At 31.9% G+C, this 72,089-nt stretch overlaps 5 protein-coding genes and 1 long non-coding RNA gene across 11 annotated transcripts in view; 3 read left to right on the top strand and 3 right to left on the bottom strand.

The window, feature by feature from the left end:
* Positions 1–3,287: 3,287 nt before the first annotated feature.
* On the top strand, positions 3,288–8,369 carry LOC112292852 (uncharacterized). 3 transcript variants are annotated; one of them, XM_024541745.3, is made up of 8 exons: positions 3,288–3,791; positions 4,213–5,120; positions 5,413–5,580; positions 5,943–6,204; positions 6,455–6,621; positions 6,862–7,011; positions 7,411–7,552; positions 7,696–8,369. In XM_024541745.3, the coding sequence occupies exons 2-8, from the start codon at positions 5,076–5,078 to the stop codon at positions 7,980–7,982; spliced, it is 1,221 nt and encodes a 406-aa protein (XP_024397513.1). In that variant the 5' UTR covers positions 3,288–3,791; positions 4,213–5,075; the 3' UTR covers positions 7,983–8,369. The 3 variants fall into 3 exon arrangements, 2 of the variants coding, with proteins under 2 accessions (XP_024397513.1, XP_090112364.1); XM_090256238.1 differs by lacking the exon at positions 3,288–3,791 and adding an exon at positions 3,797–3,901; XR_016506565.1 differs by lacking the exon at positions 3,288–3,791 and having other exon boundaries at positions 3,828–5,120; positions 7,422–7,552.
* A 20,289-nt stretch (positions 8,370–28,658) lies between these two features.
* LOC112292707 (rhodanese-like domain-containing protein 14, chloroplastic) lies at positions 28,659–30,437 on the bottom strand. The gene is made up of 2 exons (XM_090256239.1): positions 30,063–30,437; positions 28,659–29,893 (listed from the first exon to the last, which is right to left on the bottom strand). Exon 2 carries the CDS (start codon positions 29,881–29,883, stop codon positions 29,158–29,160), a length of 726 nt encoding a protein of 241 aa, XP_090112365.1. The 5' UTR covers positions 29,884–29,893; positions 30,063–30,437; the 3' UTR covers positions 28,659–29,157.
* A 1,186-nt stretch (positions 30,438–31,623) lies between these two features.
* On the bottom strand, positions 31,624–33,368 carry LOC149987706 (uncharacterized). Its single transcript, XR_016506566.1, has 3 exons — positions 33,206–33,368; positions 32,917–32,933; positions 31,624–31,856 (listed from the first exon to the last, which is right to left on the bottom strand). It is a non-coding gene; the product is annotated as an uncharacterized LOC149987706 (long non-coding RNA).
* A 3,234-nt stretch (positions 33,369–36,602) lies between these two features.
* LOC112292079 (zinc finger AN1 and C2H2 domain-containing stress-associated protein 13) lies at positions 36,603–39,137 on the top strand. Its single transcript, XM_024540221.3, has 3 exons — positions 36,603–36,942; positions 37,879–38,078; positions 38,316–39,137. The coding sequence occupies exons 1-3, from the start codon at positions 36,844–36,846 to the stop codon at positions 38,926–38,928; spliced, it is 912 nt and encodes a 303-aa protein (XP_024395989.1). The 5' UTR covers positions 36,603–36,843; the 3' UTR covers positions 38,929–39,137.
* Positions 39,138–58,937: 19,800 nt separating this feature from the next.
* Positions 58,938–62,728, top strand: LOC112292714 (uncharacterized). Its single transcript, XM_024541474.3, has 5 exons — positions 58,938–59,504; positions 60,330–60,630; positions 60,790–60,948; positions 61,137–61,444; positions 61,597–62,728. Exons 1-5 carry the CDS (start codon positions 59,304–59,306, stop codon positions 61,822–61,824), a joined length of 1,197 nt encoding a protein of 398 aa, XP_024397242.1. The 5' UTR covers positions 58,938–59,303; the 3' UTR covers positions 61,825–62,728.
* Positions 62,729–68,814: 6,086 nt separating this feature from the next.
* Positions 68,815–72,089, bottom strand: part of LOC112292080 (phosphoenolpyruvate carboxylase 2) — a 7,001-nt gene continuing 3,726 nt past the window's right edge. For all 4 annotated transcript variants that reach the window (XM_024540223.2, XM_073539118.2, XM_024540222.3 and 1 more), the window contains 5 exons: positions 71,616–71,843; positions 71,054–71,380; positions 70,501–70,944; positions 69,942–70,328; positions 68,815–69,767 (listed from right to left, as the gene is read on the bottom strand). In XM_024540223.2, coding sequence (XP_024395991.1) covers positions 69,462–69,767; positions 69,942–70,328; positions 70,501–70,944; positions 71,054–71,380; positions 71,616–71,843 — 1,692 coding nt within the window. In that variant the 3' untranslated portion in view covers positions 68,815–69,461. The remainder of the gene's footprint in view (positions 69,768–69,941; positions 70,329–70,500; positions 70,945–71,053; positions 71,381–71,615; positions 71,844–72,089) is intronic.

Below are 72,089 nucleotides of genomic sequence, written 5' to 3'. Positions count from 1 at the left end.
TAGATCATCAAAACTATAAAAAAAAAGTTATGATGACATTATATGACTAAAAAAGTCTTTGTGTATGTAGATATTAGATAGGTAGTTGTTTGTCTTAATGTATCTAAAGTCTAAGTCTTTTGTGTGCCATAAATGCAATTCTTACTATGCTTATCCAATTAAATATTACCATAAAATAATAATATTTTGTTGATATATGCAATACCATCATGTGTCGAGCTTGGTGTATTGCATTACAAAAAATTAGGCTATATTGAATGTTATATTTGCAAAAAATAAAAAAATCAAATCAAATAAAGTATTGTGGAGCCAAAGATGGATTAAAAATTGAATTAGCTAAACTTATTATAAATACAGTAAACTTCTAGTTTGTATTGAAATTATGTATTGTAGAATGATTTGATGTATAATGACAACCATGTGCTAAAAACTAATAATGTACAGATAAGAGATGTTGTGTCGGAAGTGAGCTAAAAACAATTTTGTGAATGTGCAAAAATCTTTATAGTGATTGTTTAACCACCATATATTATCAATTATGCTTTTTTATTTATTTTTATTAAATTATAATAGTACATAATGCAGAATGTGGGATTTTGTTGTAAAACATTTTAATACAAATGTAACATAAGGTAAAAAAAGTACTAAAAATATTCTTTAAGTAAAAGAACTAAAAACTAAAAAACTTAATAACATTCAGAATAATATAATAACTACATACAGTGACTGAAAGTAAATACAATGATTATCAAATACTATTATATTTTAATTGAAAATAATTAAAGTCTGATTATTGCTGAAAACATCACAATGTTTGAAGCGAAACATAAAATTTGTATTCTTTTGTTATTATTCTTTTGTTATTATTATTATTATTATTATTAAATATGTACACTAGATTCTTATAAAAGGAAAAAGAAAAAAGGGGCTTTTAAGATATGTTACTACATAGTATTGACCAAGGGTAATAAGTTGTGAATGGGGGTTGTGGTGGCAATAGAAATGTTTTTGGTGGCATTAACAATATCCTCCATATATATATATATATATATATACATATAAATGAAAAACATATATATAAAAAGGTTTTAAAGTTGAACAATGGCCTTATATTGTAATGGATATATGAAAATAATAAAAAAATAAAAAACTTACTAAAAATTATTATAAATTCTTGAAATATAGTCAAAAGTTCATTGCATTAGATGCAATTACTTTTGAATAGAAATCACTGTTTCTATTATTTCAAAACCAAACCCATTCTAATATAAACGTGATCATTTTTTTATTTACAATTCTTTATTTAATTTGTGTACCCAAAATTATCTTTACAAAAGAAAATAACATCATGTTACAATGTTTTTAACAGATTCTATTTTTTGCCTTAACAAATCACACGACAATTATTTGTCATATTAATCATTTTGGCAACATTAGAAAAATCTAGTTGTTTACAAGAATCGTGAATCGTGATAATTTCCAATCATTTTCTCTCAAAAATCAGCCTTTGTAAATTTAAATAACATATATGGAAACATTTTGTTGTAATTTGATCTTAGTATGTTGTAAACTATAGTTGTTATCAAAGAACACTTGCATAAAAAAAAAGTATATAAATATATATATATATATATATATATATATAAATGTGTGTGTGTTTAAATTTCAAAGGATTTTTAAAATACAGCTGATAAAAAATATCAAACAATGTAAAACTTGACTTAGCAAAGTGTTCTGATTCCTTTAAAGCTTAAATTATTCATGACAGGATTTTATACACTGTCCATGTGTATTTATAAAGATAGAAAAGCATAGATTGCAAACACACACCTTTTAAAGTAAAACCCATATGTATATATATTTAGACATGTTACAGATAATAATAATAATAATAACAATGAAATAAAATGCAGTATAATGGTTCATTACAAAATGAGCAATTAATGTGCATTCGATGAAATAAATAAAAATAAGTGTCAAAATATTATGGATCTCAGTATTATTGAAACATCAAAATACACAAAATCATCCTGTTTAAAACGTATGTCACTGGATGAATGAATTGTAACTGAAAGGAATGCAAGAGCGTCGAATGAGATATTAGTGAAATGGATGGTAAAACTCTCCAAAGAGATGGTTTAATCATTGAAGAAAAATTATAGCGTATGTTGATTTGATGTGAATTAAGTGCTATAGTTTATAATATAGTGATAAAGGCTACAAACAAACAGGGGTATAATTATTCCAAAGCGCACCGATAAATACTACACATATCATTAACTAAGCGGATCACTGCATTACAACACATCCCATCTTTTGTGATTTGAGGGTGCTAGTGATAAATATTATTTTAGTAATACTTAATCCTCACTCTCAATAAAGAGAGATATATTTAAAGTTCGCTCTGACCCTACCACTAGTATTGTTACTGTTTCTTGTTATATTTTTATTATATTTTGTTATTCTGTATTTTTGAAAACATAACAAGTTGTGCAACGGTATTTTAATCAACCTTTCTAAGTTTATAAATTGTAATAAAATAAATGATTATTAAAGGGGATAAAAGACCTCCCCTCAAAAAGTACAGGTTGTTATGAAATAGAACAAATCTAACATCTCTTCATTAAAAATAAGATGTCTATTGTTGATTCTTGCAAAGATTTGGATCGATTACATAAACAGAGGTATAGTGGAGAAAGTCCATCCACTTATCCATAGCAATTGCCTTGTATCAGATGTTCACACAACACAACAACTACGAAAACAACTTGCAACTAAATCATAGTTTGTGAAAATTTGCACATATTGTTAAAGTTGATGAAAACCTTACTAATAACAATACAAAAAATTTAACTTGCACCTTCAGACATGTAAGCACCTCTACTCTTTATGTATTTATTCATTCATTTATTGAATTTTATTTTATAGAATATCAACAATACTTTATTCACAACTAAAAACATGGTACAAAATGATATAATACAACGTGGTAAAAAATGACGCTCAACCACAAGACTGACAGTTTGAATCCCACTTGTATAAATTTAACAAGAAAAAAACAAAAGCAGAAGCAACACCATAAACTATTCATTAAAACCTCACCATTCTCTTTGTAACATGTCCAAGCAAGACGAGATGAATATGAACAAATCATACTAACAAATAGCAACTTGCTTAGAAAAGGAAGAGTTAGTATCTTGCATATGTGGCGCAGAAGCAATACCCTAATTCCTGCTTACTACGGAGCTTAGCGTCGCACTTCTCACACCCATTCGAATTGGCTCGACAAAGTGCAGCTGTTGTTCGACTCCAGCTACATTGCCACCATTTGCGAAATTACCCACTTCTTAAAATCCTCGGAAGCCTCGTCGTGGGGTGGTATGCACGCACCGCGAGGAGGAAGTGCTGCAACGGAAACATGGAGAATCATTTCCATGCAGACACATCGATCGCGAGAAATTGTCTCTGAATCATCGGAAAGGCCCTCCCTGCGTGCCGATGACTCCTTCAGTACCCGTTGCAACCGCCCCTTCAATCACCACCCACAATTCTGTGAAACAAACGAAAGGCACTTCGATGTGCTCCCGTGTCGCAATCCGCTACCTCCCCGCCGATTCCATCATTTGCAGCCAATGGATCCGCTTAAAATAGAATGAGGGCATAAAGATCGCCCCCGGATCTCCCCCGCTTTCAAAATGATTCAAACCCAAGTCAAAGCTCAATGATCTCTGCCGCGTTTGGTTTTTTTTATGGGTCACAAGCGCTACGTCACCCTGTTTTCACCTCAAGAGGTTCTCGAGCTCACCCTGTAGCGTGTGTTGTGATGCGAGGAGATGATGCGTAGTTTCGATGTTTTCGTTTCCTTGGGCTTGTCTCGTTGCCTGGGACTGCTCAGTGCGGGGTTCGTTGTTGGAGGATTCTGAGCTTTTCGAGACGTTTGAGACGTCGTTCTGTTCTGCATGTTTTTGATGTCATTGATGCCTGATTTGGGGGTTGAGAGTAGTGGGGGGTTTTAGCTAGATTCCGCGAGTGGTTTGTGTATGGTGTAGTGCTTGTAAGTTGATGTAGCTGCAATGTTGAGGGTTTCGATAGTCTGGTATCATGCGACGTTCGTTGTGAGACAAACCTTTTTGTGTGGAGAGGTTTGTGGGATGTTTACGAACTACTGTTTGTAGGAGGCTTGAAACAATGTTTGGCGCATTGGATGTGCAGGTGCACTCTGTTTGAGTTGGAGTTGTGGCGATCGTAGGGTGACGAATGTGGAAGACATTATGGAGTGATTGTTCTGGTGCTAGAAGGTTTTCTCAGCTCGAACCTCCTAGGTGAATTCTATCTGTTCAGACGTTCTTCGGGACTTCCTACTCTTACATGATCGGGAAGCCGTAACTAGGCCATAAACATTGTGGGGATCGTTTGCTTTGCGGACATTGGAGATTAATACATTGATGAGAGGCAAATCGTTTGATGCCATTGAGAAGGATTGCTGGAATGGGAGGTGCAAGGCACAGTAGTCATGACCCATTTCACACTTTGGTCCACATGCGGACTTAGTTACCTATCACCAGAGACCGAATATTTGTCGGTTTTCAGAGTGCATTACGTTGCATGCAGCTACTGGGATAGTATCACGTAGTTCCTTTGCAGGTTTGTGTTAAATCAGTGTAATCGTCAACGATCAATTGGAGTAGAGAATCATCCAGGCGCACTCTAGCGGGATGAAGGAAGTCGAGCTCGCATAGATTGGGCCTGGATTTTGGGGAACGAGGTCAAGCACGTCAGGGTGCAGAGAACCCTGTAGTGTTTAGATTGCATCCCGGAGCTCTGAGTACTTTAGGTGCACCTCCTCCCGGGTTTTGAGTTAATAAAAGGGTGGCTGCCAGCATTCTCAAATATTCGGGAGCCACAAGTGGAGATGATAGCATAAGGTTCACCTAGAAATTTGGGCATACATGTTATTCCATCAATTGAAATAGCGATGCGATGTGCCTGAAGCATCTGCTGCCGGCTTAGAATTTGAGCGTGTGGGTGTGCAAAATTTCCTAGCTCGAGAGTTTGGGAATATTTACGACCTAAGTATGTTGCTCCACTTCCGGGACCCAGCCAAGCTGAGAACACAAAAGGTAAGCTTGTTTGATTAGCATTCAGCTTCTTCCTCTACGTGCGATTCTGTTCAAAGACCTTATCGATCAGTTGGATCTTTAAAATCGGACAGTATCTCTCTTGCCTAAAGTGATGCATGCAAATTTTCTGTGAAGCCAAGTAGACAATAAAATGGCAACGTTACTATGATGATGCTGATTAATGTCCACCCGGGATCATGCTCATCGTCCCGCCGACAGTATTGCCCGGAAAATCTTCTTACAGGATGTATCGATTTAGCATCACTGAATACTTGATTGGGAATCGGGCCAGGTTGTGTACGAAGAAACCTTCTATGCACGAGATTCTGGCACTTTGGAGCAGCTGAGGGAGCTCAGCACCAGGCGGGAAGCCATTCAAAATTCCATCGATGGAAGTTGCAGAATTACTCCTGCCATTGCAAGGGAGATGGCAGGGGGTATCACTTCTCCAGTTTTGCAGGTATGTCTAGTATCTCATCGTTGTTGTGTGTACAAATACGTGTTTAGCCCAAGTTATCAGCAACAGAAACTATTAGTTTCACAAATCAGACGCTTAAAATAAGCAACGCAAGCAAATTGTCTATCTGATGATGTGACGTCTTACCTCTTAGAATTAACATCTTATCATACTCTTCTCTTTAGTAACTAACTGTAAGAGGTGATTTATGACGGCCATATCCTTTGTATTCACTCTCACGCTATTTTATCCTCTTTGCTACCCTGTAATTTGTTGAATAATGTCAGAGAAAGTCATAGTCAGTTCAATTGCCTCAGTCTGATTTGTGAATACCTACTAATATGCATTAAATTGATGACTGTCAGGACTTACAGAAGATTGAGCGGTACCTTCCATTGCTTGAAAATCTGGTTAATTTTCTGGAAACGAAAAAGACAGATTACAACGTAGTGCAGTGGATGTCTGGGTTAGCAATTCGTTGGACGAGCCCCTTGAGTAGATTAAGTCGTAGAGGTGCGAAGGGGCAGCGGGATTTTCAAGTGGATGATATGCGCTATGAACTGGGAATGACCCTTAATTTGTACGGGGCGCTGCTAAGAGAGCGTGCTTTAGAGGTGCTGCGTACAGGTAAGCGTGCTTTGACAGTCTTCGAAATCTTCTCTTTTTCTAATCAAGCTGTTCTTACTAAGTTTAAATCACTTCAAAAGTCTCCTCTCATATCCAAGACTGATGTCCACTGAGGCACCTTATCATCATTGGGATGTATAGCCTGGATCTTGTGCAGATATACTATTGCTTACGACCAGGTTTAGGAGAATATTGTGCTGTTTTCATATGTTCACGAGAAGTCCACTTACTTAGCTGTAATTTTCTGTAGACAAGGCGGAGGCAGCTACCCTGTTCAGGAGAGCGTCAGGAGTCTACTTGCACTTGACGAAGAATGTATTGCCTCCATTGGAAGCCTCGCTGACTCCAGAGAGCTGCCCCGAGGTCAGAGCATCGCTGGCGTCCATCATGAGCATTATCTGCCTGGCTGAAGCACAGGTACTTTTCTATCGTCAAGACTAGTACTCCAACAATCTATAGCCCAGACATTAACATTTGATTAGTACGATTTCTCATGAGCAGATGGGGTGCTTGATGTTCTTTAAAGTCTTTGCATAAAATTTGGAATCTCATGCAAGTCAGCTCTTGAAAAGTCTGGTTATCCAAGTTCCATGTTATCTGCGTTCATTGGGTAATTGTTGTGTATTTTTCCTCACTATTTGCATACAATCGTTTTAGGCAGTGACAGCCATGAAAGCAGAGGAGAAGGCCTCCAGCGAGAGTCTGCTAGCAAAGCTTCACTACGGGGTGGTGCAATTCCTGGAGGAAGCTAAGACACTGCTTGAAGAAAGCAAATGCGACTTAAATGACCTCACCGGCAAGCTAATGGTAAGCTAAGTCAGTGCTGTCTCCTCATTCTGTCTGATTATATCCTCTGGATTTATCCCTCATCATTGAAAGGGCAGAATGCGATCCAGTATGCCAGCAGGATTTTTTTTTTTTTTTTTATGAAACTTTTAGCATTCGATTTCTGCAAATGGTGGTCTCAAATTTCATACGTTTGTGAAAGAATATACTTCAGTCAGATCGTGCACTCAACTTCAGGAAACAGCATCTAGTTTTTAGAGGATATTGTTACAAGTGCCTGCGTGGGGGGAGATTCTTGGAATGTGTCTTTCTACGCACTATGTGAACGTATGAGGGAAAGTTTCCTCCTGTATCACTAGGTATTTTGCAGATAGTTTTCGTGTTCAGCGTCCTGTAATAAACTGACAGACTATTTCGCAGAAATTTATCAGGATGTGTAGCGTACTCCACGAATCACGAAGTCAGAGGTATATTGCAGCTGAATATTCTAAGATCGAACGATTCGGCGTAGCGGTTGGAGTGCTGCGTTATTCCCTGAAGAGAGTGCTACCTCTCCGACCAGGTAACTTGTCCCATTTTTCGAAATTGGTTGAGTATAGCGATATAGGCATGACAACTCTATTGTTTTAAGTCGATTTCTATGCAACACTACTCTCTGAATGCAGATGACATGGAATTGATATTGTAACATGTTTGTGACTTCAGGTCATGAATGGAGTTCTTACAGAAAGTTTCTGCCCACATTGCTATTTAAGCTGACCAGTTGTGTAGCTCCTGGACCGACTTCCGACGATACGTGGAATCACATATTTCAACGGGAGTTGGATGAACTTCAAAATATGCTTCGAAAATGCGAACATGAGAACGAGTTTATCTGGCATGAGAAAATTCCATATGTGGATGAGCTGCCCACGCTGGAAGGAACAAGGATTGTTCAACCTGTTCCCTACAAGTCCTTGGGGTTGGACCGCGAGTTTGTATTTGTGAGGTGAGTTCATCCTCTCATCCCTCGTCACATTGTGTAACCCAGCTGCCGAACCTGGGAAACGGATAGAATTCCTGACGTCCTCAATTCACTTCTGCCCCGAGACCTTTGACTGTGCATCCTAAGAGCCGTCCATTGTGTTCTCTTTAACTTTTATCTTACAAGCCTCCATCAATTCGGTGGCTTGGTAAGTAAAACAAGGCGGCAGGTCAATTGTTACTTAATCTGGCAATCCAGATCAAATTTGGTTTTTGACAAGACATGTGTAATTTAGAAACGTAAATATATTTTTTAATTTTTTTGTTCACGAATCGAAACAGATAGTCTACTGCCGTTTCATAGCTTTGTACTCCCATTGACAACTTAATCTCAAGAGCCTGTTTTTGGTATCCCACTCAAACGCCCAGTAATTGATTTAAATCCTATCACCTGTTCATCTATTATATGAAAGCATCCACTTACATTCTTTTTTTGTACTCCAAGTGCATAAGTCATTATGTATCTTGATTTACTTCTATGTGATAGGTCAGAAATAAAGATGTTATTGGGACTGGTGTCATTGTGGAAAACGTAATATTTTATCATTTCCAATGCGAATCAACACTCATGTCAATTCTGTACAATTTTGCCTTCACGCTGTAAAGCATTTAATTGTTAAAATGTTGTAAAATCATTGTGCAGTACTTCTGAGTTGGTTGCACATTAGTTTTGATTTTTATAAAACTGAAATAGTTGCTTTAAAGCCTGCCTACAAATCAATACAATGACAAAAACTACATCTTGCTATATCATAGATCTTGCTATATCATAGATACATGATTCGAATGTATGTGGGTGAATTGAGCTCTTAGACTTTGACAAAGGTTGTACAAAAATTGCTTTGATTTGCACATTCGAAAGATGGTCTTTTATATTTCACATTTTAATGGTTGTGACATGTATATCTTCTATAATATTTTCATGCATGTATGTTATTAAAATCACTTTATGAACAATATAATCTTATGAGTAGTTAATACAAGTGCATCTTGAACAACCTCTTAGTAAGTTGTTGGAACAAAAGTCTTCTATATGGTGATATTCTAAACTTCTAGTTACAACCTAAATTTTGTATGACTTTGATATTACTGTAACTGTTATATACTCTATGAATTTCTACTAAGTTATGATAGATAAAATGTAAACTTATAATAATCCAAATTGAAAGTAATACACATAAAAATAGATTCAAATTTTTCATGGTTTTGTGTAATTGAATTTGTTTCTAATGGCACATCAAAAAAACACAAGTCTAAGTAAAGAATATATGTTAATAGCTTTAATTTGAAAAATATAGACATTTCAATTATTATTATAATATTTAAGTTTTTTTTATTCTATTGTAATGTAAATAGGTTTGTTTTGTAAAAAACTAGAGAAGAAGTATTTAGTCTAAGATGATAAATGGTAGCGTTTTAAAAAAAAATCAAAGATATTGTTTAAAGATTTTGGATGTAATATGAATTGGTTGTATAAAGAATATTAATTGTTAGTATAGCAATGTATATAGAAAGTTGAACAAACAATTTAAAAAGAAATAATTTAATCATTAACTTAATAAAATTAGTTTAGAATTTGTAATATGAAGGAATTTTTAAAAAAGCATCAATTTCAAGAGCTCTAAGGTACCATTGTATGGGATATTAATAGTATTATAAAAAATTAGAAGTTAATCAATTGAAGCAATAGTAATAATAATAATAATAATAATAATAATCATAAGAATAAAATCTCAATTTTTTTTTATTTGTGTGTAAAATATAAGAATGTATGTTATATTTTTTTTGGTAGAAAGCATTTCTTTTTTCTTTTTTTCTTTTGAGGTAATGATGTGTGTATCAAGATTTGTGTATGTTTGATACAATTAAAAAGCAAGGGAATTGAAATTTGGGATTAGAATATTGTTAAATCAAATTTTATATTAAATAAATATAAAAAACTTAAATAAAAAAATACTTGTAAAACAAAATCTAAACCATACATATAAAGCAATTGTTATGAATTAAAGATAGAAATGATAATAATAATTAATAAGATATTAACAACAAATATAATTATGACAGATACATATATTTACCTCAATATTTACTTATATGATTAAATAGAAGTAAGTAAATATAGATTAATTTCATAAAGTCTTCTAGAGAAGCTTCCTAGAAGCTTCATAGACATGGTTTTGACTTTAGATGTGTTTGTAGGTTGGAAACTTGGCCAACAAGTTAACCACATGTTGATAGCTTATGGAACAAGTTAACTTTGTGTAGCAGCTTGTGGAATAATCTAACTATGTGGCGCATACATAGATAACTTGTCTTGCAAGTTAAGACATGTTGTTAGTAAAGTCAACACATGTTGGAGGTCTTCTAGAATATCGCCATGTAGTTCCTAGTTAAGAATATATATGGAGGTAAGAATGATACCTTCTTTATTCTTGTCAATGCCTTTCTAGTCTTTAGTCTTGTTTCAAGACTTTTTAGTCTTCTTATTTTTGGCAATAGCCATTCTAGTTTAATATTATATCATCTTTGAGTGACTTTCTAATTCTCTTCAATGATACCAGAGTGAATTTAGATTTTTTTTTTTTTTTTTTTTTTTTTTTTTTCAAGATTCATATCCTTGACAATAATTGATCTAGGATTTAGAACAATGTATAATTGGTAGTATATGAAAAGAATTTTATGAAAATCTATTATATTACTTAATAAAAAAATATTCAATAAGTAAAGTACAAGAAGTTTTCTTAATGATGATATCTAACTATAGTTATGTACAAAATATATTTGAAGAAGTTTGTACGAATTGATAACTAATTACAATATAGGAGCAACAATGTATTAGTGAAAGAGAAGAATTACAAATTTAATAAAATTAAATGTGATTAAATTAGATCAAAATAAATGTAAAGAAATTAAGAAAGAATAATTAAAAAAGAATATATAAAAAAAGAGTTCAATGTGGTATCAAAGATCCAAAAAAATAAAAAAAATAAAAAAAGATAAAAATTATTTAAATTAGAAATTGTACAAAAGAATAAGTTGTTGATAAAGAAGAAGAACTGAGTTAATTAAAAAGAATACTGAAAGTGGAAGAAAAAAAAGTAGACTTTAAAAGGAGGAATAAAGTAACTAATTAGATTTGTCAACTAATCCTTAAACAAGTTGAAAAATATTTTTGATAATAAATTTTTAATTAGTACATAAATAAAATTTCTATTATCTTATTCTTTTTTATATAAAAACTTCATCTATTACATAATATAGAATTTTTTACTATGAAACTCAAGACTTTTAGTTTAATCAAGAAGTTTAAAAATACTTTAAGTCTTGTTATTTTTTGTTTTTATTTTAATATTATATATATATATATGTATACATAAATATAATTCTAATTATTTAAAAAATATATATATATATATATATATATATATATATATATATATAAGTTACATGCAATAAATCAATATTACAAAAATAAATTCATCTCATAATAAGATTGGATTATAAATGTTTAATATAAATTGGTTAATTTTTCTTTTATATAAACATTATTATTTAGTTTTTTAATATATTATTTTTTAATTTCTAGCACTAAAGCTAAGTATTTTTTTTGTATATTTTTAGGTAGTATTAATACACAAATTTTAAAATTTTAATATGTTTAAATATGAGAATATATTTTAAATATAATAATATAATTTTTTTGAAAAAATTAGAATCCTTTTTTATTAGATTTAATTAATATAGACTTGTGCATATAGATGTGAGTCTCTTAAATATCAAAAAGTATATTTAATTTTTATTTTTTGATTTAAATAATTAGATTTTTAAATACATATTCATGTAATTGCATGAAATTTCTTTAAATTTCCTAAACTAAGCTTTCATCTTATTGTACTTGATGTGAAGATAATTTGTTAAGGTACAACTTTAAATATTTAGCATATTTTAAATAATTTTTTTAAAAGATTTTTTAGAAAACTTCTTATAATTGAAGATTTTTTTTTTTAATAATATTTAGAACCTGATTTCTTTATTAATTTTTTAATTTTATTTTAGTTAATTGTAGATGATTAAGTTGTTATTTGATATTTTATATATAGAAATTATTATTTTTATTTGTATTTTATATTATTGGTTGAGGTATCTTTGATCAATGTCTATTAGTTGCTATATTAATTCTACATCTTCTATTTTAAACTTAGATTCGAAGGCATGTGTATTATATTCTTAATTTATGGTGAATTTTTTTCTATTTTTTTTTATTGTGTTTACATATATTTTTCTATATTCTTAATTTAATTTTTTAAACATGTTTAATAATAATCTGAGATTAAGTTTTGATGGATTTTTATCTAAATTTTCTTGGTCTATAAGAATATGATTAATATGATCTATTTACTATTTTATTTAGTTGATATGATTATTTTTAATGATGTAATTTTAAAAAATAATATTAGTAGAATATCAGCATTGTTGATTTTGGCAAAAAAACATAAATTTTGAGAATTGTTTTTTAAATTTATTCTCTTCTATTTTAATTGTTTTATATTCTTTTGTAATAAGGATTTATTTTATTTTACTTTATTTTTTTAGTATTTTTAGTTTATATTCTCCATATAAAATGATATTCTAAAATGAAATGAAATAAAAATTATTTAATTTATTATTTTTAATAATAAATATTTTAATAGAAATCTTTTGAAAATAGATTATGATTCAAATTTTAGAAATAGATATATAAATTTTATGTTAAAAAATTTCTGTTCATGTTTTTATCTTTAGAAAAAATACAATATTTATGAATCAAAATCATCTATCGAAAATCATCATCAAATAATATCTAATTTAAAAATATTAATAATCATATTAGTCTTAATATATTTTAAGTGACTTCATCTTCATGCTTCCTTACAATGCTATTAATTGCATATATTACTTTTATGTCTTATTTATTTTAATAGTCAAAGATGGAAATAATTAAAAAAATATTTAAAACCCTCACACATACCATCACTTTGCAAAATTATTTAATTTCAAAATCCAGTATTTTTAAATTTTCTATTCTCATTAATTAACAAACTTTTAGAATCAAGGTCTAATCAATTTTCACTCATATTCATTGTTTTAAAACATTCAAGGTATATTCATTGTTTTAAATCTTCTCAATTTTCTATCAAAAATAATATCAAAATTTAATTTAAAATTTTTAAAAAAACATCATAAAACAAAATTTAATTCTTTTTAAGCCAAGGACTACAAGCATGTGCATATTAATATTATTCTAAATCTACTTCTAATACCACATAACATCAAGTAAGAATATATATATATATATATATATATATACTAACATCTTAGATCTATTTCTAATTCCACAAAGTATAACATAAGAACATACACATACAAATATGCACACACATCCTATTTCAAACACACATGATAAAACAAAAACTTGTGTTTACAAATATGCACGTATTAACATTATTGTGAATCTTCCAATACCTTCTAGAATCAAGTAAGAACATATAAACACAAAAGTGCACATAGTAACATCATACAAGTTCTATTTTCTGATACCTTATATAAACAAGTAAGAACAAATGGACACAAAAGTGCACATAGTAACATCATACAAGATCTATTTTCTGATACCATGTAGAAATCAAGTAAGAAAAGCAAGAGTATGTAAGACACGATAACAATGTACAATGAGATGGGAGAGCAGACTATCCAGCCAGGAGGAAGGATTTGGCACCAACAACCCCATCGGCTCTGCAAATGGCTGGCTGTGTGCAGATAGCAAAACTGAAACTGAAAAAAACACCACTCAACCAGGGAATCGTGTTTCCAGGATATGGTTGTTTTGCGATGTTGTTTTGTGGGGTGTTTGCGTATGCGTAGAGCTAGACTAGCTTTAGCTTTAGCTTAGCCTGCGCTTACCCACGTCGAAAGGAGAGCCAGCCAGCCAGTCAGCCGGCTCATTTGGATGATGCAGCCGATGATTGGTCTGTGTGCTCACAGCCAATGACTTCATGACCTCAATGTTGCTGCACCGCCTGGCAGAATGAAGCAAGCCATAGGGGGGCTATAAAAGCACTCAGCTTTTCACCTTCTCATTACTGCTCCGTTGCACTCCGCAACTTTCCTTTGCTTGTTGTTTGTTGCTCATGTTGGAGTGCCCACCTTTCATCAGCTTCCAAGCAGTTTTTTGAATGTTGTAGTGGAATGAAGTGCTGTGGGTGGTTTCGTATCAGCTTCATTAGATTGGAGTTGTTTCCTATATTTATTATTTATTAATTTCATTTTTTTTGCATAGCATTTTGCAGGAGGTGATATGATTTGTCAGTCATGACGATGGATGAAATTCGACGAGAAAGAATGTGGTTTTTTGTTTTTGTTTTTTCTTTTGTTTGTTGTTGTGAGTGTTGAATCGTGGTAGTGTGAATCTGGCGGCGAGCGTGAAAAAACTTGCTACAATCATTTTCGTACCAGTGCGTTCCTCCAAACCACCACGCTCACGTTGATGCGAAGTTGGTCTGAAGGAGTTCATTGGTACACAAATCATAAGAGCATGGAGGACCGGAGAATCGAGGTTCTTACAGGGTTTTTTTTGTCCATGTGTAATCCCCGAGTTGTGGCTCTACCTCTTTTCGTAGTGCCAATCTCATTTTTTTCTGTTTTATGGTGCAAACTGAGGAGATGGGATTTTGTTCGTGTATTCTAATTCTCTCCTGGCGTGTGATAAATTGGTTGTGCTGAAGGTGTCCCCCAGCACGGAGTAGAAGGCTTGCGCAATGTGGCTTCGGAGTGATGTGTCTCTATCGTAGTCATCGTGCGGTTATGTTTGGGCTTATGGGGACGTTACCTCTATTAAGATCGATTCGTGCATGGAGCCTGTCCATGTAGTCGATTCAAGAATACTGAACAGAATCATGCAGCGAAACTGGCTTCCCACTTCCGGATTCATCATATCTATGATCTAAATTTCAGTTCGGAATTGCAGAAAACATCAAGCTTCTCATGGTTCCTGTTTGCTTCATACTTCACGCCTGCTACTTTTCATTAGTTGTATAACTGGCATAATCTGTGATTTTATGTGAACACTCTCACCGCAGTCGTTGGTGAGATCGCCAGTCTCCTTTGATTTTACGTAAATTTTAATAAATAAATAAATGCATTCTGGCGCTGTCAAATTCATGAATCTTTATTGTAGTGCAAGTTGAAATCGTGTGTGTTTTCTCAAAATTTCCAATAATTTCTCTTGAAAAATGTGACTGGCTATTTCATACGATAATGCATGACAAGTGAGAACTAAAATTTCCTCGCGAATTTAACCGGCTCCAAAGCAGATGAAACTGGAGAACAGACTTTCAAAATGCTGCTACCGACTACAATTGTAAAAGTATCTGTACCTGCATTCTCCACTTTCCTGTTGAACAAATTACGAATTCATGCTTAAGAAATTGCACTCCCGCCAATCAAAATACACAGACCTATAATACACGGTATCAACATGAATTACGATCTCATTGATTGTTCTACTCAGCTGTTCTATGAATGAAAGCCATAAATTGCAATTCCGTGATAATCAGATGATACTTGAAAATCACTGGAATAATATTGACGAGAGAGATTCAGTCCCTAGCATGACGATGTCCTCACTAACGACTGTAGAATGCAGCTTCAGCGATCAAGTCCAACAACAACCAAACCGATCGTATACACGACACGGAGATTCCTCACTCAGCGCATGAAGTGATTGAATACTCCGTGGAAATACCCCCTGAAACCTGACTTTATTGTTTAAGCTAAAAGAAACTGGATCCAAAACAATAATTCGATATTTGAGGAGTCTTTCGATGCTGAGTCGGAGCAACAAATTCAGCCAATTGAGCCAGCCTAGTCATAATCCAACAGCAAAGACATAATCTAACGAACCCCCCAATTGGCGATTACTGTCCAACTCTCCTGCGCCGTTTTGCAGGCATGACGTTTCCATTCATCAGTTTCACTCACGCAGCTTCACGACAAACGACTCAACAACGAGACTGGCACATATTCCATTGTAAGCCTGCAGCATGGAACACCGATCTGCTCGTCACTGTAATCTGACGCATCAGAAGGCATGGCGCGGCTGCCATCGCCGTGCCCAGACACACTATGATGGGGTGACCTGTGGGCAGAATCGCAGGGTTCTGTGGAAGGAGGTTTCCACATACAGAGGATTCATCAACACGTGCTGAGAGCGTCGTTAGTGCGAATTTCAGGCCAGCTCTCGAAATCCGCACCGAACCCAAAACCAAAGAATCCGATCACATGACTATCCGGTGATCTAGGTCACCACCACCCAAGTACCATCCCTGTCGTTGCATTCCCCTTTCTGAAACACGGCAGCGTACGCCCAAACCCAAAACCAACAACAAACCCACAAACATCCTCTCATCTGTGTTCAAGCTGCGCGCCTCTGCGATCAGAGACGCTGCAGCTTCTCTCAATCACGACCCCGAATCAGCAGCACCTGAAAAGCAACAACCCATGCCTCGCATACAGTTGTGGCGCTCGGCTTCGCCAATTTCCTCGGCCTGCTTCTCATGTCAAAGCTCGCAGCCTGAAGCCCATTTTGCACGAATCCTTGCAGGTCCACGAGCATCGCGCCATCGCCATCCTCTCCGCCACGGAACCGCGATAATCGCCTCCACCACAACCAAGAAGAAAGTTGCGATGCCGTGCCTGACTCTAAAATCGTCCTTTCTAATGTCTAATCTAGATATTAAATTCTTCACAGCTCATTTCTCTTTGGTTTTAGAATTTTATCTTTTTTCCAATGAAAATTGTTACTATTTATTATTTATAAATATTTTGTTAACAATCATTAATACTATAATTGTTCATAATATATATATATATATATATATATATATATTTATAATTTTTTTTAAAAAAAAAATTGACTCCATTTTTTTTGGCAAATCTTTGATGAACAACAACATTGTTGAAAATTGTACATATTATATAGCATACAACTAAATAAAATCTTTATTGCTAATTAATGATCTATTTAAGAAAAACAATAGACCAAAGAAAAATATTGTCTAATAGGTAAAAAAATGTTTTAATTTAGATCAATCAATTCTATTTAAAATATGAATAAAGCTTTCATAATTTTGGTCAATAAAGTTGTATAAAAGCTAAAACAATAATGTAATGGTAGAAGTGACTACAAATGTTCATGACTTTAGTTATTTGCAAAATGATGTACTATAGTTATTTGTTAATAAAAAAATAAATATTTTATATTTTTTAAACTTAAAAAAGTATATTTAAAGTACAAAATAAATGCAACAAGGTGGTAGCAATTGCCATCAATATCAAATTTCTATTCAATTTATAATAAGTGTTGACAAAATAAAAATAAAAAATATAATATAAAGTATAACAATAAATTAATTATCCACCAAGGATACAAATCTAGATAAAAGTAAAAAAAGACAATATATGATTTTATTATTATAAAGAAGAATGTAAGTAAAGATGACATAATTATAAAATAGGAAAAAAACTAAAACATCTATTACTAATTATAAAGAAATTAGAGAGTTTTAAACCAAGATTAGAATATAAAAGAGGCATTGATAAGATAGAGTATGGCATATCTTTTGCCTCTATATATACTAACTACCAAAAAGATCTTAAAGTGTTTTATAAGCCAAGAAGCTTGGGGCCTAAGCATCAAGTTGGAGGTTGTTTTTAATATGGTTTTTTAAAAGTAAAAAAACTAATAGAATAAGTGTTAATCTTAGATGTTATATTCATTAGATAGTCAATTGATTGACAATACTATTCTGGTTAGTAATACACATAATTGTAAGAAGAAAATCAAGACTTATCATTGATTGAGTCTAAGATTCAAATTATTGGCACTTTGAACGCAATTAGGTCTAAAATCCAATAGGTCAAAAAGATCTCTCTAAACTTGGTTTTGGTTTAGAGAGATTTTATTTATTTTTATTTATTTTTATTTCATTAAATCCTCAATGAATTGATATATCTCTTGTCAAACATCCATTTGCAATTATTAATTCTAAAAACAATTATTTTGTATCAAAGTTGACAAGTTCTTGTCAAAATCTATGAAGAAGAATTTTTTATTAACTGCTAGCTTCAATTTGAGTGCATTTACTCAATTTTAGTGGAAAGATGACAAAGACTTAATTTGAATTGAATAATAGAGGACACAAAATAATAATTTAGAAAGTAGTTTGTATTCACAATCAACTTGTATAGAAATGTAAAATAAACAATAACAACAATAACAATCATTTTAGTTCTTTATACTTTGTACTACATGTTTCCAACCATCAATCTTGGTAGTTACTCGTATTACTTTAATAACTAGTAGCTATTTATTCTCTTGATCTAATTTTCTTTAATCTAAACTTTAAGATATTTGGTTTTTATGTGGAAAATGTATCTCCAATCTACCTTCTAATTTCTAGTTTCTATTGATATAAGTTTCATTTTTGAATCAATTCTTTCAAACTGCATTTAGTTAGTTTAACTAGTTAATAACAAGTTTTAATTTCCATATTGCATATCTATAAAAATCTAAAGATCTTATTAGTGTCAATTTTCTTTTTAAAGATTTTATCTACTTAATATGTTTTTATCTACTTTTATTTATTGAAGTAATATAGGAATCTATTGTAGTATCAAACAAAAATTGTGAAGACAATATAAAAACAATAATTGCATGTATAAGATGTAATTAGCACCTTCATTCATAATACTATGTGACTTAAATATATATAATAATTCTTTCTTATGTTTGTAAGGTAGGAAAAAATTAAATTATACAATGCTTAAATAATTAATAAAATATATCTGTAATAATAATTAAATTATACAAGTAGGTTAAAACAAATAATTTACATAGTTTTTTTGTTTTTTGTTTTTTGTTTTTTTTGTTTTTTTTTTTTTTTTTTTTATTTTAGTTTTTTTATCTTGAAATCAAAGAAGTTTTTCATTATTAAGAAAGTGATTATATTTGTATCATGAATTTTTAATAAAATATGAATTTTTAAAAATTTAGAAATTGATATTAAAAATAATAGTATAATTTTTATAATATTTTTTCTTAAAAAATTGCCATATTTTTTATGTTTTTATTTTATTTTTTTTACATAGCATAAAGTATTTAAAAAATTCTAATTGTAATTAATTTTATAACCTTAAGATATAAAAATAGGCATGTGTGGACATTTGTCTTATTAATTTTATTCAAAAAATAAGAACCTTTGATATTATAAACATTAGATGTAACATAGATGGAAAACAAAATAATTTTATAAATATCATAAGTATTAATTAGTACTTTACTATGGCATTTTTTTCTTACTAATGCTAGATAATCAAAGCATTTTTATTAATATAAGATTAATATAATTTTTAATTTAAAACTTAAGGTTAAAAATGATTTATATAAAGAAACATACCTTATATATGTATTATCAAAGAAGTTACAAAAACTTATTCGTTCATGTACAAATTATAAGAAAATCATAAATCACTATCTATCTACCTATCTATCTATCTATCTATCTATCTATATATGAGTATGAATGTATGTGCACAAGGATAGCTTAATTTATTTTACTTCTATACAAAATTTTAACAATTATTTTTTAAGCAAAATAATTTATTTTATTGCATGCATAAAAATAAAAATTAAGCACTTTAAAACCAGTATAATATTATAAATACTATTAACTACGAATAAAATTCTTATTATTTAAATAAAAATTTTTAAAAAAAAACAAAAACAAAAACAAAAAGAACTACATGTATAGAAAAAACCATTTTGGTAATGATCTAAGCTTCCTAAGTCTCAAGCATAATAAATATGATTATAAATAAAATCAATGCAGGCCCATTAGTAATTCTATTACCTGCCCTAAGATGCATACAACTCATATAAGAGTGTTGCATTTAGTTTTTATTGAATAATAGTTATTTTTAATTTTCTTAAAATATTATATTATTTATAAGATTGAACTATATAACTATATTATAGTATTTAAAAATATTTATCTATATTATATATATATATATATATATATGTAATTTTTTTATTATATTAATCTTTAAAAGTACATCTTTAAAAAATTATATTTAATATAAATTTTATTTGCAAAAAAATTACGAGTATACATTAAAAATTTAGAAAAAGGATTAATTTAGTAAATTATCCAAAAAAAACTCTACATTATCAAGTACAAATGAAAATAATTTGACAGATTTTGAAGGTTTCTAATTTAATAGTATTAATAATAATATTAAATATTTAATGTTGAAAATTCCTCCAATTTTTTATTTTTTTCCAGGTATAAGGGTACCTTCCTTCATACTTTCAATTAATCTACAAAAATACGTCTTGTATACACATCCTATCATGTATAGCCAATATTAACATTTAACTCAACTGAATTAAAAGTTGAAAAACTATTTGTATTAAAAAAACCTATATTTTCAGACAAGTACACATATTATATATATTTTTTTATTGTACAAGATAGAAAGAGGAGACATGCACAAAGATTTAAGAGATGGTAGAGCAAGAAAAATAAGTATTGTAAACTTGATTAATTTTTTATAATTTTATTTACTAAAAAAAATTATATATATATATATATATATATACATAAATAAACCGTGAAGATATCATAAAAAAATGTAAAGTAAATAGTTTAAAAATATCATTATTTTTTTGTATCATAGATACAAATGAAAGATATTTTACACATTAAGTATTTTGCATATTCAGAAAATAATAATTATATTTTTATCAAAACCTGATGATTTTTATTTCTTTTATATGGAAAACTCTAGAATCTTATAAAATATGGCATTAAATTTAGACATATATAAAAATTAGTATTTTACAAAAACTATGTTATTTGTTTTTGTAAATTTAAAATAATATGTTATCAGAATAATAAATAAGAAAATATAAAAGAGTTATACATATGAAAGTAAATTCAACTAAAAACTTTTTTATGAAGGTAAACATAATAGTTTTTTTATTCAAATGCCTCCATAAATAAAACTTTATGTTGGTTCAATTGTATATCTAGTAAGTCATTTAATGAAGTTATTTATTAATTTTGTTCATCCAAATATAATTTTATTTCTAGTTCTACCTTAATTTAGTACTTTTTTAAATTCCAAGTTCTAATTAGTCTTTTAATACAAGTTCTATATTCATATAAGTTTCAATAGAAAAAATTCTAGTCTATATTGTTTTAAGCAAGTTCAAATCCAAAATAAGATTTTTATTTTTATTTTTATGGTTTTCAATTTTTTTTCTACTTTATTTTCTTCTATTTTTTTAGTTTTAAATTATTCAAAATAATTAAAAGCATAAGATTTAATATATCTTTGATTAATAAATGAAAAACGTAATTATTAATATTTTTAGTTTTAATTTTCTTTTTTTTTTTTAAAATGATAAGAATTAATGTTTTTCTTATAAAATATGATTAAATGACTTATTTTTATTTATGATTTTTTTATTAACGCAATTAAAAGAGATTATAAACGTGATCAAGAAGAATTGTGTACCTTCTTAATTAATTAGTATCAAAATGTTTAAATTGCACTTCTTAATGTGTCTTTTAAAAATATATAGTTGATGTTAGTGCATCAAAAGGTAAAATATATTTTATACTTTAAAATAAAATTCATATAAACCATGACTACTTATATATTATAAAAAATTAGGATTTGGCAAGTATATGCTCATATACAAATGGTTTTTTTAAATAGCCATTAATATTTCTTTTAGTCTTTAATTAATTTTAAAACTATTAAAGCATTGTAATTATTTTTAATCTATGGTAGAAAAAAATATCAAAGTTGCATTAGTTTGAAACTTTCACAATTTTACTTCCTTTTATTGTTGGCTATTTATTAGATTGATGAACAAAAAAGAGTCATTTAAATTAAAGAAATACTTAGTTATAAAGAATTGATTATTAGAAAAATATAGTTGTATATCATTCAATAATAGTTTGATTTAAATAATTATGAATCAATACTTATTTTTCTTATAATATATATATATATATATATATATATATATATGTCATTTCTTTTAGTGATAAAAGAGTATATTATCTTTTTGAAATTTGGTCTTAATTCATGAATTATTAAAAAAATTGATAGTAATCTTTGCTAGTAATTTTGCTTGTCTTACTTTTTGAAGTTTAGTCTTGAAATTTAGTCTTGTTTCAAGCAAAACTATTATTAAAAGTTTCAATAAAAACCAATTTATTTATATGAGGTTAATACTTTGAAATGAAGATAGGATATAATAAAGATAGCTGTAGATTGATAGAATAGAGATGCACTGAGACTTATTTAAAAATATATATATATATATATATATACACACAGTAGACATGTGCAATATATATATATATATATATATATATATATATGTAGAGTAGATATAAAAAAAAACTAAAGCCTTGTCTATAAGAACTCATCTATGCATTGGATTTGAAAAAATATATATATTAGAAAATATTTTTTTTGTAAGTTTTTAGATTTATAAAAGTAAAAAAGAATAGCATTTAATAATTATTTTATATTATATTAACCTAAATATTTTATGTAATTTTACATAATATTTTTTATTTTATTATTATTATCATTATTATTATTTTATTTATTTATTTATTTATTTTGATAAAATTAGAATTATCATCTATTATAAATTGTTAAAAGTTACAATATCCAACTAATTTTAATTAGGTGTATTAAATATTAATCTAAAGACTATTGGCAAATGTACTGATTAAGCGTAAAAGTTTTCATTTGGATTTATTAACTATCCATATTGCCAAGGTACCATTTATGCACTATTTTTGTCAAAAAACCTTGGTATGTTTTTCATATGGTAAAGGTCTATATTTTATATGCACTTGTGTTTTGAGCCAAGAGTTCCATCTGTAATCAACTACTTTCAATCATGTAATATGATATATTTATTTTTGAGACCAAAGTATCTAATTAAATGTTGTATCATTTCTTTCTATTCAAATCATCCACATGCCAACTTTGTGAAGTAGAAGCGAGATCCAATTGACCATCTTGAACCTTCTCAAAATTTGATATTCAAAAATACAATGTATATAGAAGGGAGAAAATGTTGAAGGCCTTTGTTCTTGACAACGAGCTTTTGATGTATTATCTTGTAGCTTGAGGCCCTTACCACATCAAGCATCATAGCTTGAATTTTTTTATGATTCTTTTCAAGATGCCACTCTCGTTGTAAGGTTCTATGTGAGAAGTTGAAAAATGTAGACTCCTCACCTTCACATTATTGTTGTTAATCTATACTCTCAAAATTGATAGAGCAATAACTCTCTTATTTCTATTATACAAATTGGGCAACTTTAGTCTATATCATTATAGATTCTCCTTCTCCACGAGTTAATTGCAATTATTGTATGTCATATTAACCAAGTAAGCTCAGCTTTTATTTGATTTTTTTTATTTTTTTATTTTTTTTTTAATATATATCCAATGTGTTTTTTTCCTTTAGTTTGAATGATGATAACAATATGCCTCTCTATTTGTGTGTGAATACATTAGATATTACATGTTTTTTCTTTAAAAGAGTACTATTGTATTATGTGTGTTTCTACTTGAGAATGTACCAAGCACCTATCTGTGGAAGATAAGTAAAAAAGCAAGAACAATCCTACATAGTCTAACAGAGTCTTAAATAAACTTTCAATAATCCTTTATAATCCTAATCAAATTTTAAACAATCCAAAATAAATTTAAAAAAATTTACAAAAATAAAATACAAAGAAGTCATAAATTAATCTCAAAGAAAAATAACAATAAAATCTTTAAAAAAATATAAAAATAATTCTTTAAAAAAATAATAATAAGCTTAAAGAAATATTTAAAATAATTTTTTTTAAAGAAATAATGAGAATCTTTAAAAAATATTAAAAATATAAATTTTAAATAAATTTTAAATAAATCTTAATTCAAATCCTAATTAAAATCCTAATTAAATGCCGATTAATTTTAATAAAATCTTAGGTCAAATCCTAATTAAAATCCTAATTGAAACCTTAATTAAATCTTAAGTCAAATCTTAATGAAATCCTAATAAAATCCTAAGTCCTAGACTAATTTTAATAAAATTTTAGAAAAAACTTAATTAAATCTTAGGCAAATCTTAGTCAATTCCTAGACAACATCCTAAATCTTATCTTGAGAATGTAAATTTCACTCTTCAACCTCAATTATAAGATGGCTTTAATTAACAGTTGCTTATAATTAGTGGTATGAAGTAAAGTAAGCAATTGGCAAAAACCAAGAAGATTAACCACAATATAATTGAAAGAAATGAAATCAAGTAATCACAACATCCAAAACTAACTCACATTCTGTTTATTAGATTTTTACTTAGAAAAAAGTAAAAGTAAAAAATAAAAAATAAATTTTTAAATAGATAATTTTTTAAAATTTTTAATGACATAAAAATCATATAATTTCAAGTTACTATGAGTAAGTTATGATAGATTAAAAATAGAATGTAATTTCAAGTTACTATGAATAAGTTATGATAGATTAAATAATAAAAAAGTTAAGTGAATAATTTTTACCTCAAGAATAACTTGTTTAAAAAATCAGGAGTTCGAGCCTCACCAAGGCTCACAAGTAGTGTATACCGGTTGTCTAAAGAAGCCTTGAGGACTTAGTCTTATCTTCCTACCTATACCCAAGGTGCTACAACCCTTATGGGAATTGTGCACCTCTCTTCGTACAAGGACTATACTAGCTGCTGGTCCTCCTATTTTCTACTAGTAAAATTACTTTTTTTGTATTTTTAACTTCACCATGGTATTCAAAAATACCCAATTAGCCTAGAAACCTTGTATTGTCTTCAAATCTTACTTCATTTCTTCATAATGGTTCTCAAGGTGGTAAAATTCAATTTTATCAAGATCTTGAAATTTTCTCTAAAAATTCATAAAAAAATCCGAAATAAATTCTAAAAAATCATATAATATTTTTATAATAGTGATATCCATACAATTCTATATTTTTCTATCTTGGTGATTTTTTATAGTAATAAAATCAATTTAAATCCACTAAAAATCCTATTTTCTATATACATAATTTAAAAGACATGAAGTTCTTTTTCATGCTTCTTTTAACTATTAACTAATCATCGATAGGATTTTTGTAAGTAATACATGTAGATATGAGGCCAAAATAGACATTGGTTTCAATTATTAATCATTAATACTCAATAATGAGTGAAAATACTACACCAACTAAGTTAATTGCCTCCAAGACTTACTAAGACTCCATTTTTGTAACTTTTCTTCTAATAAGACTTTTATACTTATAAATATTTCTAAATTCTAATAAATATTTAAATAGTCAAAAAGACTCTCTAACCTTAGTATTTATCTCATTAAATGACTCATTACTATATTTTTAACCAATCCACCAATTAAAATTCATTGGTGGGACTCACATAACCAAATCCTAGACAAATTCTTATTCCTAGCCAAATCTTAGACAGATTCTAATCAAATCTTAGATCCTAAACCAATCCTATTTAATCCATAATTAAATCCCAAATCTTAAATAAAATTCTTAATAATTCTATAGCAGATTAAAAATTTAATAACTAATAATTAAACCATTAATTTTGACTCAAACTTTGCATACCTTGAAAAAACGAAGTTAGCAATAAGCGTAAAATATTTGAAGAAGATTGCACATACCATTTATAAGAAAAGCTCTCCAAACCTCTCAATTATTAACTCCCTTCCTTCTTTGACTTGAATGTTGTTCTTTCAATGCACATTTCTCTTTGTTGAACCATTCAATTGCTCCACAATTTGACTTATGTATAGGTATTTTAGTCTAAATTGCTCTCACCAATTATTGCTTCAATTGAACTAACAAATATTGTCAAATCATGAAATCCTTCACTGATCTTAAATCTCAATTATCCAAGACCATGACCTACAAAAATCCTCATACACTTCAATCTAAATATTCAATTGATCTCAAATTTCTCATACACATATATAACAAGTATAAAAACTAAAATTTCTAATTTTTACTTATAAACATACTATAAAACTTACAAAATCTGAAAATTTGTAAACTTGTTTTTATTTCTCAAAATCCAAACCCACCAAGTTCATTACTAACTTTGAAAATCTTCCACAATCTTAATATTAATTTAAATAATATAAAATTAATATGTAAATTTTTTTTCTCAAGTCAACCCTCAAATTCCACCTTTTTATTTGCAAAAGAACCTTAGAGTTACCATAGGTGTATGGTTTTGTGCCTCAAGGTTTGATTTTAATCTAGGTTGACAACTAATCCTCTTTGGATATTAATTTTTGATAATTTGAGGTAAATTTTATTTTAATCTATTTTAATTCTCTTCTAAATATTCATATATCAATTTCTTTATTTTATTTACTTTGATTTGGCTTATTTATGCTTCTCCAAAGTAAATAAAAGTTTTTTTTATAAAAAGAAGTATTAAAACTAAACTTTTTACTACCTTCCTATCATTTATTCTTGTTTTTCTATTATATCTTTCTACTAAGCTCTTCTAAAATAACATCAATATTTTTATTTTTTACCATATAGTTGTGTTATTACATAATAGTGTAACTTATTTGTGCCAAGTATTCTGTAAATGGTACTCCTCCTATCTATTAGAAGTGGCTAAAGTTCCATGTTAGTTAATCAATTCTCCGAAGTCATTTATAGATGAATATTTGTGAGTTTGTCATTGTGCTTGTCTTCAATGTATATTAATACCAATCAAATAGTTTGATTGAAGGATATGAGAGTTTTATTGGATTAGGATCTTGGATTTTTAAAATTTATGATTAATAAAAAAATTATTGTATATATATAAGATTAATTTATAATTTCTTTAAAAGAAAAATTGGATTTGATTAAAGATGGATTAATATTGTTAAGATTTAATTAGAATATTTTTTAGGACTCTATTAGAGTTGTTTGGACTTTCTTGTTGCAAATTCTATTTTACCTTCCAAAATCACATGCCTAGTGCATTCTCAAGCATACTTCATGGTATACAACATTATTGGGGTTCCCCATTATGCCCGCATGGAGTTTGGCCTTCCCTCCATTCTAGTGAAAGTTTAATGAGATCATTTCGCCCCTCTTTGGACTTGTACAGAGTGATATGTAGAAGGATCTAGAATTCTCAAGTGTAAATTTGCTTGGTAATTTGCACTGATTTTCCAAATCATGCTTGGTAACCAAGAATCTTCATTTGAGAACAAGCCAACCCATTCCCCTTCTTTAAACACTTGGGATAGAGTCTGTGAGATTAGTTGTCTATGTTGTCTTATCATAGAGATTAAGACTTCCCATGCTCCCTCTTCTTGTGGCACCAATCCAAAACATGCTTTAATTTCTGCAAACCCTAAAAAATTATCATTTTCCCAAATATAATCTTTATTTTCTTTTAAGGACTTGCCTTGTGTAATTGAGAATATCATGCCATTTTTTGACCCCTGGTCAACTGTAGACTTCCAAGGATGCTCCTTTTTGCTCTCATAGGTTGATGATACTAAAAAATTCAGTCTACACGGAATGTTACTCTTCCGTCGAAATGGGTGTCCATGATCAGGCATAATTATTTCTGGGTGATTTCTGTATATAATATCACCACTCATGTGTCTTCAATTATGAACTCTCTTTACTCCACAATTTTTTGAAAGACTACACTCCTTGAAAGTCTTCTGCAGATGGTTGCCACTGGAATTCAGTCTTGTCGTTGTGTGATGTTCAAGTTTGTTTTCGTTTAACAAGACAAGCAAGAGTAGTTAAATTCCTAATTGACCCCTTATTTTGTATTACAACTTTGATTCCTATGAGTCTCTGTCTGAGTCGAAAGTCGGAGGTTGAACTCAATACTGCTCCAATAAGTTGTTGCTGCTTTGATATGGACACATACAGAGATCGGAGAGGATGATTTGCAGCCCGAAACAAGCTCTCACCAATATTTGAGAGCGTAAATTTGCACAAGTAGATGCATTCATTGTTGCGGTAAGTTGTCCATGACACAGTCTTTTGATGACAAAGAATTAGAGATCATTGAAGCGGCATGTGGCTGTAGGTTAGAGAATAAGCATGGTGGTCAGGGCTTTTGCAATTTTGTAATCTTCAAAAACTTTGACACCAGAGCGTGTTCGTGAGGTTGTTTACTCCAAACAAGAGAAGGTGAAAATTGAGGGAATAACAAAACAGAAAAAGTGTTCATATCGTTACACTCAAAGCTGTAGAGTTGACTCATTGGGTGTAGGGCTCAGTGAGTACTTGTAGACATCTGTACCTGCGAACCGGTTCAGCATCTTCTGTATGATGAAACAGTTCGCTGTAATATGTAAAGGCAGTGTTGCATGCCTTTAAGCAGATTACGTTACAATCCATAGGGCTGCATGTCAGTGAACGTTCCGTCGCGGGCAAGTTTTTGAATGAACACGCGTTTGTACCGGATTGGAAGAGAGGACGTGTAATTGAGACATTAACAGTTCTGGGTTGGTAGGTCTTGGAACATTTGTAGGTTTTTTGCATTTCAATTCACAATCGGTACACCAAAGATCGACCATTCGGGATCGATCGATCGTTCTCTTTCTCACTAGGCAATCTAGCTCCATCACTATCGAGTCTTTCCCTTGCAGGTTTCTGTACTCACGGAATATGCTTTACATTTCACGTAAGATTGACATTGCCGTGTGACAAAATCGGACAAAGCGCATACTCAACTTAATGAGTACGATTGTTACCTTAAACTTGAAAGTCTCGAGATGAGGCAATGCGCTCTCTCCGCTACGATCGAACTGGTTGGAACGTCTCGCAAAATTGAGTTGGGTCCCGAGTGGGCAAGTCGTCTGGTGATTTCTACGGGGTCCTGGAAGCTGCATCTATCGTATCTTTTGCCCCGTACGATTTTCTACATTCTACACAAGGTAGCAGTGAAGATACAACGACGAGTTGTCTAATGGTCTCTTTATTACTCAACCATATGAACTTGATTCATGACAACTACTCTTCCACAAGCTCAGTCCCCTCTACCGGCAATTCCTCCCTAAACCACTGGCGAAGACCTCCTTCTATGTGAACTAAATTCTTATACCCTTCCATTGTCAGGACGTATGCTGCTATCAATGACCGAGATTGCTGTCCATCAGCCAAGCTAGGGCTGGGCTTCATCGTCCCTCCAGATTGGCAGCCGATGATGATCTTAGAGTCTTTGTCCAGACCCAGGGCCTTCACCTCATTCAAAAACTCCGGATTCTCTTCAGTCCCTGCGAAAATGCCGAAAAATGCAAACCCAGCGCGGCGAGCTATGTCCCATGGAGTCCATTCCTTGATGAGTCTGTAAAGCTGCGCATTCACAGCTCCTTCGGCGTGGGCCTGTACAAACTCGTTTTCTGGACGGACATCCAAAATTGTGTAACCCTGTTCTTTCTGCAGCCGAAGAGCATCCTTAGGTTGCACTGACCGCAAGTTGTTCTTTTTCAATGCTTCCCGCTTAGTTTTCCAGTCCACCTCGACGGCTGACTTGGGTGGCCCAGCGGCGATGCTGCGCACTGTCACAGGTGCCCACCGTTGCTGCTGCTGCTGTTGTCCAGAGTTTCTTCCGCTACCGTGTTGGAATGAACTTACCAAGGGAGAAGCATTGGCGATAGATCGTCTGGAGGCACAGGAAGCGGACCCAACAGCAATTGTCGACGCCGGGGTGACAATCATCCCTGTCGCCATAACCATCCCTCTCCACCTGCGCCTTCCAGCACAAGACTTCAGCTCTCCGGAGTGACAATCAACAGCAACAACAAAGCAACACACTTATCGAAACCGACGTACACTCAAACTAGACCAGTAAGCATTAAAACCCGATTTCTGCCTCTCAAAAAGCAAACCCCGATGCCGAACGAAATCTGCCGAACCTAAGAATCTGGAGATGCTAATCACCGCCGGAGGAAGCGATGAGGGGTGGAAACAGGGACTGAATCGAGATGGAGACACTGGCTGGTGGATCCGACCCTTATCCATGGGCCTATCCAGGGAGGGAGGGCCTGTCCGTCTGTCTGTCTGTCCATCTTTCTTTTGGCAATGAGCGGCTATCATGGTGGCTCCCATCGCACGCTTCCGTTTCCATTCCTACGTGTGCGCCTCTGATTTGGGCCTGCGGCGTCGTCAGCTTCGAAACAAAAAGGAGGAGGAGGAGGAGGAAGAGTGTCACCCAGATTTTTCTCTTTCTCTGGCGCTCGCTCGCTCGCTCGCTCGGTCTCGGGAGTGCGATGCCGTGCCGTGACGCATCGGCAACTGGGCTCGTTCACGGCGAGGGCGCCACTGACTAGATGGATCACCATGACCTTCGAATGAATGAATGAATGCCGGGTGGATGAGACTTTTGCATCTGGTTCGAAGATGAATGTACGCAGATATATTCATATTTATATCCCTTATATAAAACAGCTCCGGGGGACAAATACACAGGATAAACCATGGAGACAAAATGGCTTTCTGATTTGCTGCATGCATCTCTCATTGTTTATACCAGAAGTGAAATACTAGAGTTTGTAAGACCTTGACAGAATGTGGCTTTTATTTTTTGAGTTTGGCAATGATAGTTACAACTGAAGAAGAAGCAAACCTTGAGGTTTGAGTGGTGCATAGAAATGACGAACGAACACTTTGCGATCATATTGAAGTTTAAATGGCTGCATTTCCCCACAATATTAGCCAAATCAATTGTTTGTTTTCTTTATATAGATGTGGGGCAGCATAGAGATGTCTGGTAAGAAACTAAAGAGGAGCTATGTGTGTGCGATCTCGATTTCAAATTGAATTTCTAGATGTGTGTGCAATTCCTTTGATCTTCTATGGCATTCAACATTACTTATTACTTCTCTATTGTTGGTTTGCTCTTTTTGATTCCTCTGATTATTATTGGATTACTCATTGGTGTATAAATTGGATTTTGATTTAATGAGATAGTTGAGTTGATCATTTCTCATCGTTGAGAGAATATAATATCAATGGGAGAAACGTGACTTGGAGTTGTCTATGGTTTTTTTAGGGTTGAAATTGTGTGTATATAGTATGTCATGGAGTTGTTTTTGTGGGTGGGATTTTAGTGGAATTGGATCTCTTTTTGGTTTACAAACCATATCTAACACTTTGTTCTCTCTAGTAATACAAAAGCAAGTGGAATGTCTATTACTTATTGAAACCATGTGAACCATTGGGTGATTCACAAGCCTAACTACAAAAGCCATGCATGTATAGTAGCTTAGGAAGCCTTCATTTCCAAAGTCACACTTTCAATCATCTAGTTGGCATTCTTTAGCCTTCATCATTTTAACTTTTTAGTTTTCTATTTTGCAGGTGAAAATTGATCCTTTTGTGTTTATGGACATAACAAATGACTTGGAGTTTGCATCTTTGTTTGTGGAAGACAAGTTTATTGTTGTACTACGAGATTAACGTCAACTCTCATCTCAAGGATCGTTTATCACAGTTATCTATCTATTTTTTTATTTTTTATTTTATTTATTTTGAAGGATAGATATTCCAAGTGTAGAGTCTTACATAGTTCATATGTACAGGTGCTGCTTTTAGTTCACCCAATTGGTTGCAAATTGAATTTGCCACTCCATTATCTTCGCTTGAGGAGGCTTGGAATTGCATTGATCTGTTCAGCTTGCAACATGCTGTGGCCATTCTATACTCTGGAACTGAGTTATATTGAGAGATTAGCTTCTTCATGGTGGAATTAAATTGACATTTCTTTTATAAATTTATGTCTGAAGACCAAGTTGTAACTGTAATATTTTGCTTGTCAAACCCCATGTAGCTGTTGGACCTCTTCTGGATGCTTCAGCTGTGATTTCAAATTCTATGTGAAATTTATATCCACTTCAAAAACATGGAAAAAGAAACATGTAGCTTAATGGATGCATTTACGCCTATTGGATGAAATTAGATGGATGTACTTTCTACCTTGGATGAAAATAAAGTGATGAATAAAAATAAAAATAAAATTTTTAAAATCTAGTTTTTGACTTGCATTGGCTTCAAGTTTCACAATAAGTTTTAAAGCATAAATAGACAATTTTTACAAAAAAAGTAAATTTCATTCAATCAGGATGAAATAATCATAAATCTCCTGGCAAAGTTTAAACAATAACATGCTCATTATTCAAAAATAAATAAATAAATTAAGATTTTCTAAAAAGAGTTGTAAAATTTAAAATCCTTGAATGTTGCTATACCACAAAATATCTACCTCAAAAATATGGGAAAAGAAACATGGAGCATGATGGATGTACTTATGCCTCTCGGATAAAATTGAATGAAATTAGATGAAATTTTTTATGATTTTTTTTGGAAATAGACTTAGCAATGTATTGTCTCAGAAAATCCCCAGCTACCAATCATTGATATAATTGCGATAGAATTTAAATTTCAATACAACCTTTAGGTATAAAATATAATATAATACGAGATATGGAATGTGTAATATGAAATATTAATATGTAATATAATTTGAAATGTAATATGATAAATGCAATATTCAATCAACTCTAAAAATCAAACTTGAAACTCAAATCTGATAAAACGATCATGTAAAAACGATCATGATACTTTTTTGGAAAAGCATAAATATAAGCAATGTAACATAAAATGTAATATGAAATATAATATGAAAGTTAATATGAAATTTAATATGCAATTAAATCAAATATGGTTTCAACTTGCAGCATCAATTGTGTCTTGCTCTAGATGAAAACTAACCTCTGTATCAACAAGGCCTGGGTGCATACAATTTGATGTCAAATATCAAATATTGAATTTATCTTGTTTGAAATTTATTTCATGTCAATTTCACACAGTTCCTCTTTTTGTGACTGAAAATGTTCAAGTAACCCAATAACAGTTGCACCAACAGTAAAGTATACAAAATGTGAAGGACTAATATGGAATACAACAACCTTGAGTCGAGCAAGATTGCATAATATTGGCAATCAAAAAACCAATTCAATGCATCTATTGAGCAGTTAAAGAGTAGAAGTGTCAAACCCACCACTGTAGCAAATGTTGTAAGCATCAGCTTGCTGTACCTACGTATTGAGGAATCCAACCATTTACGGTCCTTAGAAATAAACTTATTTAGCTAATCTTACCTAAAATAATAGAAGGATTAAGGTTACAGTTAGTCAATTTGGTTGATATCTGATTTAGTAGTATTTTTGTAAGATGTACTATACTAACAATGGAGACAAAGTGAATACTATGAAATTCCTTCAGCTGCTAAAACCAATTGACAATGTTTGTGTTGCATTGCAATTTGGTTGACATGGAGGTCTGCTACTCTCACAGCATTATTGTGAGGATTAGACATATATATAGAGAAAGGAGAAGGTATCAATAATGTACACTAACTTGGCTGATAACACTATCTTCTTGATTCTTTTGAGAGACGATTGTAACTTCTAAAACCGGCACTTCACCTACAATGGCGTAAGAGTTGTGCATTGAAATCCACGCGAACTTGTTGAAAAGCTCGGAGAAGTTCTGAAAAAACCATACCAATTTAAGGTATAATAATCAATTATGGTATTGTATGGGTTTATTTTGAGCTAAACATTAACAAAATATATTAAATGTTATTACATCTATTGAGAAAGGACTTGTGGAACCTAATAGATAACCAATCAGATATCGAGCATTAATTTGCAATTTACTCCAAATTAATGCTCGATATCTATTAGAGACGATAAACTTCTTCATTTTCAAGCCATATGCCATCTAAATCAAGTAAGCGGGCATATATTTTTATTACAAACATGGATTGTAAAGCTCTTAGACTACAATTCTCTTCACATTGCATCCCATAGCTATGCTTAAGTCCCCGCAATCATCCAACTGCAAAGATACAAGGCACAAAGTGAGATGTAAAACAAATATGTGTCCCTTTTGCTGCACCACCAACCTAAATGATGGGTTGTAACTCATTGCCATTTGTGTTCTAATTAGCACAATCAAAGATTGGGGTTAGATGTGTATCTCACAAAATCCATTGCCCATTGCCCCTCACAACTTGCACTATACAAACAAGAGGTAGTCTCCCAATTTGTTAGGCTTTTCCTTGAATTATTAACTCATAAGTTTTCTTCAATCAAAGCTCTTGCATGCTTTCCCTCTTAGAAACATCCCAAAAGAGCAGTGTAATCTCAATTAATATCACAATAAATATTTTAGTTACTATGAGTTTTGGATTATTTTTTTTAAAAGCTTTTGATGGAAACAATGAGGCATGTAGCAAATTAGAGAGTATTTTTATTTCTTCTTGTTTATCCCTTGTATTTCTCTCTCCTTAAGTTGTTTTATATAAGAAATATTTAGAGGTGCTAAAGTAACTATCAATTATTAAGTTCAATACCAAATTCAAAATAATAATTTAGAAAATGTATTTTATTTTTATATAAGTTATATTTTTTTGTATCTGAGATATTTGAATATTTTATTATTACATTAAATTCACAAAAAAATTAAAAAATTAAAAAAATCATAAAATATATTTTTGATATATTATAATGGTATTTTAAAATATATTGTAATTCAAAAATACATTTAGAGAACAAATCAATTTTTATACAATTTTAAGAAATTCTTTTTGTCTTGCACAAGTACTTTTCAAAAATCATAGTTTGATGAATTTTATTCAATTTTATTTTGATTAAATGAAATGATGTTTTTTTGGTTTAAATTTTTTGTCAATTGAAATACAAATATAGTAACAAAGTCGTCAGAAAATACATAATATATATGTATATATATATATATATATATATATATATATATATTCTTTGATAGTCATTAATTTTCATGAGACAATGTTTTGAAATATTCTTCTTGATTACTAACATATTATGTTTAAAAATATCAAATATATTATAATTGTATTTCAAATTTTTATTGATATAATTTAATAATGTTATCATAATAAATTTACTATTTATATACTGATTATTTTTAAATTAAAATTATTATTTTCTATATTTAGTTCATTCCTGAATAAAAGTACTCAAAACATAAAATGGATGTTGGAAAACAATAATAAAAGTGACACATACATATATATATTAACTTGAATGATATATAATACTAAGTTTAATAAAATTTAAAGAACATAGTAAATTTTACAAGCTTTTTTAAAAACAAATTGATCTACTCCCTATTTGTTTTTAAATAACTCAAATTTATATAGATCTTTGTGAATATTCTATATTGCTATTATTTATAAATAACTATCATAAGCACATAATTACCAATTATAGATATGTTTTGAATTCTTACCTTTACAATGTTTCTTTTATTGGTTACATTGTATAATTATCATCTCGAATATGGAACATATCATATTGTAATTGTGATATATATATATATATATATATATATATATAAAATCTAAAAATATAATTAAATCATTAAAAATTTATATTACAAAGTGATATCAAATATCAATGTTAATTAAATGACAGATTAATCATCAAACTTGATATTTTAAGGTACAAAAAGATTTAAAAACCTTAGGATGGATGAGATTGAAGTATTTAAGTGATAATAATACAAATAATTTGAATCTTATGTCTATTTATATTAGATGTAAAATTAAATGCTTGTTTGAAGATCATTTTGTTTTTTGTCACAAAAGTGAGTTAAAAAAATTAAATAAGTCTAACAAAGTACATGATCTAAATTACATTAATCTCAAAATAGAAATAAATATATAATTAATATTAATTAATTAATTTTAGTCATTAAATATGTTGCATTAGCTTCTATCTTGATATCTAAACTAATAAAATTTTATACTCAAAATATTCTGAAAACATATTTGTCAGATCTGAATAGTGTATAACTTTTCAAAATAATACAAAGAAGAAACATCGTTGAGAAAATCCAAAGCAGTCAGCAAAAATAAAATAAGATCTGTTCTCTAATTGTATTTAAAAAAAAAAAAAAAAAAAAAAAAATCCATTGTCTCTTCTAATTGTTGTTTGCAATAAAAATATAAAAGTATAATTTTTTTTTTTTTAATTTCATGATAGTATAAATGAAAATCTCTAATTATATTAGAAAAGACTTCTTACATCAGAATAATATTTCTTGCATTAAATTAAATATTAAATAAATGATTATATATACCCACCAACATCCCCGAAGCTGGAAAACATTCATCCACACCCATATATCCATCCACTTGTACATCCGAAAATGTTCATCCATCATCACATATTCATCTACGTTCATCCACACGAAGCTGCGCTGGGCACACGCCTCGCACTGACGAGGCTTTGGAGTTTCCCTCCGCTAGGAATGGCAGGCTGCGTTTTTCCCTTAGCGTTGAAGCATTCGACTCATCACAGAGCCTATAAATTGGAATTACCCACAACGCGAATCCGTCTTCTCTCGCATCGATCGCACTGTTGCATCTTGACCCAGAGTTAATTCGCTTGTGGGTTCCTTCCACTGTTGTTGCGGATGCGTTGAATAGGTGTGTGCGGCGGAGTTGAAAAGGAGGGGGGGGGGGGGTCTGCTCAGAAGCGGCGGCATTGAAATCGCGAAGTGGAGGACTTACAGGGGGGGGGGGGGGGTAAATGTGTGAGAGAGCTTGCACACAACGTTCCGCAGGCCGTGTCTCGGAGGTGGGTGAAGATGGGCACACCGGCGTTGCCTGATCTCGGACAGCATTGCTCCAGGGTCGACTGCCACCAGCTTGACTTCCTGCCCTTCACCTGCGACGCCTGTCACAAGGTTCTCGCCATAGGTTTTTCTTACCCCTCACCCTGTCAAGTTCCATTTCGGAGCCCCAACTCTTCCGAAACCTAGGTTGTTTTGTTTTGTTTTTTGTTCAGGAGCGTCTGAGCTTGTTCTTTTTGGTCTTGTCCCTTCTGTGAGCTGTGGTAGGGGATGTCGGTGTTGATGACCTGCTGGTTTCGATTCTTTTGTTATTATTTTTATTATCTTACTGCCTATAATTTTATTTTTGAATTTGCGAAAACGGGTTCATTGTATCGCTGCCAATTTCTCGAGTGGTTTTCCCTAGATCTGGTTTTTTTGGTAGTAAACTGGGTCGCTGTACTATTCGTTTCTTTGTGAGTCCTTTAGATTGTAATAAGCTCATTCAAATTTTTAATTTCTAGCAATGCATATGGTCATTCGGGAAATTGGTAACATATTAAGGATTCTGCTGAAATGTGTGTATGTTGTAACTGGCATTCCATTCCTCTAGAACCCCGCTTAACCAATTCAAACGACACAAACTACGAAAGAATTAGTTGCTTGGGTGGTTTAGATACTCAAGACATCAATTATCCTGTAAATTGCTTCTGGTTACGATTTACTGTAGAAGTGTGGAGTTACACTACAATCACTTTAGCACAATTTGGTATCAGAAATTGGTGTTATTTAAACTATGACCGAAATGGCTTTAAAATTGTTATCCTTTCTGGCTCAAGAAGTTGGACTATACTTGATAACAAGAATGCTGATCTTTGCACTCCCTGGTTGAAATTCAGTCTCGACCTAGCATTTATTCTGTGCTGGCTCTTAGAGGATTTACGTGCAATCAGTTGAGAATTTGATGCAATGGACGCTTCAAGGCTTAAATATCTGCTATTGACTTGACTTTTATTTTAAGTTTAAGTTATGTGGTTCATTAGCTAATGGAGGAGTTCTTATTTGTCACAGGTCTTTTGTTTAGAGCACCGTCAATACAAAAGCCACAATTGTCCCAATACAAAGGACCACGATGTGACAGTTATAGTGTGTCCCGTGTGTCACAAATCCATCCGCACTGTGGCTAACGAAGATGAGAATGTTACGTGGGATCGCCACGTTCGGACAAACTGCGACCCAAGTAACTATGAAAAGGCCACCAAGAAACCTAGGTAAATGGGAATTCTCATATTCTGTTATCAAATTTCTAGTTCATTGCCTCTCAAACGTGATTCATTCTGGACTTGCCTTGACTGGCGACTCGATAATTGAGAGCGTGCTGAGGCCACTATCCTAGGACTTTCACTTGGAATTTCGTTCCAAGAATTGTGTCGGATTTTGGGTTGTTTATGAGGTTTTTTTCTTCGAGGGTAAATGTTGAGATGAAGTGCATCTCTCTGAGGATGCAGATGTCCTGTTCGAGGGTGCAAAGAGATCCTTGTCTTCTCCAACAAAGTGTTGTGCAATGACTGCAAGAGAGAGGTGTGTTTGAAGCACCGGTTTGGCTTGGATCATGGGTGTGAAGACTTTAGAAAAGCTAATAGAAGTAATTGGGGCATTAGTGATTATGGGAACATGTTCATGAAGAGTTTCAAGGAGAGAAAAGCGCCTGTAGTGCAATCAAATGGCAATTCAAAACTGCCTGCCAATGGAGCATCGTCTGTTCAATCAGGGTCAATAAAAGGGGCTTTTTCAGGCCTGTTCTCTTCTGTAGAGGCAGGAATAAACAAATTGGGACTGGCGACTTCAAGCTCAGGAACGAGCCATGGGAATGCAGTAGGAAGACAAACGCCGTCTGAGCCTCTGAAGGGATCAAGTGGTCAGGCATCGAAAACAGAGGAATGTCCACAGTGTCGGGCCCGGTTCGCTAATGTGGCACAGCTAATAAAACATGTCGAGACAATGCACGACACTCCTAATCAAGAAATGCTGGATGAGTGCCCTAAATGTGGCCGGAAGTTTAGAGATCCTATTCAGTTAGTCAACCATGTGGAGAGGGATCATGGTGGTAGCTCTTCATGACATGGCGATGATTTTTTTTTCCCTTTTTTATTTTTTTATTTTTTTATTTTTTTAATCTAGATTCAAGAGTTGTTAGGGTTCCCATGTTGAGGTTTTCATTTCTTGCAGGTTTTATTCTTCATTTCAATTCACTGTAGCCACGAAGTGATTCGATCAGGTATTACAAAAATAACCTAACGGATTTATTTGTTTGTTGTTGTTCTCGCCCATATCACAAATCCCAACTTTACCATACGTTTTTTTTGCTTTTCTTGATGGTTATTTTAGGCTATAGTAGTGTTCTCTATACAACCACTTTGGCCAGCCTAAGTTTACTAGCACGCAGGTAAAATCAGGGTGTCCTTTCGAAAAGCTACAGTCTTCAAAAATCTGATTGTCAATCATACAAGGACAATGAAATGCCTGTTGTCAATCCGTTGTATTCAAACAGCCACAGATAATGTGTGTTTCCATAGAGCTATTGATCTTTTGCAACTTTTTATTGTCTAATATAACAAGAAAAAGGAAAGACAACGAAATAAAAGCGAATTAACTACTGTCATGCATCACAATAGTACTCTTCTCACCTTCCATCTCTTGAACTTTTCCAGTTCTTTTTTGAGCCAACCTTTCATTATCTTAACTGGGTTTCTGCAGTTCAAAAGCAGCCTAAGGGACCAAGTAAACACTACCGTGGAGGATTTGCAAAACCCCATTGTAAACTATGTCTTACCTGCATCTTCCAAGGAGGTTGTGCAAAAGCATTGGTTGGTCATCTTGCTGCATATTCTGGAAGCATTGATTGATCCCATTCTCAATGTCTTAAGATTTCTGGTAGTAATCTTTACTAGGTTAGTGCAGTAACATCCAACTCATGCATCTACAAGTTCTTGAAGTGTGCATTATATTCAGTTCCATTTTTATTTTTAATATGATTGTTGTCATTCTTGTCATAATTTTCATTTGCTTTCAAACCAAAATTAGACAAATAAAATAGCTTTAAGTTGTTAATTGAATTCCAAAAGTATTTTGTTCTTAGTTTATCTAATGAAATTTATGAACATAACAATAATAAGAAGTAATTACAATTTCGATATTGAATGATTGCTATGAAATTCCTAAATGCGTACTTTATATATAAGAAAATATTAAAATGATTTATTCACTTATTAAATTGACCTAGCCTATTGTAACCATCATTAGAAAAAATGATCATTTCCAGAAACCATCATTAGAATCATTGCCTTCATCTAGCCTTCTCTCATTCCTAGTCCTTGTTCCCTCCATTCCTAGCCTTCATTCCAATCCTCCTTGCTCCTAGCCTCCCATCTTAGCTCTCATCCCAATTCTCTATTCTTTCCATTTCTAACTCTCATTTCAATCTCCTATGTTCATAGCTTATATTCTCAACTCCTACTCTTAGCTTCTATTATTATATAAACAACAAGTATGAAAAATGTAACATCTCATAATTACAAAAGTTACATTTTTTATGTTTGGAAAGTATGGAAAAATTATAATATACTCTATATATTAAATAATTGATTGATGGTAATTTTAAAAGCCATTATTAAAGTATTGTGAGATACTACAAAGAGTTTATTATTTATGAGATTGGATTGAGATTTGATTTGCCATGCAAAGTAGGTCTCTGAGTCTATATGGAAGGATATACATGCCCCATCATTTGTTTGCATTCCTTTTGAGAGAGTTCTTAGATAGCATTAGTGGATATAGATCCATAAGTCGTACTTCAGCACTTGATTTATATAGTCAAGCCTTAAATTTTTCATGTGGTAGAAAAAATTGAAATTTGCAATTTTTTATCGAAATCCCTTTTATTTATAAAAAAAGAAATCCAATCCAATGTCAAATTCCTACAACTAAGGTATGTGAGACTTGGAATTCAAACATATCAATTTGTATTAAATCTCAGCAAATATACAAATATAGAGCATAATATTCTCAAGGCTTTCAATGCATGGTTATCAACGTAGCTTTCAACTCATTCTCTCCCCGTAAATGGAATACTACTTTTAATATTTGTAATTATTTGAGATTTCTTCAATACAAGAAGTATATATATTAGCATGCATATAAGGTACAAATCATTCTCTTTCTTGCTTTTGAAAAGTAGTCTCTTAGTTGTACATTGTGGGAAGCTCTTTTATTGCTTCAAAATAGACTATTCAATCTTTTCTATAGTTTAAGATTGTTACTGCTTCTTTGAGCTTCTCTACATCTATAAATAAGCTATGAACTTAATCTTTAAGGGTCATAACCTCCATTTTGAATCATAATTCATTTTTATAATATACAATGTACAAAGTATATCAAAGGAGAAAGAGAGACAATTGTTACATGCCAAATCTTCTCACCTAAAGAAATAGATCATTGTTGATCTATCTTCATTGACTTGTTGATAGTATTTGAGCTTTATTTAATAAGAAACTATACTAATTTTGCAATAGTTATTGTTGTTGTTGTTGTTGTTGATGTATGTATGTATGTATGTATGTATGTATTTTTTATTTTTTATTTTTTTTTTGTTAATACTAGCTTATGATTGATGATCTTGGATAACAAGATTATTACGAACATCCACAAGAAGATTTTAAAAATATTTTTAAAATATTTTGTTAGATTCTAAAAGGCTTTAAAATATTCTAATAGAAGATTTTATAAAGGTTTTAAAAATATTTTAAAAGATTCTAAAATATTCTTAAAATAATTTAATAGATTTAAGAAAGTTTTGGAAAGATTAAGGAAGTTGTGCAAGAAGTTTTCTAGGGTTGCTTTATTTTCAAGCAATATGGAAACTTCTTGAAAAGTTTCATAATACCTAGTATATATTAGAATAGAGCATAATGGAAGTTTAGGATTTAGAGAGCCTTGTGTCAATCTTCTAAAAAAGTTTGATGGCACATGCTCTAAGTTTTGAGGATTTTTTAATCAAATTTGATTGATAAATTTTCTACAACTTGAGTGCTATCCAACAAAGGAGTTGCCAGTTAGTTTAGTTAGAACCTTGCTCATAAGACAAGCTTTATCTTAGTTTGTTCCTTTATTTGAGAAGATATCTCTAATCTTAAGCAACTTTGAACCTTTTTTAGAATCACTTATAAAGACATTTGGAAGACATGACAAGGCCCAATTCATGACAACAAAGATTTATTCATTACATCAAGAATCATGCTTTGCATTAATTTATGCATTTGATTTTAGGCAATTGGCTTGAGACATCAATTGGGATGAATAAGCTCTTATGAATCAATTCTATTAGAAAATAAGTGATGATTTAAAAGACCTATTATTATCATTATTTAATACTCAAACACTTGATAAAGCTACTAGCCAAGCTATAAAGTGTGATAATTGATTATTTCAATATTGTTAAGATCAATGCTCATGGACTTTGATAAAGAAATGCACTAGAAATTCATACTTTATTACTTCAATAAATACATTACTTCCACACTTTGAAGTTGAGTATATGAAAATTGATGCAATACCATTTAAACTTTTTACAATAAAAGATAAGAAGTGTCAATTTGAACAAGATCAATACTTGTATTGTAGTTAGAAGGCTACAAATTTAAAAATTGTCTTAAAAAACAACTTACAATTAAGATTAAGAGTACAATTATTCAAAAAAATAAAGATGCCTAAATACAATAAGGACCATGTGGTTAGATATTTCAACTCTTCAAATTCATCAACGTCCTTCTTTCTTTGCCTAACCTACTTGTTATTTTATTATAGCTTTATTACTTAGCCCAAAAAAACTTCAAATAAATACTTTATTAGATTTAAGAGCATCTTTTTAGATGAAGATTTTTTCAAACTTCATAAAATTCTTTTAATAAAAAAGTCAAAACTTGTACATGTAGAAGTAATAGATGGTCAATCTTTATTTTCAAGTAATGTTATTCATAAGACTATATTATTAAAAATATCATTTAAGGGCCATAATAGAAAAATAATATTTTATATCATTAGAATCTTATCCAATTCTAATATTTTAGAACTTTTAAGATTAGAAAGATATAATCTATTTATAAATTAGAAGATTCATAAGGTTGAATTTCCTATAGAATTTTTTCAAGCAAAATCTATCAAGAAGTCATCAACAATAAAGCTTTTATTTCTTGGAAGAAGGACTTTTATGAAGACTCTTAAGAAGAAAATGCCATTTTTCATTTATGCAACTTTAGCTTATAAAGAAGCAAGCTTGTTTATAACTATTCTAAAGTAGTATAAAAAAATTTAAGATGTCTTTAAAAAAAAATGTTGATATATTACTAAAGCATCAACCATATGATTGTATTATTGATCTTCAAAAAATAGCTCAACTACTATTTGGTCCAATCTACAACCTATCATAGAATAAGCTTTTGATATTGAAAGATTATATCAACAAAAATCTTGTAAAGAGTTTTATTTGGCATTTTAAATCTCCAAAAATATGCACCAATATTTTTTATAAAGTAAAAAGATAGATATTTGAAAATGTGTAATGATTATTGTAGTTTCAACAAAACAATGGTAAAAAATTGTTATCCATTATTGTTGATATCAGGGCTTTTGAAGCAACTCAGTCAAGCCAAGATCTACATCAAAATAGATCTTTGTAGAGCATAAAATTTAATATGAATTAAAAAAAATGAATGGAAGACATCATTTTGGACAAGATATAATTTTTTTGAATATAATATCATGTCTTTTGAATGAACAAGTACTTTAGCTATATTCCAACATTTGATGAATGATATTTTTTAAGAATTCCTAAATAAGTTGTTGTTTACTATCTTGATGATATTTTAATCTATTTCAAGACTCTTGAAGAATATAAAGAATATGTAAGATTAGTCTTGCAAAAGTTATTAGATATAGGATTATATGCCAAATTAGAGAAATATCTATTTTATGAACCAAAAGTAATTATAAATTTTATAATTGATCTTTACAACTAAATCTTATAATTATAGAATCTTTTTAAGAATGACATCACTTATTGGAAGATGCTATATATCTTATGATTATATATACAGATCACAAAAACTTGAAGTATTTCATGTCAATTTTGGTTTTGAATTGCCACCAAACTTGTTCAAATATATGATTATCTTATTTTGATTTTATGATTATATATGAGTTAGAAAAGCAAGAAGAACAATTAGACTCATTATCAAAGAGATCATATCTTGCTTCAAAGGTTAGAGAAGTAAAATTTAATCAATAATATACCACTCTCTTAAAGTTAAAACAATTTTATCTTTTTGCTACTTTTATGATTATACATGTTGATTCAAGTTTTTTTGAATAAATTTATATAGAATCAATTAAAAACTGATTAGTTTGTAATATCAAGCAGCTCTTTGACAACAAAAAGTTTAAGTTTGTGGAAGATCTTTTGTATTTTGAAGATTGTTTAAATATTCCAAAATGATCAATATGACTTTGTATCCTTTGATCTTGTCATGATTTTCTAGTTACGAGATCTTTTAGATTTAACAAAATATTAGAGCTTATCTCTCAATATTTTTGATGGTCTCAAATGTAGAATATTGTGAAAGAATTTGTCTTCTCGTATAACATCTATTCAAGATCTAAGAATTCTTGATATTGTTCTTATGGACTTTTATAGCCACAATCAATTCCAAAGTGACCATGGTCTTTAATATCGAAAGATTTTATCATTGTGCTGCTGCCATCAACTACATCTGATGTTATATATGCTACTATGGATTAGCTTACAAAAATGGCACATTTTATTTCATACATAAAGGTAATTTTTGGAGAACAAATGGCAAGGCTCTTTCTTAATGATATATATCCATATTATAGCCTACCTAATAATATCATTTCTAATTGAGGGCTTCAATTTATATCAAAGTTTTAAAAATATTAAAGGCAGATATCAAAAATTTTCCTACTTTCTACCTTCAAATTGATGGTCAAATAGTATAAGTCAATCAAGTTTTGGAATAGTATTTGTAATGTACCATCAAATATCAATAAGATGATTGGATCTCATATTTATTTTTAGTAAAGTTTGTTTATAATAATACTCTTCATACTTTGATTCAATAAATATTATTTTATGTTAATTATAATTATCATTTAAAGCTTAATTTGTTAGGTATATCAAAAGATGAAAATCCAACAATTAGAGATCTTACAAAATAATTGTCGAAACTCTAGATAATTTTAAAGTTGTATTTTTAAGTAGCTTAAGATTCTTACAAAAAACTTTAAATAAAATTTTTAAAAAATCCCTTACTTTTTAAGTTGGAGATAAAATATGGCTTCTTTAACAAAATATCAAAGCCAATCAAACTTGCAATAAATTGAACTACCAAAGACTGAAGCCATTTTGTATTAAAAATAAATTATTTTAGTAGCTTATTAATTGAAACTATCTATCTATAAAGTATTAGGGACCTTATACAAGATAAGGATTCAAGACCAAGAATTGGAGTTAGCTCGACATTACAACAATAACTGAATACCAGACAAGAAGGTCCTACCTAGACCATAAGAAGTGAGTTGTTAAGACTAAGCATCCCCTCAGCCTCAACTTGTATATATACTAGGTCCTAAAAAGCTTCTTAAGAAGTTTCTATGAGGCTTGGAAACAAAGCAAGCCTAAGATCCTTCTTCAACAACTTCCTAAATCATCTAAAGCCTTCTAGAACCTTCCAAAATCTCCTATGATCTTTTAGAACTTTCTTAGAATCTACTGGAACCTTTTAGAATCTTCTTAGAACCTATTAGAACCTTTTAGGATCTATAAAAACCTTCTTAGAATCTTCTAAAATTTCCTAGAATCTGATCAAACCTTCTTTATTTGTATGTCTATGACCACCTCTTCTTCTAGCTTCAATGTCTCTGAGAAGTTGCAAGTCAGTATATATGCAAGAAGTTGAAGATCTGTTGCATGGTGTCCGCTATATATTTTAGTTTTTTTTTATGAGGTAAATGATTTATAGGCTCCTATAGCCATTGATAGTGTCTTAGCTTTTTACTTGTAACAAAACATGAACTTCTATATCTTCATTATGGAATTCTCCTACAAACACTCCTTTTGAGCATCCTTCATAGGTAGGTTCTACCTCAAACACAATTAGCAATGATCTATTATTGGATATCTTTCAATGTCTTTGTGATTCATGTAGCTCTTCATTTCAGGGTCATCTTTGTAAGCTACTTAATTGAGATGGTATGACCTCTAAGGTATTTGTTTCTTAACTATCTATATCACATAAAGTAGACAAAACCAAAAGAATACAAACAAGCTATGGTCAAGAACTCAAACTATTTACTTATATTGTTCTAAAAATTTGAAAAAATTACCTCTTCACCTTCTTTATGAAGCCAAGAATTAGGAATCTTCATAGTGAAGCCATCTTATTAAGCTATTATTCCTCATTTTGCCACTTTTGGTCTGGATGGATGTCATTGATGGAACTTTTGAACCTTCATTTGTGCATTTACAAGATTACCAACTGATATTTATATACAATTGTTGATATCATATTTGTGCCAATGGATTAGACATTCAAGCCTTCCATGTGTTATTCTTGAATCTAATACCTCTTCTACCTCAAATTCAATATGATCATTGATTTGAACTATAGGTGGTGGTAGTTGTCTTCAACTTGGTATGTCCAATTCTTTATATCTTTCCAAAAGTGAAACATGAAAGATTGGATGGATCTTCATGGATGAAGGTAACTCCAAGCAATAAGTAACATTATTGATTTGTTTTTGAATCACAAATGGTCCCAACTTTTGGTAGTCCAACTTATTCTTATGGCCTGTTGATTTTTATATTGTGCCAAAGAAGCCACACTTTATCACCAACTTGGAATAGAGCATGTTCCTTTCTTAATTCATCTACAACTAGCTTATAACGTTGTTGAGCAGATTCTAGGTGAGTCTTCATGGTTGCTTGAAATTCAACCATCTTCGTAGCAAAGTCCTTTGCTGTTGGATTTGTCAACTTTGAAGGCTCTATCATATTCAACTTTGGATGATGACTATAGTTTGATTAGAATGGTGTTTGTTACATAGATGTATGGATTGTGTTGTTATATGCAAACTCCGCCAATGACAAGTAGGAAGTCTAGTTGTCTTGTTGATAGTTGATGGAGTACTTCAAATATTGCTCAAGAATTTCATTGATCCACTGTGTTTGGCTATCAGTTTGAGGGTGGAAGGTAGAAGAAAGGTTGACGGTGTCGTGTTGTAACACGAGTATACAGTGAAAATAAAAAAAAGAAGGGGAATTTTATTAATATTCAGTTACCTCGAATATTGGGAGCATCGACCAACTCCAGCGCAAATACTGAGTGGTCAGGTTCAGTCACCCCATTACAGTCAGCCGGGGCATACTGAAATGCTCCATTCGATTCTAATAACGGGAGTTAGTAGGATGAGAAGGACCAATTCACACGACAGGTTTGAAGAGCCAATTGGATCCAATTTCGAGAATCCAATCCGGGTCCTCTTACCCAATATGAGACCTGTATTGGTGAGGCAACCCAATGCAGTCTAGTTACGAGAAAATCCGGGTCTTACTACGGGCCTCAGCCAGTCTGACGCGAAGACCAATTTGACCCAATTACGTGAGCATCCAGGTTACTATAGGCATCTTACCCAATATGGGACTTGAATTGGTCGGGCGACTCAATGTGGTCCCGATTACGGGGTTTCGATTCTGTTTCGGGTTGTCCTGTTCTCTGTGCCGTTTCAAGGAACGTTGTTTATGGTAAATGGATCTCTTAAAGGTAAAAATGGAGGAGAAGGCCTTGATGACGTGAGCCAATTTTGAATCTAAGCTCTGACGGCGGGAGCCAATTCCGGATCTAAGATGGAAGATTGAAGAAATTCAGAGGATAAGGTTAGGGGAGAATATAGTTTTAGGGAGGGAGGTTTTTTTTTCTGGGGGAATCGGGGGAGCTAGTTTTCAAGCTTTTGTAAGGTTACTAGTTCGGGTTTCATTGGAGGGTTTTGAGGATCAAGGGAATTAGAGAGAGGAGCTTCATGCTTCGGGTCGAGGAAGGAAAGACATAGAATTTGGATTTTTCTTCTTTGTAGAGTTTTGGGAAGACTGAGGCAATCGCTGCTGAAGTCAGTGTTGTAATAGTGAATCGGGATTTTTAAATGAAGTGTGTTTGAATACTCTTGACTGTTTTGTAAAATCGAGTTACATCTGTGATTGAAGGATTAAAAGGGTGTCTATAGGATTGAGTATGCGGAGTGAATGAAATTTATTGGGTTAATCTAACACGACAGTCAGTGGATACAAGATCGTAAGTACAAAGGGGTATGGAAGATTAACAGTTTGGGTTGTTCGGGGTTCTCTGTAACGTGTAGAGACCTACCGGCTGGGGAAAAAAAAAAAAAAAAAAAAGACTTCAACAAGCAGTCGAAGAGCATCCGTATAGATTTACGGTACATTGTTGCAGTCGTTTATATTCCAGCAGTCAAAAACTGATAGACTGCTTGACTATCGGCGAATCTCCATACTACCTTCTACAGCCAGACGCCCGGCGTGTTCTCGAGCAGGAAAGCACGTAATACGACAATGGCAATCTTAAGAATCTTGAAGAGTGCTTTCTAAAACCTTGATACAAATAGTGGCCCATAATTCAACACAATATTATCTAAAAATCCTTAGCAATGATAGACATTGTCAATAAAGAGTCTTGTCATTTCTTTACTGGTAATTGACTTTTTACAAGGTATAAAATATATCATCTTGATCAATCAATCAACAACTACAAAGATAGTGTCAAATGAGCTTGATGGTGGAAGATCTATAATGAAACCTATGGAAATATGTGATCATGGTTGTCTTGAAATATGAAGGAGTTGAAGAAGTCCATATTGCTAGTATTTAGGATTCTTTGACCTTGAACAAGTATCACATGATAGTACAAATTCCTTAACATCCTTCCATATTTTAGGCCACCAAAAGTCTTTAGACAAAAGTTCCAAAGTCTTGTTGAATCCAAAATGTCTAGCTACAGAGAAGTCATGGTGTATTTAAAGGATATGCACGCAAGTTGGCCCTTCAAGAATAAAGAAACACTCTTCAAAGAACAAGAGATTGTTTTCAATCTTGAATTTAGAAGACTCTTCAAGAAGGTTGTTGACAAGATGCTTGAAATTAAGAACAAGAGGGTCTATGGTTGAGGCTTTATGAATCTGATCAAGAAATGATAAATCTATAGGCATTGATACATTAGTTACTCAAAGATGAAATTATTCAGGCTTTAACAAGATTGTCTATTGTTGATTATATGTTGCCTTGCCTTCTTTTGGTTCAAGATAGAAATGTCTTCATAATGCATCTAATAATTCTTGTTGGCTCTAGGATCGATATGTGATATATAAGTCAAATTGTAATAAAGATATACTCTAATGCGCTTGGTGACAATTCAAGACACTGATTGACATGAAGTATTTAAGTTTCTTATGATCTATATATACAATCTCCTGATGAGAAGTACCTTTAAAAAAGTGGCGCCATTTTTGGAAAGAATCCACAATGGCAAATAGCTCTTTATTGTGGATTTTGTAATTGATTTCATCTATTGAAATTTTTTTAGAATGGAATGCAATTCGATGAAGTTTGCCATCTTTTTCATATTATGACAAGACTACTCTCAATGCAAAGTTTGAAGCATCAGTCTCTATAAAATAGGACTTGTTGAAATCTAAATGTATCAAAATTGGAGCTGCTGTAAAAGCATCTTTTAAACTTTGAAAAGATTTCTCTGCTTTGAGGCTCCAATACAGCTTATCCTTGTATGTCGACTGCGTAAATGGAGCAGCAATCTTGGAGTAATTTTTAACAAAAATCTTGTAGAATTTTGCAAATTCAAGAAAGCATTGAACATCATGTTGTTGTATCGTGTGATTTTCTATCTAAGAATACACTGGGTACCTAGCTATAGAGAGCTTAGTTTTAAATTATTGGCCAATGTCCAATAAAATATTTAACCTTAAAAGTAGAAGACAAATAAATACTACAATATCAAAAAGTTATTATATTAATAAATTTTTTTATATTTAAGAAGGTTTGTACATAAGGCTTTCTAAAATATCTAGAAATTTTCTAATATTCTTGGCTATACCAAATCATAGCTAACCATTTGTTGGTAGATTAGATTTTTAATAACTTCAAAGGAAATCCACAATATCCTCTTAAAAACTCATCTTTAAACAAGAATTCAACCATAGCTCTATATATCCATCTTCAACATATATATAAAGTCTTGGCTCTCACAATACTCCTTTACTTTGTATTAAATGCTCAATTTATAATAAAATCCCTTCAAAATATAATATTCCCGCAAAAGATTTTTTCTTCCCAAATTTTAGAAATTCATATTTCTTGATCCAATCATTCAGATTTTATCAAATTCTCAAATATTATAGAATTCACCCTTAAGCTTTACTTTACAAAAATTTAACCTTAAATTTGCTATCAATTATTTGCCATCTTAAAAATCCTAAAAGGTACTCTAAAACCGTAATTCACAAGCACCTAAGTAGTATTTTCTTCATATCTCACAAATTCAAAATTTAAATGTTACAAAAATTATGTATAAAAATTAACAAAATAAAAATATATATTTTTGGAAATTCTTAACCAAAATCTTGTCAAATTACATAAGATATAGCTCAAAACAGAACTACTAGCAATTTGGGTGACTTACAACTCCTTAGATTCTAAATGCTGACTTCAAATTTCAATAACTCCTTTAGCTTAGTTCAAAATTCATCAAGAAATATGCATAAAGTATAGCCAAAAAATTTCTCTCTTCAATCCTAGTTACAGATCTTCTATTGCTTTCTATACTTGTGTGTTATATCCAAAAGAGTGACAGTATATATACAATCAACACCCTAACTTTGAGTGTTCATATCTCTTTCATATAAACTCCAAATGACTCAAAATTTGTACCAAAACCATAGCCGAAAACCTAAACTTGCTGATCTTAGCCTCTAAAGCTCAAATGCCCCTGAAAAACTAATCCTAATATCTAATATGGCCTCAGATAGCCTCTTTGAAGCCCATTGGTCATGATTTTTGACCAATAAGAATGGAGATTTTTATCATTCATCTCCATTCATCTATATGGATACTCTAAACTCTCTTTTGGCTACCAAAATCCCTCTTCAATTATTTTTTTTATTAGATTTACTCAATATATGTCCTAAACATCAAATTAAAAAAAAAAAATAAGACTTCAAGGATTATCAATGTTTAATAAAGATGACTCTAAATATTTAAAGTTACTACCAATAAAATCAATCTCAAAAGCTACTATAAAAAGAAAATAAAGTTATACAAATTCTAATAGAAGTCTTTTCAAACAACCTCTTTTTGAGGTAGTAATCTATCCACATCCTATAACCAACAAAAATCTACTAATATAGATCTCACCATGTTGTTTAGTATATTGTGCATTAAATACATAAATACATTATTTTCATATGGTAGCCAAATCACAACATGACAATGTACAATTTTTGGCTTTTCTCAATTGATGATTGCTTGTACTTTCTTTGGATCCATAAAAAGGCCTTTATTGGAAATAATATATCCAACAAATTCGATTTGATGTACATGAAATATACACTTCTCCAATTTTGCATATAGTTCAATACTTTGTAGCTTTTTTAATACAAGACAAACAAGTTTTTTGTGGTCTTCTAGATTCTTGGAAAGAATTAGAATATCATCTAAATAGGTCACAACAAAGTCATTGAGATGCTCGCAAAATATGTCATTCATTAAATATTGGAAAATGGCTGGTGCATTGGTAAGTCCATAAGGTATGATATTAAATTCAAAATATCCATACTTAGTGGAAAATGATGTCTTCCATTCATCTGTCTTTTTAATATGTACCAAATTATACATGCCTTGTAGATCAATCTACATAAAGATCTTTACTTGGCTAAATTGATCAAGAAGTTTGAATATCAATGGCAATGGATATTGATTCTTTACCATGATTTTATTAAGACCACAATAATCGATATACATTTAAAAAAAACCATCTTTCTTCTTCACAAATAATATCGGAGTAGTAGTTGGTGACTTGGAATGTCAAATAAAATTCTTAACTACATTTTCATCAATGTACTCTTTTAAAGTCTCAAGCTTATTCTACGATAAATTATAGATGGATCCAAATGATGGTTGATTACCTTCTTGAAGGCCAATCGTACAATTGTAAATGCATTGCCTTGACAAGATGTTCGTATTTTTCTTTTCAAATACATCTACAAAGTTCTTATATGCCTTTGGAATTGTTGTTGTAGCAACCACACATTTTGATCATGGATTTGTGTAGATAGAAAATATAGTACCTTGTTTGGCCACCCTCACAAATGCTCTAGCTCCAATAAATAAATATTTTTTAAGTTTTGGCTTAATAAGTGTTCAAAGTTTTTTCATAGATCTAAGGGTTCTATGATCTACTAGAATAAATTCTAACTTTTGGAATATCCAATCTATCCATAGATTGTATTTTTCAAGCCATGGAAATCCTAAAATGATTAGACTTCATGGTGATCCAATGATGTTGAATACTACTTGGCTACTATGGTTGTTAAAGATAATTTCTAATGGAATCATCTCAAGAGTGACGTCTTTAGAGGATAAAGATCGACCATCTATTACTTCTATATGTATGGCTTTGGATTTTTTGACCATAAAGATTTTATGTGATTTAAAAAATTCTTTACTAATAAAATATATAGAGGCTCCCAAATCAAGTAATGCATGATACTTTTGTTTTGTGACTCCTAATTGTACATGTATAGTCAAACAACGAGAAGAATTGGCAAAGAGTACAAGACCTTTTTTGCTTTGTGATAGTAAAAAATCCAACTGCACGATCCTTATTGTGATTAGACGTCCTTGTTTTCTTGCAAAGATTTTAATGATGTGGCCACACTCCTCATTCAATATGTATACTACCATTTCTTTGAAAAATTATTAATCTTGTGGCCAGATTTTTTACAATATAAGCATAGGCCAAGTTTACTTTGACACTTTTTTTCTTGCTTAGAAAGAGGTTTGAAGCAAACTACATTAATTTGTATATCTTCTACTTCTAAATGCTCATTAGAATTAGACAGTGAAGAAGTTAGAAAATAATTGGTGTATACATGTGGCATAATTGAAGAATATTTATTTTATTGTCGTTGAAATAAATGATTATTACACTTCACAGCTTGATTAATGGCTTCATTGAGTGTTTGAAGATCTAGTATATACAAGAATAAGTCCTTGATATCATCTCTTAATCCCTAATAGAATTGGCTCATCAATACATCTTCTCTCTAATTTATATTGATGCTAATTATAAAAAAATTGAAGCATACATTGATGCAAATGCGTTCTTTGTTAAAAACTTCGAATTTTAGTTGTTGAAGAATGAACCTTATCATGTCACCAAATGCTTCTGTAAATGATGCTAAAAATGCTTTAAAATTGTGTAATATAGGATAATTCTTTTCAAATAATAGAGCAAAGAAAGATAAAGCTTGAGCTAAGAACAAGGTTCAAACCAAATCAATATAAGATGCTTTAGTGGAATATTATTGAGGTTCAAGCAAAGTGATTAGTCATACTTGGTTTATAAAGCCATGAAATTTTGAGCAGGTGCCATTAAACTTTTTCAAAAGGCTGATCCTTGGTTTTTTTGTTGTTATTATTGTCACATCATTATTTTGAGTGGATGCTTCTTCCATATTTGTTGAAGCAGATATAGTCGTTTGTAAATTTGAAACCTTTATTGCCATTTGATGTGATAGCTGAGGTACTTTGGCTCCTTGACTATTATATATAGTCATATATAGTTTTTTATTTTGCTTTGAAAGAGTCTTTATCTTGATCCTCAATGCTTTAAGAGCATTAATAATAAAATCTAACTTAATCTCTTTGGAATTTTTTAAATTAAATTTTACACCTTCTGCCATAAAAAATCAGAGAAACAAAATCATTAAAAAGAAAAAAATATATGATCTATGGTATGTAAAAAAAACCAAAAGAATATTAAGAAAAGAACAATATTAGTCTAGGAGAGGATAATTTGCAACCTCTAAAATGCTATAGTACTTCCAAAAAGAGGGATAATCTACTCTCTGTCAAGAAAGATCAAGCTTCTAATATTATTTTATGACAATCTCAACAAATTATTAGAGACCATATACAGGATAAGGATTCAAGATCAAGAAATGGAATTTGTTCAATATTAAAACAATGGCAAGGTAAGAAGGTCCCATTTAGACCATAAAAAGTGAGTTGTGAAGACTGAGGATTCCTTTAGCCTTGATTTCTATATATAATAGGTCCTAAGAAGCTTTTTGAGAAGTTTCTATAAGGCTTGGAAACAAAGCAAGCCTAAGATCCTTCTTTGGCAACTTCCTAAATCATCTAAAGCCTCCTAGAACCTTCCAGGATCTCATATGACCTTCTAAAACTTTCTTAGAATCTATTGGAAGCTTCTAGAATCTTCTTAGAACCTATTAGTACCTTTTTGAATCTTCTAGAATCTTTTAGAATCTTTTAGAATCTTCTAGGATCTACAAGAACCTTCTTAGAACCTTCTAGAACCTCCTAGAACCTTCTCGAACTTACTTCATTTGTATGTTTGTGACATAAAGGTACATTCAATCTTTCATGTTTTTCCTTTAGAGACTTATTCAAAATCAACAATTTCAAAAAAAATACAACCATCACTATCTTGTATTAAAATAGATAATCATGTAGAATATGAAGTAGAAAAGATTCTTAATTTTTAGCAAAGAAGAGGCAAGTTGGAATATTTTCTTTATTAGTGTTGCTACAATATCAATGAATGGATGTAAAAATCAGTAAAAAATCTAGTTAATGCATCACAAAGGATAGAAGAGTTTCATTTATGCTATCATCAAAAATCTAAATCTATTTTAAGAAGATTTATCTATGAAGCTACTATTAAAATATTATATATAATAAAAAAATAGATATTTTTTACAACAACCTTAGAATTTAGTATATCCAATTTATAATTTAATATGTTGGATTGGAGAATTTTTAGATCATGAATAATAAAGCAAAGTCAAAGTTGGAGCTTTTTTTTATGATTGCCACCAAATCAATTATTTCAACTCTTGCAACCTTTACAAGATCATCCTTGAGATTAAGTGAATCTTCTTAAGAAAGTAAACGCCTATATTATAATCAATTCAAAGAAGAAAATCTTGAAGATGATGCTTGAGCTTTGATTATTCGATTATAAATATAGAACCAATGTTCTTCGTAGAACTTAGAGTTAAAATGATAGATGATATTCTAGACATCTAATAAGAAGATTTTAAAAATATTCTTAAAATATTCTATTAGGTTTTAGAAGATTTTAAAAGATTCTTAAGCTATTTTAATAATAAGTTTTAAAATATTTTAAAAGATTTTAATAAAAGATTCTATAAATATTCTTAAAATATTTTAAAATATTTTAGAAGATTTTTAGAATATTTTAATAGATTCTAAAAAGTTTTAAGAAGATTAAAGAAGATGTTTGAGAAGCTTCTTAAAACTATTTCATCTTCAACAATATAACTTTTTAACAAACTTCTTAAGATTACTTTATCTTCAAGCAATATGAAAACTTTTCAAGAAACTTTTTAATACTTAATATATACTGAATTTAAGGTTGAAAAGATCTTTAGTCTCAATAATACATCTTCTAGAATTCTAGCTCACTTTTCTTGCTATTGATCTTATATTCATCTACTTCAATCAAGTTTTTGTTAGTTTTTTTATTAAAACTATTATGTTTAATTTTTCTAATTGGTCTTTCATAAAATATATTTATTACAAAGATTTTTTTGTGTGTGAACCATTGCCACATTTGGACATTATCTCTTTAGTAATGGAAACAAAGTGAAGTCTAACTACACTTTGCTCTTGCAACTAAGCACTTGAAATCACTCTTGTTCATCAATATATACATTGATTCAAAAAATTGTTTCAATGTTGACATATTTTAGAAAGAATGGTGTATTACAGATGAATTGTAGTGAATAATGATACATGGTTTATATAGCAAATAAAGTATTCTTTCATAGCTACCAAATAAACTCAAGTTGAAAGAATCTATTAGGTAATTGAAAAGCTATGGCCAATCTAATTTGAAGTAAAATTGAAACAATTTTTTGAGTGTGGTGTCTAATTTTTGAATTCTATCAATTACTCAATATTACAACATTCTATCATCATAAGATTTACTATGACAATATTATTACCAATCTAATGACATCATTAATACTTACTAACAGCTATAAAAGCATCATTCTTAATTACAATTCTTGGCACGAACATATTCCAAATTATCACATTCTAGGACCTTCTAGAATCTTCTATAAATTTTTAGAACCTTTTAGATATTTGTTGAATCTTCTACAATCTTTTAGAAAGTTTCATATACTTCTAGAAGCCTCTTTAGACTTCTAAAAACTTCTATAAAAAGTACCATAGACTTTTGTAACCTTCATTATAATGTAATAGGAGTCTTTGGAACTACTTTTGCTATCAATTTCATTCTTTGTCTTTAATCTTCACATATTTCATTGTCAAATTCTTGTATCCTCAACAATTCCTTGAACAATTATGAGACCCATTCCTTGCTCTCTTCAAGACAACATCACCTTAGCTCTTTTTCATTTTCAAAAATCTTATAATTAAGTTGCTTCTAAACTTGGCTGCAGTAAAGCTACTATATCTAGGCTAGCAAAAAAGATCACTTTTACTAGAAAAAAGCTTAAATTAGGCAAACCAAAGAATCTCAATGTAGTTCATGAAAGAGCAATCATTTGCCAAATCAACATTGGAAAGGATAAAAATACTATTGAGATTGCTAAAAACCTTAATAATATTATTAGTAATCCTATGTCAATCCAAATCATTTAAAATGTTCTCAAGAAATAGAATATAAAAGTCGTTGTGAAGAAGAAAAAACCACTACTATCTAGCTGCTATTAGAAAAAATGTTTGGATTTTGCTCTAAAGTAAAAGAAATGGATTGTACAAGATTGAAAGAAGATTATTTGGTTAGATGAGACAAAAAATCAACAAATTTAGATCAGATAGCAAAAAGTCGGTGTAGAAACAAAAAGATCAGTCCTTACTTGATATTAAGATCCAAGAAATAGTTAAGCATGTGGATGGAAATATAATGGTATGAAATTGTATGGAATGGAATGGAATTGGGAGGATGGTAAAGATTGAAGGGAGGATGGATGCCAAATAATTCATAAAAATTCTTAAAAAATACTTGCTTTTTAACATTGAAGAATTTGATATTTCTAAAAAAGAGGTGATTTTTCAACAAGATAACGACTTTAAGCATAATTCAAAAGTAGCATGGAAGTAGTTTGATCATCATAAATTTAAAGTAATGGATTGGCCTACTTAGACTTTTGATCTTAATTCCATTGAATATCTTTCGGAGTACCTCAAATACCAACTCAATACAAGGAAGATAAAACCAAAAGAAGTTTGGAATTTTAAAAAAAAAAAAAAAAAAAAAAAAAAAAAAAAAAAAAAAAACTACAAAACTACAAAATGAAATAATATTAAAGCAATTTTGTGCCAAAATTTAATAGAAAGTATGCTTAGGAGGTTGGAAGTAGTTATCAAGGCCAAAAAAGGTCGTTCAAAGTATTGATATGTAATTGGATACCACACTCAAAAAAATATTTCAATACTATTTCAAATTAGATTGGTCATAGCTCTACAACTATCTAATGGATTCTTTTCAACATGGATTCATTTGGTAGCTGTAAAAGAGTACCTTATTTGTCATACAAATAACATGTCATTATTCACTACAATTTACCTGTAATATACTATTCTTTTTAAAACATGTCAACATTAAAATAGTTTTTTGAGTCATTGTATGTAAGATATTTAATACAAGTGTCATTATTAGCTCGTCTTCTATGTTTTTTACCTCACATAGTCTATAATATTTGAACAAGCACATATTTATATGCTTTTTTAGATCCTAATTAATCTTTAAGTTTTCAACAAAGCAACAAAAAAATAAAAGAAACATATGATCAAATATAGAAAGAAGATGGTCCTATCTTAGATTAGAGGATTTCAAGCCATAAAGACCATTTATGAGAGGTACTACTTTGTACGCGCTTTGGAATCCAAGCAATGTTGAGCTTACTTTATTGTTTGAAAGAGAGGAGTAAAAATAAGAGAATTTAAAATTAATTATAGTAAGAAAAGAAGGTAATCATGAAGGGTTGGAATATAGAAAATAGAAAGAAGGGGGGGGGGGGATTTTGAGATGAAGGTTGGAAATATGAGAGGTTGAGATGAAGGCAATAATTTTAATGATGGTTTTTGGAGAGGATCCATTTTTTTTTAAATGATGGTTACAATAGGATAGATTAATTAAGTTAATGGATGGGTCACTTTAACTTCTCTTTGTTTGTTTGTTTGTTTGTTTCTTTCTTTCTTTCTTTCTTTATATATATATACATATATATATTCCTAGCTTTCTCAACTAATCTATTAGCCCAAAGGTCAAAATTAATAAAAAGAGTCCAAGAAAAGACAATCAAAGAAAAATTGTTTTTCTAATAACTTTCTAAAACTTGAAAATAACAAGTAAGGAATAAAACTTGCCTTAAACTCAATCCCCTCAAATGATAACCCATTTGAAGGTATCCATGCAGAATCAATGCACACATTATACACCTCCACATTCGCAAGAAACTACAGTATCTGGATGGACATGCAGGGAGCGTCACTTGGAATCGAACCCAAGACCGGTTAAGCGGTCTAGGCCAGGGGTGAGAGGAAGGAGGAGAGGAAGCCACGAAGTCTAGAGAGTGAGGTCGGCGGCGGCGGCGGTGGGAGCGTCACGGCGGCACAAGCAGCAGAGAGCAGTAGCGAGGAGTGGCAGCGCTATGGCCGCGACCTGCATCAGCATCGCGATTCGGAATCGTAGATGATTTTCCAGACAGAGTCTCCCTCGCTGATTTCGTTGCTCTCTCTCGCGCAGGAGTGACGTCGCTCCTGTTGTATCCACGACCCCTGCTGCCCATTCGTCCGCCAGGGCTTCCCTTTTCCCCAGACGCTCGCAGCTTATCGTCTCCCGCCTGGGGGCCTGCGTTTGCTGGGGTGGAGCTGCGGAGCTCGGATTTTGTTACCACCGTGTTGGAATGGTCGTGATTCGATGATTTGATGAGGTAGGGTTTGGAAGTCGTGTGAGTAGGGTTGTCGGGGCAGCCTCTGGAGGTGCGGGGAGGAGGTTTGTGCGGTCGGAGAAGAGTAGGGTTTGGTGGTTGACGAGGGGGAAAGAATGGGGGCGGGGACGAGGGCGGCATCGGTCGGGCAGGAGCTGTTTCTGTATGCCGTCAGTGCGGCCATGAGTTGCTTGGTGTTGTTTGTTGGGCTGCGTCATCTTGACCCGAACCGAGCTCAAATTAAGAAGGCTCAAGAGCAGAAGAAGGAGATTGCGAAGCGGCTAGGCAGACCTCTTATTCAGACCAACAGCTATGAGGTAGGGGTTGTTGATTCTTGAGGAGGAACTTGCTTTCTGTTCGTAGCTGGGGTCCTTGTGCCGCTAATCGAATTGACAATAAAATCTGGATTATGACATCTGGGGAGTGGAAAGAGGTCTGGTAAAGCTTTCTGAATGCCCGAAGGACATATTGTTGGAACGAAGTTCACAGTATCACGAGTGTAAGCGGGTCTCTCACATAGTCAGAGTTACGCAATCTTTCTAAAAATTCTGGTTACGACTGTAGTTTTACTGAAGATCATTGCACCAGATCAACTGAAACGTAACCTATAGATGTGCACACCTCTAGCCTTTACTTGATGTGCTGAGTAGTCTCGTTATGCCCGGCCTCTGTTCTCTTTTCACTTTAATTGACTTCATTATCCACTAGTTTTGTGAACATTTATTGGGGGATGGCATTTGATTAAGGACACCCTTGTCATGTACTATCTAGACGAGCACCATATATTCACGGCCTCTTGCTGAACACGCTTCGTAACCCGCTGTTATGTCTGTTGGGCGTTGCAAACCTTAAGAATCTGGGGAATCAACAGAAGTCACATCAATTGTCAGTTGTGAAAATTCGATGACTCTCACATGTCGTCTTAGATAAGATGTTGTAGGTTTCATACTCTTTCTAGGTTTTTATTTGGTAAAGTTTTGGTACTTGTAAACTGAGTGCCATGGATATAGATGAGAAGATCAGCGAGTATTTGGACCACAAGTGTTAGGTTCATATTAAATTTTTGAGATGTTTAACATTGGCTGGTTAGGAATAATACGTCCTTTATGGATGTTTTAACTCGTTGAAATTGCGATGTGCAGGATATGATAGCTTGTGACGTCATCAACCCAGAGGACATCGATGTCACTTTTAATTCTATTGGAGGGCTTGAGTATGTTAAGCAATCTCTTCATGAACTAGTGATATTGCCTTTGCAGCGGCCCGACCTGTTTGCACATGGAAAGCTTCTACGTCCACAAAAGGGTGTACTTTTGTTTGGTCCACCTGGTACAGGAAAAACTCTTCTGGCGAAGGCTATTGCCAAGGAGTCACGTGCTGTTTTCATCAATGTCCGCATATCAAATTTGATGAGCAAGTGGTTTGGCGATGCTCAGAAGCTAGGTACAATCTTTTGAAGCATGATTCCGATTGTTGTGTGAGTTTTGATGGGCTTGATACAGCAAATGTCAGATCTAGTAAGTGACATGTAACTCATATTTAGTATTTGAAGAATCACGAATGGAGAGCCCGGCAGTACTTAACGACGACCTTGATTTGCAGTTACGGCAGTTTTTACACTCGCCTACAAACTTCAGCCATCGATTATTTTCATTGATGAGGTGGACAGCTTTTTGGGACAGCGTCGCGTTACTGAGCACGAGGCTCTTACGAACATGAAGACGGAGTTTATGGCTCTTTGGGACGGATTCACTACAGATCGTAATAATTTCACTTTATCTAGAGTGCCATTTTTTGTGAATTAATTGGTCAGTTTCATGCTCAGGTTTTTTTTTTTTTTTTTTTTTTTTTTTTTTTTTTTTTTTTTTTCAGAAAACGCAATTTCCGAACCTTTGCTAGAGTTAATTAATCTTTGCGCAACACTTTCATTGACGTAGTCTTTGTGTCAGAAAACGCGCGAGTGATGGTTTTGGCTGCGACAAATAGGCCTTGGGAGCTTGATGAAGCAATTTTAAGAAGACTCCCTAGAGCATTCGAAGTCGGTATGCCTGACAAGACACAGCGTGCTAGCATATTGGAGGTTATTCTTAAGGATGAACTATGTGAAAGCTGTGTGGATATTGAACAAATTGCGAGCCTCACCGACGGCTACAGCGGGTCAGACTTGACTGAGTTGTGCAAACAGGCAGCTTATTTGCCCATTCGTGATTTGTTGGATGAGGAAGGGTCCCATGCTGATTTCCATTCCGAAGATAAGGTTCGTCAACATCTATCATCTACAAAGAAGTTGAGTAGAATAACACGTATTATCATGCATCCTTGTGTGGGTTTTGCCGAATGAACTACGATGGAAGTCATGCTTTTGAACATTGTGTTCGCTCAGAAATTTACTTGATGGTATACCTCCAGGGTCCCAGGCCTCTTCGGCAAACTGATTTTCTGAGCGTTCTGTCCAATGCGCGAACGTCAAAAACTGCTGCTTACGAGTATCAACACAATCGTAGAAGTGCTGTGGGTGGATCACCGATGAGGTCCTCAGGTGGATCCTCTGATGAGCGGGAGGATACTTCGGTTACCGACCTGTTCAAGCTTTTGGCTGCATTTGGTGCTGCCAGTAGTGCTGCTAACAATCGGTAAGTCTTGTGGATGGAGATCTGATGAGGTCTTTGGATGACCCTAAGCAGATGAAGCATTACATTTTTGATCTGTCCTTAGGATGCAAACCACAAATTGAGATTCTGAAAGGTGTAATTTTGGATGGAGCATATTGTACCCTAAGCAGTGGTTCATTGGATTGAGAAGCACATATGCACGGCAATCCTCTGTATTAAGTTCATGACTTGTATACAGGTCAAAGGATTTTAGAGTGTCCTTGTATTAGGGACACGTGGTCCGTTAATAGCCATCTAGATATTTTGTGCATTCATAAGATGTAGTTCGAAACTAGTATTTAGAGAAAATAGGAGGTCAAAACCACACAAAGGTCGGGCTAGCCTTTAACCTACTATGATCACTTCGGGCAATTTCAATCGGGTTGCATCTAGTTTTCAGATTAGGGTCTTTGTAGAACCTGCCTCCATCTATAATGATTTTTCTGCAGAGTCTTATTTGATAGCTAGTATTTAGGATTTCCTCTGAAGATGCAATGCAGAATGCCTTGAAGAGAATCATTTGTAGTGCTTCATCTGAATTCGGATATTTCACCCCGATTCAGAAATGCTCATTACTCCTGGCCATCTTTAGGCTGCCCTTTTTTACTCAAGCTTTTACGAACTAAAGACGAAAGCACCATCTTTGCTGTGCTGCTCCTCTCTTTGAGATCTCAAAAGATATGCAAATGATAACATTACAAAAGTTTGCTCCAGCTGAAACCAGTATGAGCGTCTTTCTCAAATTTGTGAGGCAACCGCCTCAAATTATTGGTAAATGGAAAGAGCTTTCTAACTTTCGTTTTGTTGAAGGTTTCCGCTCTATTTCCAGGCTCGTGGTATAAGGTGGACACACTTTTTCTAATAAACATTTCTCTAACGATTCTAATCAACTTTTTATGTGCCTCTTGGATCTTTGCCTTCCATGTCCTTTTGTTTCAGGTTTTAGTTTTTCATCTCTGTGATCTTCTCGAATCACAAGCGATTTTTGGTCTGTATTGATTATATATTGGAAGAGCTCTACTTTGGGCTAATCAAATTCCTAGATTAATGTTTCTTGTACTAGTCAAATATAAGGAGGACAGTTGGATTTTGGTATTGAACAAAGAAAATTGTTCTTTTTATTTGAATCACAGTAGCAATGGAAGTGAAGTTAGCATTTACAATGAAGTTTTTTGTATTTATGTTTGTTTACAGAATACATAATTATCTAAGTCTAGCTTTCAATGGTGTTATGAGAATTTTATATGAAACTATGTAAGTGATTAACAAAACTTATAGGGTCCCAGTTACTTCAATTTTGGCATTAACCAAATTTATAAATTAAAGCTATGAGTTTTTTAGTGATCTTCATTAACAAGCTCTTCTAATGTAGGAAATTGTCCCATTTGTTTTGTATTAAGTAAAGGAAAAAATTTTGCCCATAAAGGACATGAAGAACATTACTGGAAATTAATGAATTGAAGCTTGATGAGTCAAAATAGAACAAAGTAAAGTTTATTTCCACTATTGGTAGAGATGTGGTTGCTTTTTGAAGCAAGTGGTCTTGTACAACATCCCCTCCAATGATATATCCATTAGAGTTGAGTGGTTTTAGACTTCCCAGTAGCAAATCAAAACAAAGTTGTCTTTAATGTAAGATGTGGTAAGCATAACACAACCACTACTTCCAACAAAAATACTAAGGCGAGAGAAGCAAGAATCAATTAGAATCCACATTTGATGAAATATCTTGTTTAGGTTGGCTTCTAATGCCCTTTGTAACATAGATTCATTTACTATAGTTCTTATAAAGAGATTGTATTAATCTATGAGTTGTTGAATAAATGCATAATTATATGTTATTTTCAATTAATTCTATTGTGATCAAACCAAATCTAAAAAATCAACAATTGATGTGGTGAACAAGCCTAGGAAAGATGCAAAGGAATTGAGAATGCATCCCAAGAGTTGCTCTCACAACTAGATAATAGTACTACAATGTCATTTAAACCAACAAATAATATAACAATAATGCCATGAAACAATCATATTGTACTATGTACTAAAAAAGGCTTCCAACTTATTGGCTACCATATTGATGCCATAGCACATAGAAGATAATCAATTGCATTGGCAAAAAAATGCTTAAATATGACAGTCTTTACAATGTATATATCATTAAATATGACAGTCTTTACAATGTATATATCATTAAATATGACAGTCTTTACAATGTATATAATGAGAGAGATATAGAGAAGGGAAAAAAAAAAAAAAAAAAAAAAAAATCAATTCAAGGTTCAAATCTATGTTGAAATAAAGTTATAGATTATCTATCAAATTTTAAAAGCATTAGTATTATTATTCAATAGTGGCAACATTAACATGGAGCATGAGGAATGCTCAACAAAACATCAAAAAAGAATGCAATAACACAAGCCACCATCCACTAGATATTTAACAAAGATGCAATATATCTTTTCTTATCTAAATATGAAGAAACTTGGTGGCAATTTATCAATAGCCACTCCAAAACTTTACTTAGAAATATTCAAAAAGCACTAATATAATACATGCATTTGGATTTTATTTAGAGGATGAAAACTTCTTTGCAACACAATTAACCAATTACTCCCCTTGCAATTGCTATAAAATCAAAACCACCCAAGTCAACAATGTCTATAATGTCTTGTTTTACAACAAGGTTAAGTTGATACATCAAGCACTAAATGTCATAAAATATTTTTGAGATTGGAGCTTTAATTCTTATTGAAAATTATTAGAAATAACAAGTCACGTTTGGTGCTCCATTGCTTGATGATTCAATTATTTTATCCCTCCAATTGAAGCACATTACATCAAGAAATTTTACCAAAATATCAAAAAATAATTTGTCCTTGTGAAATTCATCAAAGAGAAGAATGGCTAGCAAGTGGAATGGTAACAATTTATTGTCATTTGTCATAAGTGAAAAAGAAATGCTAGTGTTTAAATGAGAGTTTCCAAAATCATTAGTAGAAACATTGATTGTAGTTAAAAACATCCAACATGCATTTGTAATGCCATAGAAAAGTTGCAATAATATTGTGAAAATAATGAGAGTTGGATTTGAAGCTACTTCTAGAGACAAATATTCCACTTTGGTATCAATGCTAAAACAATCACAATTATTCTTAATTACATATAAAATCTTTTGAAATAATAGGATACATGCAAAATCAAAGCAACATATTCAAATTAAATTTTATTCTTTATAGTCACCATATATAAAATATTAGCTTGAGAATATTTATTTTTGCCTTTGTGAATAAAAAAAAAAAATGGTCTCATATAATATCTCCAACAAACACTTCTTCATAATTAAACAATATAGCTTAAGCAATTACTTTGATAATTGATTTTAAGATTATTAAGCAATTCTTTCTACCATCAACAATACTATGCTCTTCATAATGAGAGTCTATCAGATTCTATAAAAAGAATGTTAAGAAAGCATTAGAATTTTTTTTTTTTTTTTTTTTTTTGTTTGTTTGTTGTTGTTGTTGTTGTTGTTGTCAAGTATAGATGTACTCTCAGAACTTCACAGGATGCTGCTTTGCCATATACTTGTAGATGTTATCTAGGCAAAATGACATTGATCAATGTTAAAAATTAGTTCTCTTTTATTTTTGAACTTATCTACTATAAATTCTTTTTCTTTAATTACCATATTTTTTTTAAAAAAAATAAATGCATAATTCTATAATTAAATTGATATTATTTTAAAAAATGGCTCAAAAGTCAAATAGCTCCAAATCCAAATTTTGATAAGAAAAGATGTTCTTTAGATCCATTAATCATAATTTTTATTCAATATCACATCAAAATTCAAAAAAATGCTTCTACAACCACCAGACATAATTTTTGCAGCAATTGTAAGTTTTATTTTAAAAGATATTAATATAAGACAATTTACTTTATTATTTTAGGAAAATATCCTATATTAAGTAATTTTTTATATTTAAAAGGTCTACTTATTAGGAACTAAACTACCTCAAGTAAGTTTCTAATATATTTATATTATATCATGTTATAATTTAATATATATTTACATTTATATATATTTATATATAATAATTTTTTTGATAGAATCCATTTATAGAACAAAGTTTATTTATTTTTTGGTCTTAATACTATCAATTTAACCTCTTCAATTTTTTAATTGATCATACATTAATTAAAATTGATATTTTAAACCAATATGATTGAATTTGAGCAAGAAGTTAAGACTTTGTATCTATTTTACATCTTATTTCTCTTCCATTAAAATTTTAAATTTTGAACATATTAAATTTGGATATAGAGGTTTAGAAGAGGTTTTAGATTCATAGGTAATTTAGTTGGTATATAAGAATAGATAGGCATTATATAACATTTTTTAAAAGAATAGTTTCTATTTTTTGGCTTTTTCTACTTTATTTGAAAAACCTCTAATAAAATATAAATAAGAGATACAACCTTAAAGATAAAAATGTCTATTTTTTTTCTTTCTTCATTCTATATAATTATTTGATAAACTTATAATTATTAGTTCCTATTTACATTTTTATAATATTTATTACTGTTATAATATTTCATATTTATATTGTTATAATTCCATACAAACTTAGAACTAAAGCTATAATAAAAATAATTATTAGTTCTAAAATATTTTAAAAGAAGAGTTTTTATAAATAAATAATAAGTAAAATTGGATAAAATATCTTTAAATAAATATTAATAAATTATAAATATGATTTAAACATATCTTTCATAGAAGGCAAGTGGATTCTTCAAAAATAGCTACTATAATGTACAAAGTCAAGATTTTTATAGCAACTTTGATGTAAAATAACAAGATTTTAAAATCTAAATTTAAATTTGAGTAAATTTATATATATTTATGTAAAAATTTCAATTTCGGCTCAAACCTCTAAATTTTGATGGTTGGAATCAAAGGTTATAAATAGTTTCTTCTACTGATATTATTTATACTGTTGTATAAGTAACTCATTTGAATGCATGTCACCTAATTAGAGGTCCTTATAGAAAATTCTTTGTTTATAAACTTCTATGCTATAAAATTTTTAATTACCTTCACACAATCCACACCATTAAAAATAAGAAGATAAACAAAAGCAATAAAAACATATTTTGTAAAAAATAATAGCTACAACCACTCAATTTAAAAATCTATAATTATATAAAAAAAAAAAAAAAAAAAAAATCTAAGTTTTTTTTTCTTTTTTTTTTAATGATTTATACTAAGCTAGTTGTGGATTTTTTCAACATATTTTTCTAATAATTATAAAGTTAGACCTATAGAAAGTAAAAATAAGGAATATTTATTGTTTCAACACTTAAAATGAAATATACGTCATACAATCTTTGATGTCAAAGTTTAACATATATCAACTATTAGAATTAAAGATGTCTATATAGAGTACTTTTAAAGGAGATAATGATAAGTTTTATAGCATTTTAGCTAATATTGCAAACTATGTCCACAACATTTAAATAAAATACAAAAAGAACAAAGACCAAGCTAATTAATAATTTTACATTACAATTACCACTAAGAGATTAATATGTATGGATATAGAGATTAAAAAAACTTCATTCACTAATATATCAATAATAATTTTTCAATAAATTATAGGCAATTCTTATCATTTTCTCACCTTGTGAAGGAATGTTCATCAATCAATTGTAAAAAAACAAATGTTACCTTGTACAAGAAGTAGGAGCAATATATATCAAAAACAGACAATGCATCTTTTTGTATTTTATTTAAATGTTTATACATTTATACCTATGAAAGAAACATACCTATGAAAGAAACAACATTTATACCTATGAAAGAAACAACATTTATACCTATGAAAGAAACAATACCAAATTTTGCAATGACAATAAAAACTAATAATAAGACAAAAGAATCTACATTAATACTAAACTTTTTGGTACTAATATCTCAATATAAGGTAAAAGTGGAAGAAGATTGCTTTACAATATCAAGATTTGTGACTTCTATAATCCAAGTTGAAACATAATGAACAAAGAAAGGTTTAAAAACTTCTTAATGATGTAGTGGAATGCATTCCAAAGCTCATAACTTAAAAATAATAATAATAATAATAATAATGACAAGAATAGCTTGATTAGAAAACCACATATTAAGTTTTAAATTTTTTATATAAAATAAAGTAAATAAAAATGAGTATATGAATGTGCAATTAAAACAAGTATTATGAATCAAGAGAAATCCTTGAAAACAATTAAATTTGGATGCACCTACATCAATTTCAAATCTTGAAGCAATCTATTTATTCAAGAAATGAATATATTTAAGAGAAACCCTTTCAAAACAACCATTCAATTTTGACGTGACAACATCAAGTCCAAATCTCGAAGAATATATTGCTACAGATTGATGAATATTGTTCAAAATAATAGTCCAGAACCAAAATCTCTGGGTATATTCAAATGCATCAATCACAGTACCGTGAACGAACCAGAGCCTCAACTCTGACCTCACCTCTACTTCGAAAGTTGAATTCGTTACATGGGGCAACTCTATGAAACATTTACTCTATTACAAAACTTACACTAGTGAAAAATACATCGATGTTTGAAGTACCTCATATTATCTACAGTAATGAAGCAGGCACACTTGAATAGATTTGGCCTACAATTGGTTTAAGTTCTTAGTCACAGTAACCTGGAATAACCATCGTGTACAACAAAGATGTAATTTATAACTATACCACTCACTCAATTGCAGTAATAAGCACATTAAGACACCGTTTTTTGCCAACCAAATATGTGCACTGAGTGAGGGTACCATACACAACTTATTCACGCTCTACAGCTTCAAAAACGGTACAAAATTGCTTCACGTCAAGACCTCGGAACAGCAGAATCAGAGAGTCATAGTCATTCAAAAGGAGGCACTGACACTAAAACAACAAGACAAAAGGAAGACAAGATATAGCAGATACTTAACTTCCAAACAGCACACGAAAGTACAAGATCAAACCAGTCGTCTGTGTTATTTAGACCTAGTAGTTCAGCTCTACTGATGGCTCAGACACCATGCACATTGTCTGCGAAATGTAGATAGAATCGCACTAGTGTGGATGACGACGCAACCCTACACTAAAACCGCCAGAATGTAAGCTAAACCGGGCATATTGTTGATGGTTGCTGAGACTGGATAACTGCTCCTTGTCCGGGTTGGGGTGAGAAGAAGAAGATGAAGAAGAAGAAGAGACGCGGCCGGCCAAATCAGCCTCCACTAGTGGGCGCAAAACTCATGGAGTCGACATTGTGTCGATACTGCACAAGACTGGGCAGCAGCCACAAAATGACGATGTGAGTCGACAGCTTTGCGCACGTCCAGCGACGAAAACTTTGGCACAAGGGCGACAACCTTGTAATTTGATCCCAGCATTATTTGCTGTAATGCAGTGTACAAATACGAAGGTTGAGGTCTCCACCCTCGTGTTCCTGCACCACCGATGGGACTCGTAGATAAGTTTCCTGGTGGAGAGAGAATGATTCAAACCATGCAACCGAGATCGTGGAGTTGGACTGTGGAAGGAAATGGCCGATCGCTACCCTGTTCTATCCAGTGTTTTGAATACCGGCCGCGATACCCTTCATGGTGAGAATGAGAGTATCCTCCAGTCCGGGTGGGAACTCAGTTGTGGGGTTCAGTTCAACCAGCTCTGCAGCACGCTTGGGTGTTGTTGGTATGTCGGATTGGTCCTTGCTGCTGTTTTGTAATGCACAGAACTGCAAGCCCTGATCACGCATCTTCTTCAGCACTAGCGCCTGCTGCACGTTGAGAGCCGTGATGTAGGGTTCTCGAAGCCGCAGCCGTTGCTTCAGCGACGGGTTCCCTTGCAAGATTTCATCGTGGAATGTTATCTGCATAATTTACGGTTTGAACTTTGCGTTGTCAGCTTACTAACTTCGACAAGCAAACTGAAGCTAGAAGAAGAAGAAGAAGTCACACGATAACTATCAATCATGGATACTCTTCAGTGAAAATATATATATATATATATATATATATATCAGTCTCAAGTGAACGAACTCCACCTTCAGAAGGAGATCTCTTGTCTCGTTGTACTTCTGCCTCAGCTCCTCGCCAAGCGGTTTCAGCTCGTCCGACACAAGCAAGTCATCATATAAAGCGGCAATACGTGGATCACCCTTGGCAAACACCATCTCCACCAAGTCGATAGTCACACGGAAAAAGGGCCACTGATTGTACATTCGGCGAAAAGTGGCAATGTTCCTAGGGTCACTCTGCAGTGCCTGTTTTAGGGCAGAACCAAGACCAAGCCACACAGGCAGATGAAATCGTGTCTGGGTCCAAGCAAAAATCCAGGGAATGGCTCGAAGGGACTCAATGCCTCCGCTTGGTTTGCGCTTGGATGGACGACTTCCAATGTTCATGCGCCCATACTCCAGCTCGGGTGTCGCCTGATCAACCCACAAGTCATGAATAACAGTCAGCACCAGCGACATGCACGCACGACTGGAACAAATTCCTCGGAAACGTTTCTCGAAGAGACCCTCGAAAAGTAGCAACGAAGCATGGACTATTGAAGACTATCTCAACAGTGTGTGGAACAGCACGTCTTCAGGTTCTCACCGCACGGAAATATTCTACAAAACTTGGGTTCTGGAAGACGATGGAGCGGTACTCTTTGGTGGACGCCACGGCCATGGCGTCCATAAGCTCTCTCCATTCGGGCTTGGGGGCGATGGGAGGGTGCATTCCGTGCTCCAGAGTAGCTGCTGTAAAACGCTGCAAAGTCCTGAAACAGAGATGCTCCTCACCGAAGGATTGCTCAATGACCTCCCCCTGGATTGTCACTCGCAATGACCCGTTAATCGTGTCCGGAGGCTGTGACAAAATGGCAAGATGGGTTGGCCCCCCACCCCTTCCCACCGTGCCTCCCCGACCATGGAACATAGTGAGGCGAACACCATACTGCTTGGCAACTTTCACCAAGTCCTCCTGTGCTTTGAACATTTGCCACGCTGCCGACAGACGTCCCGCATCTTTTCCTGAATCTGAATATCCTATCATGACCTGGACCAGAATGAAAAGAAGAATGAGATGGTCGCTTGAATGAGGAAGTGCCTCAATTGCAACAAAGTGAACACAAATACTTGGACCCTTGAGAGAGGTTTTGACATACCTCTTGCTTCCCATTGATACGGTTCAGGTACCAGTCAATTGAGAATAGGCGTGAAAGGGCCGCCGGGGCTGCTTCCAAGTCAGCGAGCTTCTCGAACAAGGGCACCACTCGCAGTGGCTTCTTAATCCTACACTCGCGTTGCAGAAGCTCTACTGCTAAAACATCAGACGGAGCTGTTGCCATAGAAATGACGTATGCGCCAAAGCAATCTTGAGGAAGCTCGGCAACGACTTTCATCGTGTCCAGAACATCCTTGATCTCCTCCGTCGTTGGTAGATCGGCTCCAAAAAGAGGACGCTTTCCACGGAGTTCAGAAAGAAGCCATTCCTGAAACATTCGGCAGCCATCGGTCAACTCTTACCGGACATTTAACAGAACGAAGTCGTTGTTTAGTAAAAGTTTTTCAATGAGGCTAACACCGCAAGAGGAAGACTCTCGCGGCCGGCGCTGAACCTACATTAGATCAATCGAAATCCATAGGGGATTCTTTCTGTGAAGCGCATCCCTCTCATCATGTCATTCGATCCTACTCTTCACAGCAAATCCTTGTACGAGAACACACCTGACGTTGCTCCTCAGTCCAGTTGCGATACGAGCCAATGCCAAGGTGGTTGGTGATGGCATCAATAACGTCAGTATGACGATCAGACTCCTGTCGAATGTCTAACTTCACCAAGCTCAAACCAAAACACGAAACCTGGCGCATAAAGTCCAAAAGACTTCCATCTGCAATAGGCTTATCGCCAGTCTCACAAAGCGACCTGTAACACAGCTCTAATGGCTCCAAAATCTGTCATACAATAACGACGAGGACGTTGTAAGTATATGTCAACTGACAACCAACTATGGTCAATCTGTATGTCCTATTACCCACAAGAAATCAAACCATGCAATTAATGATACAAAAAAATTACGTTGTTCATTACTAGTAACCGACAGCTTCCAATTCTGAGACAAACAAAGCACACCACACCGAGTGGCCACCGGGTACAAATATGCAAAATAGTTGCCAGGTTCTGTTGTGACAAGATCCCAG

This window comes from Physcomitrium patens, chromosome 15 (genome assembly GCF_059467195.1).
Source record: "Physcomitrium patens ecotype Gransden chromosome 15, ASM5946719v1, whole genome shotgun sequence".
Taxonomy (NCBI): domain Eukaryota; kingdom Viridiplantae; phylum Streptophyta; class Bryopsida; order Funariales; family Funariaceae; genus Physcomitrium; species Physcomitrium patens.
Note: the sequence above shows the minus strand (reverse complement) of the source record. Positions and strands in the feature narration are given on the sequence as shown.

Coding starts and splice junctions, on each gene's coding strand:
- LOC112292852 (XM_024541745.3), top strand. CDS start 5,076: ATGTTGCTCCACTTCCGGGACCCAGCCAAGCTGAGAACACAAAAG. Junction 5,121..5,412: donor CCAAGCTGAGAACACAAAAG/GTAAGCTTGTTT, acceptor GAATCGGGCCAG/GTTGTGTACGAAGAAACCTT. Junction 7,553..7,695: donor AGTGCTACCTCTCCGACCAG/GTAACTTGTCCC, acceptor TTGTGACTTCAG/GTCATGAATGGAGTTCTTAC.
- LOC112292707 (XM_090256239.1), bottom strand. CDS start 29,883: ATGGTTATGGCGACAGGGATGATTGTCACCCCGGCGTCGACAATTGCT.
- LOC112292079 (XM_024540221.3), top strand. CDS start 36,844: ATGGGCACACCGGCGTTGCCTGATCTCGGACAGCATTGCTCCAGGGTC. Junction 36,943..37,878: donor CCTGCGACGCCTGTCACAAG/GTTCTCGCCATA, acceptor TATTTGTCACAG/GTCTTTTGTTTAGAGCACCG. Junction 38,079..38,315: donor AAGGCCACCAAGAAACCTAG/GTAAATGGGAAT, acceptor CTGAGGATGCAG/ATGTCCTGTTCGAGGGTGCA.
- LOC112292714 (XM_024541474.3), top strand. CDS start 59,304: ATGGGGGCGGGGACGAGGGCGGCATCGGTCGGGCAGGAGCTGTTTCTG. Junction 59,505..60,329: donor TTCAGACCAACAGCTATGAG/GTAGGGGTTGTT, acceptor TGCGATGTGCAG/GATATGATAGCTTGTGACGT. Junction 60,631..60,789: donor TGGCGATGCTCAGAAGCTAG/GTACAATCTTTT, acceptor CTTGATTTGCAG/TTACGGCAGTTTTTACACTC.